This window comes from Bos javanicus, chromosome 4 (genome assembly GCF_032452875.1).
Source record: "Bos javanicus breed banteng chromosome 4, ARS-OSU_banteng_1.0, whole genome shotgun sequence".
Taxonomy (NCBI): Eukaryota; Metazoa; Chordata; class Mammalia; order Artiodactyla; family Bovidae; genus Bos; species Bos javanicus.
Genome location: NC_083871.1, coordinates 88882901 through 88954989, shown reverse-complemented (window position 1 = coordinate 88954989; position 72089 = coordinate 88882901). Strand labels below are relative to the sequence as shown.

Sequence of the window (72089 nt, the reverse complement as noted above, 5' to 3'; positions counted from 1 at the left end):
TTTTTGGGGGGGTGGAGTTTGCAGCTTGCAGGATCTCAGTTCTCCAATCAGGGATTGGACCCAGGCCACAGCAGTGACAGTGTTGAATCCTAACCACTAGGCCACCAGCGAACTCCCCCAAAGTTATGTTTTACTTTTCTTTGTGTACTTTAGATTTCTTTTCTTTTTATTATTTTTTAAAAATGATATTGCCTGAAATTCATTTTGCAAGAAAAAAAAAAATGATGGAAAAAGTACAATTCTTTTTGATCCAATGCAGTGAAATTGAAGGAGGAAACAGAGCAGGTTCTATCTTGAAAGCAGGGCTCCATCTTGGGCTGGACTGTGGACTTTGAGCTATATGCCCAGTATCTATGGAAATGACATACCAACTGGAAACCCAGGCCCCTGGAAGGAAGAGCCCCAGTGCTCTCCATCGCCTAAAAGAATACCCTAATTATCTGTGTGACCAAATAGAATCATACATTCTATTATGCTTATCAGGGTATGACCTCAAGCCTATTGATAATTGTCCACTGTTAACTACCTAGGCTTAAGGCATATGAATCACAGGTTAACTTTGATTGTATCTTTCTTTTCCTTGTTCAGACTAGTTTCAGGGAAGCTTATACACTTAGGGTATATAAGGTTTTCACAAAGACTGGTCTGGGTTTTTGGCTAAGAGGAGACTGGTGTAAAAAACTTCACTCCACTATCTGCATTGTCCTTCTGGGTGCGTTTGTTTCCCGAAATGCATGGCTACAACAAAATAAGTGGTGTAGATAATTTTGCTAATACACTTATGTAATTATCTCTGAGAAGAGAAGCTCTAGTTTTCACCAGATTCCCAAAGCCTCCACAATGTCAAAAGGGCTAAAAGAACAATAGCGTGAAATTCTAAGTATCTTGAGGTCAGAGCCATTTTTCTAAGCTGCCTTTTCCCTGCAGAACCTAATAAAAGGACTGGGTTTAACACCCATCGACACTGGTGATTGGTAGTCATGGTTTTCCAGTTCCCCAAATAACATTGACCATAGGAGATAGAGTTTGCTGAATGAACATCGTTACCTATGTATTTTAACATTAAAACTGAGTGCAAATCTTTATTCTTTATCAAGAGAAGGAGAAAAGCTTATTAAGTATCCTATGAATTGGAGAAGGAAGATCTGATTGGGAGAATATTAAAAATATATATATTTCCTTTGGTTGATACCACAAAATGGCAGGGTTTCTTTGCTTGTTCTTATTTCTATACTTATTTCCAACAAAGTCAAAGCCTTTAACCATTAAGCTAAACATCATTAGGGTACTGATAATGTTATGGACTGAATTACCTCTCCTCAAAATTCATACGTTGAAGCCCCACACTCAGACCTCGGAATGCGACCTTATTTGGAGACAAGATCTTTACAGAGGTAATTAAGGTACAATGATGTCATTAGGAAGCTTCCCCAGTGGCTCAGCGGCAAAGAATCTGCCTGCAACGCAGGAGACCCATGTTCTGTCTCTGCATCCGGAAGATCCCCTGCAGTACGGCACAGCAACCCACTCTAGCATTTTTGCCTGGAGAATCCCCATAGACAGAGGAGCCTTGTGGGCTACAGTCCATAGGGTTGCAAGGAGTCCAAATGAACTGAAGCTACTGAGCACCCACACACATGTACGCATGCACGCGGTCATCAGGGTAAGCACTAATCCACTGAGATTGGCTCCATTACAAGAAGAGAAAATTTTGACATAGGGGCAGATGGGAGACAGAGAGAAGACAGCCATCTACAAACCAAAGAGAGAGGCGTGGAACAGATCCTTTCCTATGGCCTTCAGAATAAAAAAAAAAAAAAGAAAGAAAGAAAGAAAAAAAAAACATTAGTTTCTTAGACATCTAGCCTTCAGAACTGTAAGAAAATAAGTTTCTATGATTTAAGTCATCCAGTCTATTGTACTTTATTAAGGGGCTTGTGCGTGCTCACTCACTGTCTGGTTCTTTGCTACCCCATGGACTGCAGCCTGCCAGGCACCTATGTCCATGGGATTTTCCAGGCAAGGATACAGGAGTGGGTTGCCATTTCCTCCTCCAGGGGATCTTTCCAGCCCAGGGATCGAACCTGCATCTCCTGCCTTGGCAGGTGAATTCTTTACCAGTGCCCCACCAGGGCGGCTTGGCTCCAGAGACCATCTTCTCAAAGTGTTAGGCACACTGTGTCTGACTATTATTGTTATCTGTTGTTGATGAAAGCTACCCTACTCTTTCCCATGAGCCCCAAAATCACATGGCTTGGGGGAAAAAAAACAAAAACCCTTCTATGTAAAACAAATAACAAACAAGGATCTACTGTGAGGTGCAGGCTCTTCAGAGTATAAAATACTCTGTATTTTATAACAATCTATAAGGGAATAGAATCTGAAAAATATTAGATGTATGTATATATATATGTATTTATAGATGCATATATATATATATATGTATAACTGAATTACTGTTCTATACATCTGAAACGAATAAGACATTGTAAATCAATTATACTTCAATAAAAAGAAAGCAAAACAAACAAACAAAAAAACACCTGTCTGGGTGCTGCATACAGCAGATACAACATACACAAAGGAGACCCACAAGTCTCCTCTCCACCTGTGCCCCTTTCTCGGGAGTGGATGACACTGGCAAAAACCTGGAGTCATGTTAAGTTCCTTGCTTTCCCATTACCTTCCCACCTCCAAGCAATCAATTATTGATTTCTAGTTCTAGTCTCTTCTCTTTATCCCTAATATTAACACTTCCTTTGTTCAAGCTGTCATCATTTCTGCTGTAGATAATAGAGCCTTGTCACCAGTATTTCTGCCTCCAAGCTCCAAGACTCTTCACATTTAAAATACAAAGCTGACCATCTCAATCCTGCCTAAAGAATGAATTATGTGTTCATTAGCAGAACCCAGAAGATCCCTCATATCTGACTCCATTCTACCTTTCCAGCCTCAACTTCAACCTCCCACCAAATACCACTTCTTCTGTCTCTTCTCTCTCTCTTTCTCACTCACACACACACACTATTACAACTAGTATATTAGAGTCTACATTGAAAATTTTTATTCAGCTCACTAAGAATACATAAAACAATCATTCACAAGGAAACGATGATCAATTTCCTACCCACTGTTTTCCTTCCTGAAAAAATACCCACAAAATTAACTTTTTTATTTACTTGCAGAGAAAAAAAAATCACTTATAAATCAGTTTTATCAGTAAAGAAAAAGATTTTTAAAGTCATCCTGCAAAGACATAGAACCTACAAAACAATCTCAAACCAGCAATAGTATTTGTGTATTTTATCATCTTAACCCACATTTTCTGTCTGAAAGAAAAGCTAACTGATTCTTCTAGTGACATAAATGGTTAGCATGTGACTAGGTATTTCTGCTTGCTGGAGCTAAAAGCTTCAAGGATACAGAGATTTATTGTTGAAGAAGCCCAGGGGGTTGACCCTGCTCTTCTACTGCCCCCTGCTGCTGAAAATGTGAAGTTTTTCACTTTGTTGCAAATGAGGCTGGAGACAGGTCAAGGTGATGCAAAATTCTAGTAGCTTTTCTTAAGCTTTCTTCCTTTGAATGTCATTTTCTTTAGTCTGCACAAGCTACACTTTGAAAGTATATATAAAAAATTAAGTGTCTCCTGATCACCTGTGCCCTAGGGTCAGAGAAGTCTCAGCCGTTGGCAGACATCCATGGTCAGGTACTGCCGTGGAGTGAAAGAAGGAATCGGAAGTAGTTTTATGTTCGATGTGCTGTGATGTTACTTCATCTTATAACTTTATGGGAGAGCATCATTGTGTGATGTTTCAGAGCACAGGCTTGTAGTCAAAGCCACTCATATCTTCATTTCAGCTCTGCCACCTATGGGACCTATTTTAAAGCTCAGTTTCCTCAGCTGGAAGAAAAAATAATCAAGTAGAAGTTGTAATGAACATTAGAGTACATGCATCTTTTTCAGTTAGGCTTTCCTTAGGATCTATGCGCAGTAGTGGGACTGCTGGGTCTTACGGTAATTGTATTCCTAGTTGTTTAAGGAATCTTCATACGGTTCTCCATAGTGGCTGTACCAGTTTACATTCCCACCAACAGTGCAGGAGGGTTCCCTTTTTTCACACCCTTTCCAGTATTTTTTGTAGATTTTTTGATGATGGCCATTCTCATTGGTGTGAGGTGATACCTCATTGTAGTTTTGATTTGCATTTCTCTAACAGTGAGTGATGTTGAGCATCTTTTCATGTGCTTATCGGCCATCTGTAGGTCTTCTTTGGAGAAATGTCTGTTTAGGTCTTCTGACCATTTTTTTGATTGGGCTATTTATTTTCCTGGTGTTGAGTTATGTGAGTGGCTTATATAGTCTGGAGATTAATCCTTTGTCAGTTGTTTCATTTGCATTTTATCCCATTCTGTAAGTTGTCTTTTAATCTAGTTTTGTTTCCTTTGCTGTGCAAAAGCTTTTAAGTTTAATGAAGTCCCATTTGTTTATTTCTGTTTTTATTTCTATTACTCTAGTTGGTGGGTCAAAGAAGATCTTGCTGTGATGTATGTCAAAGAGTGTACTACCCATGTTTTCTTCTAAGAGCTTCATAGTTTCTGGCCTTACATTTAAGTCTTTAATCTATTTTGAGTTTATTTTTGTGTATGATATTAGGAAGTGTTTTAGTTTCATCCTTTTATATGTACCTGTCCAGTTTTCCCACTATTTACAGTAACTAGGACACGGAAGTAACCTAGATGTCCATCAATAGACGAATGGATAAGCAGGTTGTGGTACATATATATTCACTCATAAAAAAGAACACATTTGAGTCAGTCCTAATGAGGTGGATGAACCTAGAACTTGTTATACATAGTGAAGTAAGTCAGAAAGAAAAAAACAAATACCGTATATTAGCACATACATATGGAATCTAAAAGGATGGCACTGATGAGTCTATTTGCAGGGCAGCGGTGGAGACGCAGACATAGACAACAGACCTGTGGACACGGTGGCGGAAGGAGAGGGTGGGACAAGTTCAGAGAGTAACATGGAAACATATGGAAATTTGCTGTATGACACAGGGAGCTCAAATCAGGTGCTCTGTGACAATGTAGAGGGGTGGGATGGTCAAACATATTTAGGTCTTTTAAATAAAGAACAACTCTGCATATATTTTAGTTATCCTATTCCTCAAACTGAAAATTTTATGATCAGTTTAGATTTCAAATTTAAACTCACCTCTCAGAGGGAATACTCTGGAAAGTGTATCAAGGCTTCCGATAAATGATGATCACTATCAAGTGCCTACCATTTTTATGACAAAGACTCTGCTGATTACTGTATATTTTCTCTAATCTTCTCAACAACTGGCCCTTCAGGTTGAGGGAATACACTCCGAATGTAACGATCTAGCCTAGGTTAACAACTTGCAGATAACTAAACTGGGATTAGTTTTTTCTTTCCCTATATCCTTCAAAGATTGGGTTTTTCATAAAAAACTACCAGAATTTTCTTTAAAAGATATCTTATAAAATAATTATTTGCCAATTTGATTAGGTTTTATGGCTACATGAATGCAAAGAGATTCATTGGATAGATGAATTAGTAGCTCCTAGTGACTGATATCCCTGATAACTCAGACAGTAAATAATCTGCCTGCAATACATGATACTTAAGTTTGACCCCTGGGTCAGGATGATCCCTTGGAGAAGGGAATGGCAACTCTGTCCAGTATTCTTGCCTAGAGAATCCCATGGACATAGCAATCTGGCAGGCTACAGTCCATAGAGTCACAAAGAGTCAGACACAACCAAGCAACTAAGCACACGCACAGCACGTGCACACACACACACACACACACACAGAGTGACTGATGTGGGCTTCCCTGGTGGCTCAACAGTAAAGAATCCACCTGCTACAGGAAACTTCTTGCAATTCAGGAGACTTGGGGTTCACTCCCTGGGTCAGGAAGATTCCCTGGAGGAGGAAATGGCAACCCACTCCAGTACTATTGCCTGGGGAGTCCCATGGACAGAGGAGCCTGGCAGGCTACAGTCCGTGGGGTCACAAGTGTATGGCATGACTTAGCAACTAAACCACCACCACCATCAGTGAATGATCTGCTTTAAAAATAAAGCAATGAAAACCAAAACTGATGCCACATGAGAAGTAATAGACAGAAGAAATAAAATTTGATTTCTTTGATTTCCTGTTTCATATTGTAATCTATTGATATCTGAAAAAGGTATACCTTACTTTTCAGAAATGGCAACATCTCCTAAAAATAGACTTTGAGTAATATGAGAAACAAAACAAGATTTACTCTTATGAAAAAAAAATTGTGAAAAGAAAAACAGAATACCCTTAACAAAGTATGAAAAAAAATGTGTACTTTACTTTGTAAGAACCTAGTTCTTAAACTGGGATGCATTTTTACTTATGGATAACAATACAGAATTTGGTAATCCCCAGCAGTCCATGGGGTCGCAAAGAGTCGGACACGACTGAGCGACTTCACTTTCACTTTTCACTTTCATGCATTGGAGAAGGAAATGGCAACTCACTCCAGTGTTCTTGCCTGGAGAATCCCAGGGATGGGGGAGCCTGGTGGGCTACTGTCTATGGGGTCGCACAAAGTTGGACACGACTGAAGTGACTTGGCAGCAGCAGCAGCAGCAGTGCTGGCAAGGAAAATTGGCCCTCCCATTTACTATTGGTGAGATCCTTAATAGGAACAAACTTTCAGAAGAAAATTTGGCAATAACTCTCTAAGTTAAAATGTATACATCCTTTGCATTAGCCATTCCATTTCATCCTGGCAAGAACATGTATCATCTAAATACAAATACAAAGTTTTTCTAAATACAGATCTATCAAATCTGCATTTTTGACACGGGGGAAAATTCTCTAGAACGTGAAATATCCGTCAATAAGAACTTTCAAAAACTTTTTCATCTGATATAGTGGAATGTAGCATGATCACTACGAAATGTCCTGATGTGGACAGACACCTAAAATATATAGTCATGTGGGAGATGTAGATATAGACAACTATGGACTAGGAAAAGGAGTTCATCAAGGCTGTATATTGTCACCCTGTTTATTTAACTTCTATGCAGAGTACATCATGAGAAACGCTGGACTGGAAGAAACACAAGCTGGAATCAAGATTGCCGGGAGAAATATCAATAACCTCAGATATGCAGATGACACCACCCTTATGGCAGAAAGTGAAGAGGAACTCAAAAGCCTCTTGATGAAAGTGAAAGAGGAGAGTGAAAAAGTTGGCTTAAAGCTCAACATTCAGAAAACTAAGATCATGGCATCCGGCCCCACCACTTCATGGGAAAAAGATGGGGAAACAGTGGAAACAGTGTCAGACTTTATTTTTGGGGGCTCCAAAATCACTGCAGATGGTGACTGCAGCCATGAAATTAAAAGACGCTTACTCCTTGGAAGGAAAGTTATGACCAACCTAGATAGCATATTCAAAAGCAGAGACATTACTTTGCCAACAAAGGTCCGTCTAGTCAAGGCTATGGTTTTTCCTGTGGTCGTGTATGGATGTGAGAGTTGGACTATGAAGAAGGCTGAGCACCGAAGAATTAATGCTTTTGAACTGTGGTGTTGGAGAACACTCTTGAGAGTCCCTTGGACTACAAGGAGATCCAACCAGTCCATTCTGAAGGAGATCAGCCCTGGGATTTCTTTGGAAGGAATGATGCTAAAGCTGAAACTCCAGTACTTTGGCCACCTGATGGGAAGAGTTGACTCATTGGAAAAGACTCTGATGCTGGGAGGGATTGGGGGCAGGAGGAAAAGGGGACGACAGAGGATGAGATGGCTGGATGGCATCACTGACTCGATGGACGTGAGTCTGAGTGAACTCCGGGAGTTGGTGATGGACAGGGAGACCTGGCGTGCTGCGATTCATGGGGTCGCAAAGAGTCAGATACGACTGAGCGACTGATCTGATCTGATCTGATCTGATGGACCATAGCCTTATTTGTGTTAAATATGTTGTTTAATAATTAAACAAAGAGGCCATTAGAGTACGGTGGTTCTTAGCATATATAAGCAAACCAAAAACCTAAGCCTGTAAGTGCCTCCGTGTTACACAGCCAAGACACTAAGGACAACCAATCACAAATAGCCATCTAGGCGTTAAGCTCCAACTTTAAAAGAATAAAAAAGCTTTAAACCAACATAATATAAAATACTATATGTGTTTCTGGGTTTCCATTTATATATTGGAGCTTAATATTTAAAACGGGTGAACAACAAAGTCCTAGTGTATAGCACATGGAACTCTGCTCAATGTTATATGGCAGCCTGGATGGGAGGGAGGTTTGAAGGAGATTAGATATATGTATGGCTGAGTTTCTTCTCTGTTCACCTGAAACTATCACAGTATTGTTAATCGGCTATATCCCAATACACAATACGAAGTTCAAATTTAAAAAAATTATTGGAGATTAAAAATGTAAAATAAGACTTTGAATCATCTTGATTACTCCATCTCAACTCAAATATTAAACAAATTTTAGACATAAAAAGACAAGTTCTGTAGTAAAACTTTTTCCTCACAGGAACTATAATGCCTCAAAGAGTTGACTTTTTAAATTTTTATTGGAATAGAGTTGCTTTGCAATGTTGTGTTAGTTTCTGCTGTGCAGCAAAGTGAACCAGCTACACGTATCCTCTCTTTTTTAGATTTCCTTCCCATTTAGATCACCACTGAGTAGAGCGCCTTGTTCTATATAGCAGATTCTTATTAGTTATCTATTTTATACATAGTACTGTATACATATCAATCCCAATCTCCCAGTTTTTATTAGTTATCCCAATCTCCCAATTCATCCTCTTCCCACCCTTGGCATTCATCATGTTTTCTCTACATCTGTGTCTCTGTTTCTGATTTGCAAACAAGTTCATCTGTACCAGTTTTCTAGATACCAGATTCCACCTTTGTAAGTGATATTATACAATATTTGTTTTTCTCTGTCTGACTTACTTCACTCTGTCTCTAGGTCTATCCACGTCTCTGCAAATAGCACTCTATGACTGAATAATGTTCCATTGTGTATAGGTACCTTTTTTTAAATTAACTTTTAAAAAATATTTTATTTGACTGTAAATCTTAGTTTAGGCATACAGGGTCTTAGTTGAGGCCTGTGTGGGATCTTAGTTCCCCTGCATTGCCAGGCAGATTCTTAACCACTGGACGACCCAGGAAGTTCCCATGTGGACCAATATTCATTAGCCTTTCCTCTGTTGATGGACATTTAGGTTGCTTCCATGGCCTGGCTATTGTAAAGAGTGCTGCAATGAACATTACAGTGCATGCATCTTTTTGAATTATGGTTTTCTCCAGGTATATGCCCAGGAGTAGGATTTCTGGGTTTTACGGGAGTTATATTTTTAGTTTTTTTGAGAAACTTCCATACTACTCCCCAGTACAGAGATTGTACCAATTTACATTTCCACCAACACTGTAGAAGGGCTCCCTCTTCTCCACATCCTCTTCAGCGTTTATTGTTTGTAGATGTTTTGATAATGCCATTCTTATCGATGTAAGTGAAGTGAAGTCGCTCAGTCGTGTCCGACTCTTTGCGACCCCGTGGACAGTAGCCTACCAGGCTCTGCCATGCATGGGATTTTCCAGGCAAGAATACTGGAGTGGGCTGCCATTTCCTCCTCCAGGGGATCTTCCCAACCCAGGGATCGAACCCGGGTCTCCTGCATTGCAGACAGACGCTTTACCGTCTGAGCCACCAGGGAAGCACTTAATTGTAGTTTTGATTTGCATTTTTCTAACAGTTAGTGATGTTGAGCATCTTTTCGTGTGTCTGTTGGCCATCTGTGTCTCTTTGGAGTACTTTTAAGATCTTAATGACTTTGTACCACAACCTGCAAGTATAAGGCCCCTTGTGAATTTGGTACATCCCAAACAGCCACCACTTTGTGCCTTCATCACTTTTGCCTCTTAAAGGAAGTCTGAGGCAAGGGAAGAAGGAGACATTTATTCAGGTGAGCCCAAGTAGGGCATTCAAGTACAACTACTCTTGGCTTTTACAGGGAATTGAAGGCTGATTGTGTCTGCATCAGATGTTTCTTTTAATCCTGTGCAAATTACAGTCCTCAGTAGAATCAGAGAAAACATTCTAGCTCTTTTTCCTTATCTCTTCTCTCCTTTTATTTTCTTCTCTCCCATTCTTCCCCACCTCCTTCCTTCCCTTACCCTCTGTCTGCAAGCAGAGGAGAAAAGAGAAGAATCCAGGTTCTCAATTTTATTGATGGGTTTTATCAATAGATTTTTCATTTTCCAAAGTTTAAACACACTATATGAAATTTCAGTGTCATCAAAATGTCAGTATCTTGTGCAGGATGACTGTGTTTGCACAATCCCAGCAGCTTTGCCTGTGAAACAGATCATGTAAGTCTTAATCCTCTAAGCTGGGGCCACTGGTGGGCAAACTGCTGAGTCCTGAAATATCAGTCCTGGACCCAGGGTTGAGATTGCACTGCTTGTCAAATTCAAAAGGAAATTGCCATTCACCAGGTATAGTAATTCAAAAAGTCTTTCCAAAAATGACCTCTCCATGAGAGATGATCCTTTTAGAGTTAGTCTACAAAGAACACTTTAAAATGGGCATATTGTTCATTTACTCTGATAGGTAGACTTACGAGCTTACACAGAAGAACGAAATACTACAAAGAGATAAAACATTTCTGCTTCCCCATTTGTTCTGTGAGTCTTCATTTATAAAGGTGACTGAGTGGCTATGCAGAGAACCATGTGAGGAACACCAGGTTTTGGACAAAACACAGATGCAGGAGTAGGGCAGAACTTATTCCAGGGTAAACTGGCTCATTTGAATAACTTTAGCAGGCTTTGGGCTGCATGGAGGAAAACGTTCTATTTGATCCTCTTATTGTCCTTGCGTGTGTGTGTGTGTGCATGTGTGTGTGCGTGAACACGAGCGTGCTTAGTGGCTCAGTCGTGTCCAAGTCTTTGTGATCCTATGGACTGTAGCCCACCAGGCTCCTCTTTCCATGGGGATTCTCCAGAGAAGAATGATGGAGTGGGTTGCTATGTGCTCCTCCAGCTTGGAGTCCTTCAGTTCAGTTCAGTTCAGTTAAGTCGCTAAGTCATGTCTGACTCTTTGTGACCCCATGAATAGCAGCACGCCAGGCCTCCCTGTCCTTCACCAACTCCCAGAGTTTACTCAGACTCACATCCATCGAGTCAGTGATGCCATCCAGCCATCTCATCCTCTGTCATCCCCTTCTCCTCCTGCCCCCAATCCCTCCCAGCATCAGACTATTTTCCAATGAGTCAACTCTTCACATGAGATGGCCAAAGTACTGGAGTTTAAGCCTCAGCATCATTCCCTCCAAAGAAATCCCAGGGCTGATTTCTTTCAGAATGGACTGGTTGGATCTCCTTGCAATCCAAGGGACTCTCAAGAGTCTTCTCCAACACCACAGTTCAAAAGCATCAATTCTTCGGTGCTCAGCCTTCTTCACAGTCCAACTCTCACATCCATACATGATCACAGGAAAAAATAGCCTTGACTAGATGGACCTTTGTTGGCAAAGTTGAATCTAAAAATTAAACTGACAAAGGCGGATTAGCAGGAGAAAAGCATACAAATCTGTTTTATGTTTAATATGTTTTATGGGACACCAGTGCCTTCATCAAAAATATGAAGACCCCAAGAAAACAGTTCAACCTGTGTAGTTAAATTCTAGGCTGGATGAAGAAGGGCAGTGGGGGAGAAATATGATGAGTTAAAAGGAGTATGAGATAATTGTAGGAAACTGGAGGAAACAGCAAGGCGAGTTGGTTAGATCCTTTTTGGCATTCTTTGGTCTTCAGAGAAAAGTCTGCTTCTTTCCTCCAGGTCCACAGGGGACACCTTTCACATGAAGGTCTTTTGGCCTATTCAGGGAAGAAAAGTGGAATGGGGAAGGACTTATAGTGATCTTCTTGCTTCCACTCTTTTTCAAACTCTTTCAACTTAAAATATTCAGTAACCAATGTGCCATAATTTGGGGTTGTGTGTCCAGAACCCCAACAGGGCTAAAGAAGTGCTCTCCAGTTCTCTGGAATCTGGCCCTAGGATGATGAAGGCAGAAGAGTATAGCCTCCTGGTGTGTGCAGGTCCATAGAGGAGGTAGGACTTGGATTGGTTAGTTTACATATCAAATTTCACGCTTTTTGCTATTTGTGAGAATTGACTAGTCCTGGAAAGTGCAGTCCATTTCCTGCCAGAAAGGTGTTTTAAGATGTTAGAACATCCGCAGACACAGAAAATGAATGACTGTTACTATTATTATTAAACAGGAAGATAGGAGTAAGATCATTTTCAACATGTACCCCCCAAAAACAAAGAAGAGTGATGGGGAGCATTTCCAAAGTTGAAAATAATTTTAAATGAAGTGTTCCAAAATAAATACCCTCTGGCAAAGTAAAGCAAAAATGCATTCAACACAAGGTAGTTAAACAACTGAATTAAAAACATCAAATTTACTTTTAATCTGTAGTTATTATATTCAATAGTCACTACAACCTTTTTTATACAACTTTTATTGAGCACATATTCTGTGCCAGGAATTGTGCTGTGTCATAGGATCCCAGCTTGTGGTTGTCCCTTCGCTAAGCTTATCTGGGAGTGGGTTAGAAAGAATACAGGCTGGAAATCACTTTAAAAGTGCAGCATAAAGATACATGGCAAGTAAATGTCCTCACAGTCCTCAACTATCTAGTCACACAACAACAGGGCATACCTAATAGTAGTCTTCCTCATAGAAGGTCAAACATCTTCTAAAGATCAATTAATTTGCCAACAGCCAATTTATTAAAATTTGAGAAATTCATTTTTTATTACTACTACATTACCAAATAAAGAAATGAAGAAGCTCTATATAGTCAGCAAAAACAAGACCGGGAGCTGACTGTGGCTCAGATCATAAACTCCTTATTGCCAAATTCACACTGAAATTGAAGAAAGTGGATAAAAACCACTAGACCATTCAGGTATGACCTAAATCAAATCCCTTATGATTTTACAGGGGAAGTGAGAAATAGATTTAAGGGACTAGATCTGATAGACAGAGTGCCTGATGAACTATGGATGAAGGTTCGTGACGTTGTACAAGAGACAGGGATCAAGACCATCCAAAAGAAAAAGGAATGAAAAAAAAAAAACCAAAATGGCTGTCTGAGGAGGCCTTACAAATAGCTGTGAAAAGAAGGGAAGCGAAAAGCAAAGGAGAAAAGAAAAGATATTCCCATCTGAATGCAGAGTTCCAAAGAACAGCAAGGAGAGATTAAAAAAAAAAAAAAGCCTTCCTCAGCAATCAATGCAAAGAAATAGAGGAAATCAACAGAATGGGAAAGACTAGAGATCTCTTCAAGAAAATTAGAGATACCAAGGGAACATTTCATGCAAAGATGGGCTAGATAAAGGACAGAAATCGTGTGGACCTAACAGAAGCAGAAGATATTAAGAAAAGGTGGCAAGAACACACAGAAGAACTGTACAAAAAAGATCTTCATGACCCAGATGATCATGATGGTGTGATCACTCTCCTAGAGCCAGACATCCTGGAATTTGAAGTCAAGTGGGCCTTAGAAAGCATTACTACAAACAAAGCTAGTGGAGGTGATGGAATTCCAGTTGAGCTATTTCAAATCCTGAAAGATGATGCTGTGAAAGTGCTGCACTCAATATGCCAGCAAATTTGGAAAACTCAGCAGTGGCCATGGGACTGGAGAAGGTCAGTTTTCATTCCAATCACAAAGAAAGGCAATGCCAAAGAATGCTCAAACGACCGCACAATTGCACTCATCTCACATGTTAGTAAAGTAATGCTCAAAATTCTCCAAGCCAGGCTTCAGCAATATGTGAACCATGAACTTTCTGATATTCAAGCTGGTTTTGAAAAAGGCAGAGGAACCAGAGATCAGAATGCCAACATCTACTGGATCATGGAAAAAGCAGGAGAGTTCCAGAAAATCATCTATTTCTGCTCTATTGACTATGCCAAAGCCTTTGACTATGTGGATCACAATAAACTGTGGAAAATTCTTAGCGATGGGAATACCAGACCATCTGACCCATCTCTTGAGAAACCTGTATGCCAGTCAGGAAACAACAATTAGAACTGGACATGGAACAACAGACTGGTTCCAAATAGGAAAAGGAGTACGTCAAGGCTGTATATTATCACCCAGCTTATTTAACTTATATGCAGAGTACATCATGAGAAACGCTGGGCTGGGAGAAGCACAAGAAGAAATCAAGATTGCCGGGAGAAATATCAATGGCCTCAGATATGCAGACAACACCATTCTTATGGCAGAAAGTGAAGAGGAACTAAAAAGCCTCTTGATGAAAGTGAAAGAGGAGAGTGAAAAAGTTGGCTTAAAGCTCAACATTCAGAAAACTAAGATCATGGCATCTGGTCCCATCACTTCATGGCAAATAGATAGGGAAACAGTGGAAACAGTGTCAGACTTTATTTATTTGGGCTCCAAAATCACTGCAGATGGTGACTGCAGCCATAAAATTAAAAGACACTTATTCCTTGGAAGGAAAGTTATGACCAACTTAGATAGCATATTTAAAAGCAGAGACATTAGTTTGCCAACAAAGGTCCATCTAGTCAAGGCTATGATTTTTCCAGTAGTCATGTATTGCTGTGAGAGTTGGATGGTGAAAAAAGCTGAGCACTGAAGAATTGATGCTTTTGAACTGTGGTGTTGGAGAAGACTCTTGAGAGTCCCTTGGATTGCAAGGAGATCCAACCAGTCCATCCTAAAGGAGATCAGTCTTGGGTGTTCATTGGAAGGACTAATGTTGAAGCTGAAACTCCAATACTTTGGCCCCTTCATGTGAAGAGTTGACTCATTGGAAAATAGTCTGATGCTGGGAGGGATTGGGGGCAGGAGGAAAAGGGGATGACAGAGGATGAGATGGCTGAATGGCATCACCGACTCCATGGACATGGGTTTGGGTAGACTCCTGGAGTTGGTGATGGACAGGGAGGCCTGGCGTGCTGTGATTCATGAGGTTGCAAAGAGTCAGAGATGACTGAATGACTGAACTGAACTGAACCAAATAAAGGCTACTGTTTTGGAAATTTTTCTTATTTCACCTCTTTCTGCTTTTCTTTTTTTTTCCTATATATTCCTGTGGGCTATTTCCTGTTAGTCATTTTTGCGCTTGCATAATATCTGCATAGATTAAGAATCCAAGAATTAATTTTCCTAAATGGACATATTGATGCAAAGTTCACTGGCAAGAGCTTTTTTAAAAAAATAATTAGTTTTTTAAATTTTTCCTGTGCTGGGTCTTTATTGCTTTGCGAGGATTTTCTCTAGTTGGGGTGCATGGGCTTCTCATTGTTGGGGCTTCTCGTTGCGGAGTACAAGCTCTAGGCATGTGGGCTTCAGTAGTTGCAGCACACAGGATCACAAGTCATGGCTTGCAGGCACTAGAGTGCAGAATCACTAGTTGTGGCACACGGGCTTAGTTGCTCGGTGGCATGTGAGATCTTCCCAGACCAGGGAACAAACCTGTGTCTTCTGTACTGGCAGGCCATCCGTGCCCACTGCACCACCAGAGAAGTCTTTAAGGGCATTTTTTAACACCACTTTTCATGATTTCATTATTGCTTAGCAAATATCCTTAAATCATTTTTCAGCATCTCTTAGAAATGTCTATTTAATTCTCATGAATCAGTTCAGTCACTCAGTCATGTCTGACTTTTTGCTACCCCATGAACTGCAGCACACCAGGCCTCCCTATCCATTACCAACTGCTGGAGTCTACCCAAACCCACATCCATTAAGTCGATGATGCCATCCAACCATCTCATCTCTGTCGTCCCCTTCTCCTCCTGCCCTCAATCTTTCCCAGCATCAGGGTCTTTTCAAATGAGTCAGCTCTTCATATCAGGTGGCCAAAGTATTGGAGTTTCAGCTTCAGCATCAGTCCTTCCAATGAACACCCAGAACTGATCTCCTTTAGAATGGACTGGTTGGATCTCTTTGCAGTCCAAGGGACTCTCAAGAGTCTTCTCCAACACCACAGTTCAAAAGCATAAATTCTTCAGTGCTCAGCTTTCTTCACAGTCCAACTCTCACATCCATACATGACTACTGGAAAAACCATAGCCTTGACTAGATGGACCTTTGCTGACAAAGTAATGTCTCTGCTTTTTAATATTCTGTTTAGATTGGTCATAACTTTCCTTCCAAGGAGTAAGTGTCTTTTAATTTCATGGCTGCAGTCACCATCTGCAGTGATTTTGGAGCCCAAATAAGTCTGACACTGTTTCCACTGTTTCCCCATCTATTTCCCATGAAGTGATGGGACCAGATGCCATGATCTTCGTTTTCTTAATGTTGAGCTTTAAGCCAAATTTTTCACTCTCTTCTTTCACTTTCATCAAGAGGCTCTTTAGTTCTTCTTCACTTTCTGCCATAAGGGTAGTGTCATCTTCATATCTGAAATTACTGATATTTCTCCTGGCAATCTTGATTCCAGCTTGTGCTTCCTCCAGCCCAGCATTTCTCATGGTGTACTCTGCATATAAGTTAAATAAGCAGGGTGATAATATACAGCCTTGATGTACTCCTTTTCCTATTTGGAACCAGTCTGTTGTTCCACGTCCAGTTCTGATTTGTGCTTCCTGACCTGTATACAGGTTTCTCAAGAGGCAGGTCCAGTGGTCTGGTATTTCCATCTCCTTCAGAATTTTTCACAGTTTTTTAATAATATTGAATATATGTGAAGAACTGACTTATTAGCAGAGATTCTGATGCAGGGAAACATTTAAGGCAGGAGGAGAAGGGGCAACAGAGGATGAGATGGTTGGATGGCATCACCAACTCAATGAACATGAGTTTGAGCATGTTCTGGGAGTTGGAGACAGACAGGGAAGCCTGGCATGCTGCAGTCCATGGGGTGGCAAAAAGTCAGACATGACTGAGACTGAACTGAACTGAATGCAATAAATCCAGTGGTCTACTATATGTTATTCTCCTTTCAAATTCACTTACAGAAATAAAGGCATATGTTTTCTCTAATAACTTTGGGACTGAGCCCTCTGCTGGTAAAGAGACAGGTTTTGTATGATACTGAAAGTTTAACAATGTTATCTGCATCTAACAAATTAATTCCCTATCTTTTAAAACCAAATTACTCAGGTCCTTTAGTGAGTGCATGTGTATGTGCCAAGTTGCTTCAATTGTGTCTAAATATTTGCAACCCTATAAACCATAGCCCACCAGGCTCCTCTGTCCAAGATTCTCCAGGTGAGAATACTGTGCCCTTCTCCAGGGGATCTTTCTGGCCCAGGGACTGAATCCACATCTCTTATGTCTCCTGCATTGGCAGGTGAATTCTTTACCACCAGCACCACCTGCAAAGCCCCAGTTCCATATACTACTCTCTGTTAATTCAGACTTAAATTGAAGAAAGTAGGGGAAACCACTCGGAGAAGGCAATGGCACCCCACTCCAGTACTCTTGCCTGGAAAATCCCATGGATGGAGGAGCCTGGTAGGCTACAGTCCATGGGGCCGCTAAGAATTGGACACGACTTCACTTTTCACTTTTCACTTTTCACTTTCATGCATTGGAGAAGGAAATGGCAACCCACTCCAGTGTTCTTGCCTGGAGAATCCCAGGGACGGGGCAGCCTGGTGGGCTGCCGTCTATTGGGTCACACAGAGTCGGACACGACTGAGGTGACTTAGCAGCAGTAGCAGTAGCAGGGGAAACCACTAGACCATTCAGAGATGATCTAAATCAAATCCCTTACAATTATACAGTGGAAGTGACAAAAAGACTCAAGGGATTATATCTGATAGAGTGCCTGAAGAACTATGGACAGAGGTTCATGACATTGTACAGGAGACAAGAATCAAGATGATCCCCAAGGAAAAAAAAATGCAAAAAGGAAAAATGGTCGTCTGATGAGGCCTTAAAAATAGCTGAGAAAAGAAGAGAAGCTAAAGCCAAAGGAGAAAAAGAAAGACATATCCATTTGAAAGCAGAGCTCCAAAGAATAGCAAGGAGAGATAAGAAAGTCGTCTTCAGTGATCAATGAAAGGAAATAGAGGAAATCAACAGAATGGGAAAGACTAGAGATCTCTTCAAGAAAATTAGAGATACCAAGGGAACGTTTCATGCAAAGATTGGCTCGATAAAGGACAGAAATGGTATGGACCTAACAGAAGCAGAAGATATTAATCAGAGGTGGCAAGAATACACAGGAGAACTATACAAAAAAAGATCTTCATGACCCAGATAATCACGATGGTGTGATCACTCTCCTAGAGCCAGACATCCTGGAATATGAAGTCAAGTGGGCCTTAGAAAGCATCACTACGAACAAAGCTAGTGGAGGTGATGGAATTCCAGTTGAGCTATTTCAAATCCTGAAAGATGATGCTGTGAAAGTGCTGCACTCAATATGCCAGCAAATTTGGAAAACTCAGCAGTGGCCATGGGACTGGAGAAGGTCAGTTTTCCTTCCAGTCCCAAAGAGAATGCCAAAGAATGTTCACTACTACCACACAATTGCACTCATCTCACATGCTAGCAAAGTAATACTCAAAATTCTCCAAGTGAGGCTTCAACAATACCTGAACCATGAACTGCTGGATATTCAAGCTGCATACAGAAAAGGCAGAGGAACCAGAGATCAAATTGCCAACATCTACCGCATCATCTAAAAAGCAAGAGAGTTCCAGAAAATCATCTATTTCTGGGTATTGAGTATGCCAAAGGCTTTGACTGTGTGGATCACAAGAAACTGTGGAAAATTCTGAAAGAGATGGGAATACCAGACCATCTGACCTGCCTCTTGAGAAATCTGTGTGCAGGTCAGGAAGCAACAGTCAGAACTGGACATGGAACAACAGACTGGTTCCAAATAGGCAAAGGAGTAGGTCAAGGCTGTATATTGTCACCCTGCTTATTTAACTTATATGCAGAGTACACCAAGAGAAATATCAATAACATCAGATATGCAGATGACACCACCCTTATGGCAGAAAGTGAAGAAGAACTAAAGAGCCTCTTAATGAAAGTGATTGGAAGGACTGATGTTGAAGCTGAAGCAGAGTACATCATGAGAAATGCTGGGCTGGAGGAAGCACAAGCTGGAATCAGGATTGCCAGGAGAAATATCAGTAACTTCAGATATGAAGAGGACACTACCCTTATGGCAGAAAGTGAAGAAGAACTAAAGAGCCTCTTGATAAAAGTGAAAGAAGAGAGTGAAAAAGTTGGTTTAAAGCTCAACGATACTGGATGCTTGGGGCTAGTGCACTGGGACGACCCAGAGGGATGGTATGGGGAGGGAGGAGGGAGGAGGGTTCAGGATGGGGAACACATGTATACCTGTGGTGGATTCATTTTGATATTTGGCAAAACTAATACAATTATGTAAAGTTTAAAAATTAAATAAAATTAAAAAAAGAAAAGAAAAGAAAAAAAGAATTAAAAGCACTAAAAAAAAAAAAAAAAAAAGCTCAACATTCAGAAAACTAAGATCATGGCATCTGGTCCCATCACTTCATGGGAAATAGATGGGGAAACAGTGGAAACAGTGTCAGACTTTATTTTTGGGGGCTCCAGAATCACTGCAGATGGTGACTGCAGCCGTGAAATAAAAGACGCTTGCTCCTTGGAAAAAAATCTATGACCAACCTAAACAGCATATTAAGCAAATATACTACTTTGCCAACAAATTTCCATCTAGTCAAAGCTATGATTTTTGTCTTTTATTTGTTCAACAAATATTTAGTTGGCACCTATTAAGTCTCAGACGCTACCCATTACTCTGTGGATACAGCAGCAAGAAAAACTAACACCTGTCCTTTGGATGTTTACCTTATAGGAAGGTGATGGGCAGTTAAAAGAGAGAAATTTTTGTGTGATAATTGTGCATGGGGAAAATGGGGCAGGTCAAGAAGTTTGGCAGCATCTTCCTTGTAAGGCCCAAACTTTTTGGTATGGTCTACAGCAGCCTTCACCATGTGGCCGTCTATTGAATACAACTCTCATCATCACAATCAGCATTCTGTTCTAATAAGGTTTCCTCTATCTCATATCTCCAGATGCACTAATTGCTATTCGGCCTTCAAGGTAATGGACACTTTATATCTCTCATGGTATCTTTGAAATCCTTCCTCAGTCTCTTGTTTGTATACAAGAGCATGCTGAACTATAGCACTTCTCACACGTTTTGCTGTGAGTTTCCACTTTCAATGTCTGTCTTTTTCAAATATACAACAAGCTCACAGATAGCAAGAAGCATGCTGCTTCACCTTGAACCTGCTTAATATTTAGCCTAACAGAAAGAAACACTCAACAAAGGCTATATGAAGGATGTGAATAACTGCTTAGATGAAACAAAGCATTTTAGGTACACAAGATTGTCAAATTTGACATCAAGAATTAAAATTAGAATAATTTATATGTGAACTTTGAAGACACAGTAAACTGTGTACAAAAGTTAACAGGATTATTTGTAGTTTATCTTTCTATAAAACACAACTCGAACAAATTATCAAGATGAAATAGCTAAAAAATATAGTTCTGTGCTGACATAGACTAGTACACTTAGGATATTACTTAAAAAAATATGATGTTGAGCTTTAATATTTTTGATATTTTTATTGAAAATTACCCATAAAGACATTCATTTGCAGTAAATTGACATTATTCAAACTTTTACTTTTTGCAGAAGAACATAGTATCTCTGAGTATCATAGGCCTTATAATCAGTCTCTGATAGAACCAAGAATATAACAGGCATCTCTCAGTATGTATTAATCACACTATGTGAAATATTTGCCATAATTTAAAAAAATGGGTATCATCTTACAAAGTAAATTCTATGCTATCTTAATTATCAAAAGTCTACTTTGACTTTCAAAAGTAAAATGTAGCATCAATGGATTTAGTAATAACACTGCCCTATGATTTTGAATATTAAAGGTGCTGATCACAATTCTTTATCAATCAATACTAACTTCAAGTTAAATTTGATCATGAAAATGCAATCTTTGCTCAAAAAATTAAAATACTATCTTGGCCATGAGTTTTGATTCACATTTCAAATGTAAAATTTCAAATATATAGGTATCATTATTTGCCTAAAAAGTCATTGAAGTTATAAACTATTATAATGTAAAAAAAAATCAAAACATAAAACATGCAGATAGGAAACCTAATAATCACTGAATTTATATTTTAATAGTTTGTTTCATTTTTAATGTTTTGAATGTATAACTGACGGAATATATTTTTCCAGTCAACACTCTTATGGCCCCTTCGGATGGTGTTGGAGAGGGCTTTCCCTGGAAGCCTGATTTTGAGGGACACGTGATCTTTCCCAGGAACACGTGCAGACACTTTGGCAGTCGGTGTGGAGGATGAGACAGTGCTAAAAGTGGTAGAAGATATATCTTTCTGGCTAGAAGTGTGCTTACTGTGGTCTGAGTTTAGAGAAGCGTTTATACAAATATCTTCAGCAAAACATACATTAATAGTATGAATGTTTTTTATATCTCTTTTTTTACAGTGGATGTTGGCATAACAACTGCAATAAAAACTTTCAGAAAATTGTAGCAGGTCTTCAAGTGTGGGTTTCCCATGTATGGTGTATTTTCCATATTTCTGCCTTTGAATAGAAAAATTCATTGGGTTCAGGTGAAGATAGTCGGTTGAATTCCAGTGTTTCCTTGTACACACTCCTTCCTCGTGGCACAACACTTGGCTACACATTTTGGCTGCTAGAGTGACGTTGATTATATAAGGATTCAGTATAGTATTCAAGTAATTGCTTAGGTTCATGCAAGATTGCTGTAAAATCATAAGAAGATCAGATTATTAAGATCCAAGTGAGTTCATATGTTAATTAATTTACTATGTTAAGCAATTTTTTTCATGGAATTCTCCAGGCAGGAATACTGGAGTGGGCTGCCATTTCCTCCTCTAGGGGATCTTCCCAACCCAGGAATTGAACCCAGGTCTCCTGCATTATAGGCAAATTCTCTATCATCTGAGCCACCAGCGAAGGCCAAACAATTTCTAAAGAAGCATACACATAAAAACCAGACTCAGTAAGAGTAGGAAATATTTTTATCTTTCTTTACTTTAATAAGCAAGACAATTCCAACTGTTCTTTGTAACATTTGTAAGTTTCACATGCTATTTCATGTCACTAAATAACTAATGAGTTGAAGTTTAATATACCCAGCCTTGGGCTTCCTCAGTAATTCCTACACTAACAGGGGTGGAAGTGTGGGTGGAGGGATTAGAGCATGGGGTCTGGAGTCCTTCTGCCCAGTTTGGAGTCACAGATCCATGAATAGCTAGCTGTGTGAGCTTGGGAATCCCTTGAGCTTTCTTCGTTTCCTTTCTGGGTGACCTTGTAGAAAGTAATTAAACTGGCTATGACTCAGCTTCATCATTGCAAAATACAGATAATTATAGCACTTACCTCATAGAGTTATTGTGAAGATGAAAGGATGCAATGTATGTAAAACAGCTAAGCACAGAGCCCAAGATATCATTGATTACCTCTCAAAGTATAATCAATATAAAGTACAAATAAATGTAATAAATATCACATTTGTCAGATATGTTCGGGCATTGTGAAGAGTGGTTTCTAAACTGCTAGCTCAAAACAACTAAACAGGTTCAACTGAGTTTTTTGTTGTTAGTAGCCAAGTTGTGTCCCATTGTTTGTGACCACATGAACTGTAGCCCGCCAGGCTCCTCCGACCATGGGATTTTTCAAACAAGAATAATGGAGTGGGTTGCCATTCCCTTCTCCAAGGAATCTTCCCAACCCAGGTATCAAACACATGTCTCCCTTGTCTCCTGCATTACAGGCAGACTCTTTACTACTTAGCCAACAAGGAAGCTCTCAACTGAGTATATCTTAAGTGTTATGTATAATTCAAGTATGGTTGAACCATGATAGCTCTTTTGAAGATATACTTATTTGGCAGAGTATGAGTCACTAAAATGATTCATCTTGAAACTGATATTTTCCAAAACTGGAAAACTGTCCTTTTCAAAACATGGAAGGTAGTTGCTTTCTTTCAAGATCAACAGTTCCATTGAGTGAATTGGCCGGTTTGTTTGTGGTAGGTTGGCAGGCAAGTTGAGGAACCTTGGCAGCTTCCACTTGAATCTATTTCTTGTTACCTTCTTGAAATGACACCATCAGTGGCAGGCAGAATAAGAGCCTTCCAAGGATATTCATTCTCCAGTCCCATGGAACCTGTGGCTGTGTTACTTTACATGGTGAAAGGGGCTCTCCAGATATGATTAAGGTTGTGGATCTTGAGATGGGGAGAGTCTACAGCCAAACCACCCTGAACGTGACTGATCTCGTCTGATCTTGGAAGCTGAGCAGGGTTGGGCCTGGTTAGTACTTAGATGGGAGGAGATGGGAGAATATCCTGAACCATCTGATGGGCTCAATCTAACCACGAGTCCTTAAAAATGTAGAAACTTTTTATATTTGGATTTTTAAAATGAGCTGGGAGAAGGAGGACAAATACAAAGGTAAGGGACACTCAACCTGGCATTTCTGGCTTTGAATGTAGATGAGAAGACCAAAAACTAAAGAATACAGTGACCTTTTGAAGCTGGAAATAGCCGTAACCATAGCCAGTCAGAAAATAGACATCTTGATGCTACAAACACGAGGAAATGAATTCTGCCAGCAACCCAAACAAGTAAATGAGGGTCTTTCCGTAGAAAGGGATGTAATCCTGCTGATATCTTGATTTTAGTGCATTAAGGTCCATGTTGGACTTCTGAAGTACTGAATTGTAAGATAATTTTCTGCTGTTTAAACCACTGTTGCTATTTTTATGGCAGCAATAGAAAACCTCTTAATTCTCCAGTAGCTTTACATAGCATTTAGAATACAATTCACTTGTATACTGCCTGCTGGGGCGAAACCTCTCCTTCCTCTTGTCCAGCCCCCTTCACCCGCTCGGCCTTGTTTCACAAGCACTGCAGGTACTAGTTGTTTCTCAAGTGTGGCAGGTCCATTCAAACTGCGCTTACTGTCCCCTCTGTCTAGAATTCTCTTTCCTCTCATTTTTAACATAGCTGACTACATCTTGTCATTCAGATTGCAGTTTTAATTAGATAAGATCCTTTTCAGACACCTTTCTTATCCAGTTTCTCACAACTATTTTAATTTTCTGCATAGTACTTATCACATAAAATATTTTTGTTGTTTTGTATTGTTTCTATCCCTCCAAGATTCACAAAGGCAGGGACTTTATCAGTATTATTCAACATAGTAACACCAGTATCAAGAATATATAAGGACTTATTCCAAGATCAGATGATATTGGAGTTGGGTACAGAGACAAGAACTAGATGAGAAGAGGAGAAAAAGAATGAGAATGTTGGAGAATCATTAGCCTGCACAAGATGTAGTCTTTGGAAAGATCTAAACCTGGCTCTCTAAGAGAAAAAAAATCTGTTTTATAGCGTTTCTAAAGACCCATGGTGTAAATACTCCTACCATGGCCCATTTTAAGCTACCAACCTGACATCACTGAGTGCAGAGTTAGGAATCAGGTACCCCACCATTACACTGATGGAAGTATGGTGTGAACTACATATCACTATATAATACCATTTCCATTTATACAGGCACAATAGATGTAAATAACCCTAAAAGTATAAATAATAGGAAAATAAATAATCGATGCTTTTTAGTATTTATTACTTTTGTTTTTAACATAATTTTATTCTAAGCTTTCATAATTTAATTTTTAATAATGACTGTGTTTAACAAACAGTTCACAAAATTTCTGAATATTTATCAGGTCTCATGAATTGGGACCAGAAGAAGCTGGCCCGGTCATAGCATTGGATCTACTAAGATGGAATGGAAGGAATGGTTTGCCTACATTCAATAGCCATTGTTTTAAGTCAATTCCAGTCATTGCAAGTAAACCTGCAGTTACCAGTTTCTCAAGTTGTCAGTGAATCAGAGGAAACACAAGCAATCCATGATTCTATTGATTTCCAATGACATAGGAAAAAGCAAAGTAATGCCAGAATTAACATTCAAAATGATAAATTTGGAAAAGTAGCAGAGATGTGCAGCATAAAGTCCATGGGGAACAATTTCAAGACAGTGTTATTTCAATCCAGTAGAAAATCATCATATTAAAACTGAAGGACTGTCCCTGGGTAAATAATACTGGAGGTGATTTAAGAGTCATAGTAGAAGAGTGTGAATCTAAGATTAAAGTGCAATTAAAAACAAAACAAATGTGACAATTGACTAGTTTGCCATGTCATCCTACTAATCGGAGAATGCCTGATTTATTCCTCATCAGAGTTCTTAATTTTAAAAGAAGGAGTTCTTAATCTTTAAAAAATGGAAGTCATATAGGGAATTTATAAATTGTTCCATCATAGAATTACCAGGATCCTGGAGAAAGAAGTTTATAGATTTGAGAAAACAACTAATAAAAGTTAGAAATATTCTTAGGAGAATTATAATTCTTAAATAATTTTCTGACATATAAAAGATTTTGCAAAAAGGACATATACCTTTCTCTGAACTTAGTTTCTATTACTTCCCTTAACTGGTGATCAAACCAGAGACAATAGAATCTACTAAATGGGTTGTATGGCTCAGATAACCTTGAAAGAATTTCACAAAGCCAAATATCTTTATAAATGAAGGGAAAATATGGCTAGTCTATCTGAAGGACAAGATATCAAAAGATCTCTTCTGGTCTTTAGAGTATAAGGTTTGTTCTCTGTACATCCTAGGATAAAACCTCTGAGCCAAGAGCTTTATTAGACACCATGGCACCCACATCACTAGTATTCCCACATTGATTAGAGAAGGAAAAGTTTAGCTCTAACTCAGCAGTGTCCATGTAATAGCTTTACTCATGCTTTGAGTCAAGAATATTGAAGAGGTGAAAGATTAAAACCTGACATGGAAAATTGTTTTAAAAAGATGAGAATAAAGGAAGAGAGAAAAGGATTAGGTTGTGATAGTTAAAAGCTTTTTGAATAAAATGCATTAGGAGAAAAGTAATACAATTATATAGTAGAGAAAACACCAAAGACCACATAAGGAAACCAAGACTGTAGTCCTGTTTTTGCTACTTCTTAGTCATGTAGCCTAGGCAATTTCAATTAATCTCATCAAACTTCTGTTTCCTCGCTGGAAAACAGCCTTACAATACAACCACACAAATGGTAGTTTGATTTAGCCACTATTAATTGAGCACCTACTACTGTGTGCCAAAGATCATGTCTATTTTATTATTCAATCCCACAAAAACCCTGAAAAACATTAAAAGCAAAAATATTTTCATCTATTTCCTACTATTTCAACTTACCTTAGTTAGGCTTAAGTTGAAGCTTCCCCACATTATAATTCCAGAAGCACCTAGAGCAATGCTCTCACCAATTGTACTCACAAGGTCATCCTGGCAAAGGTGAAGAGTTAACAGGGAGGAATAAAATGAAGTGTTATACATCAGACAGTAACACCAAAGCCAAGAATGCTGACCCTACAATAATTATGTAGATATTTCTCCACTATTCATTTCTATCTTTTAAGCCGCCACTGCCTACTATAACAAAAATTCAGATTTTCTGCTATTATTTTAATTACTTCTGACAAGAGAGTAGGTCTGTAAAATAAAAAAATAAATAAAAAGAACTGAATTAATACATTATCTATATTATGAAATCCTCCATGGTTGCTAAGACATTATATGATTACATTAAAATGAAATATAGTCTTATTTATTTTAAATCCATATAATGAGGCAGAACTACCTGAGTGCATATTTCCTAAAGATTGAAAAGTGAAAGCGAAAGTGTTAATGGCTTAGTTGTGTCTGACTCTTTGAGACCTCATGGACAGAGGAGCCTGGTAGGCTACAGTCCATGGGATTCTCCAGGCAAGAATACTTAAGCGAATTGCCATTCCCTTCTCCAGGGGACCTTCCTGACCCAGGGATCAAACTTGGGTCTCCCGCATTGCAGGCAGATTCTTTACTGTCTGAGCCACCAGGGAAGCTTAAAGGTTATTAAACCTAAATTTCACTCCTTTCAAAAATGATGTTCAATTCCACTAAATGCCACTAAATGCAGACAATATTCCATAGCCTTCTCTCCTTGATTTTCTTACCTGAGAAAGGAATTTTGAAGACATATCACTAAAAACTGGACGGGTGTATACAAAAACCGGAAGTGGACTTTTAACATTGGCAACTTTAGACAATCGAATGGCTTCCTGAACACGATTACGAACAAAGAGTCTAGCTTGTGGAGAAGATTTTAGCTTGGTATTCAAATAAACAGAGGGGTAAAGGGCAGTGCTTTCCTTCCACAACCAATTGAGTGCATCATTTCTTCTTTTCTCTTCATCAAAGCAACTTCCATTGTAATTAGCTTGGTTATAATGATGATTGTAACAATCAGGAAAAAGATAATAACCCCATAAGTGGTTTGGCCGAAGAAACTTTCCCAATTTTAAAGTCTCTTGCATGAAGCTCTTTGCTGCCTTTTCAAAATCCGCTTTCGCTCTCTTGGTAGCCTCTTTCAAAGTAAAGTGTCTATTTTGTTGCAGAACCAACTCAATAGACGCCTTCTTGTAAACATCTTTAGGTTTCCAGTTTCTTACCCAGGTAGGCCTCCAGTTTTCCCAGTCAATGACCGCCAAGCCCACGTTGTCGATTGGCATGTAATAGGCAATGTCTTTTTCAGCTTTGTCCAAATGTATTTTTAAGGAAGCCACCTGAGGAATTCCACCATTCTTATGGACACCTGTTCTTTCATTTATCTTAGGATAGTAGCCAAGCCTATCAGCATAAAATAATGTAATAGGTTGTCCTGTAACATCTTTTTGGGGGCTTCCTACTAAGGAGAAGAGGCCCAGATCTGGAGGCATGCTAAATATTTTAGCACAATGGTTAGTTGGGGCATTCCAGGCCCACAGGAAAGGAATATTTGGAATGAGAGGGGGTGCTGTAAAGTTCAAAGCCAAACAACATGGAACCAGAAGGAAGGTGAACACTGCCTGGGGTGCTCCATTGGACCCAACAAAGTTCCTAAAAGAGATATGCTGGTGCCTTAGCATTCCCACTGCAAAAAGTAATGATTTGCACTTTTTTTCTCCTGCACACTTTGGTTTATCTAATATTTGATGTAAGATATAAACACAGAAGAGAAAGTATGGAATGAAGCCACTTTGATGGATAAAAATGTATAATGATGATATGTATTTAAATATTATTCTTCTTGCTTCTTGTTTTAGCAATGTTTTGCAAGTTGCTTCATCTGTAACTGAAAAAAGAAAAAAAGAAATGTAGAATATATTGTTATACTCATTTCTGAATAAGAGACTGTACGCTTTACCAAGTTCTCAGCTTCAAGTGCAGGGAGTTTAATTCAATGTTTGAAAATGGAAGACTCCTGTGTTTGAATCCATAAAATCATTTTCTATGCATGATATAGATCATTTCTTATGTATGATACAAAACCTATAATAGCTAACCATTTTCTAGTTGTTCCAATCATTATTGAATCTACAGAGAAGTGAATGAAGCTATTTTTCCTTTTGCTTTCCTAGTTGTGAAGAATGCTGTATCAAGCAATGCCTTAGCAAAAGACTGTTAAGTAAAAATAAATTCCAAGTTGAGCCTCTTAAGCTTGTTTGTTATTTCCTGAAAGACCACTTTATAGTGGTCTGCCAAAAAAAAGTAAAAACAACTTCAGAGAATTTTGAGGTTTTATATATATATATATATATATATATATATATATATATATATATTTGCTTTTTAAGGGAGGAGGAGGCAAAAATCACTTCTGCCAGAGGTAATAATGCTAAAGTTTGCTTGAAACTATTAAATCAAACAACACCTCCCACTGAGGGGTAAGTTGAAGTGCTATTTAGAATGATGCTCCATCAGATGTCAAAGAAAGTGAAAGTCAAGTCCCTCAGTTGTGTCCAACTCTTTGCAACCCCATGGACTGCAGCCTACCATGCTCCTCCATCTATGGGATTTTCCAGGCAAGAGTACTGGAGTGAGTTGCCATTTCCTTCTCCAAGGGATCTTCCCAACAAAGGGATCAAACCCAGGTCTCCCGCATTGCAGGCAGACACTTTACCATCTGAGTCACCAGGAAAGCTCACTCTACTGTATGTCAAAGTAATGTCCAATCATGTTTACAGTTGATAAAATATCTTATGAGATTATATCTTCCACTGAAAGAACTGGTTCTGGTCTTGCTTAATAAAAGCGACATATGAATTTTGTTATTTTATAGCCTTTGATAATTGAGATTATAGTGTCATTCTTATTGTCACAGCATGAAATGTTAAGGTATATTTTGTGGTAAAATAAAATAGTCAAGGATAAGAAATTAGCTATGTGTTATTTAAAACTTAGTATCTGCAAAAATTACCTATAAGAAGGCATATTTAAATATGCTACATTTCTAGGAGAAAACTAGAATGTCTATTTTAATTAGATTAGTAGCATATGCTATATAAAGGTACAATGAGAATTGTACCATTTTTTCCCACAAACATTTGACCTTACCATAGCAAATTATCCACTTATCCCCATTTCTATAAAAGGAATTACTCTAAAGAGGACATCATAAACAGAATAAAATAAAACCCTAAGAATTGTTATAGTCTCATTCTTTGAAGATAATGGATTTTTTTCCCCCTTAATGTTTAGAACATATAAAGGAACTAAAGATTTTCACAGTTTAAGCCCTTCTAAACTTCCTTATTTAGGACCTAGATAATCTTCACCTAAAATAATGGTGGAGGAAAAACTAATTCCTTCCAACTACCAATTACCAACACAAATGCCTGAATGGTAGCTAGTGAAACAAGTACATGGAACTAAGAAAGGATCAGATGTCCCTATATCTCAGTGAAGGAGTAAGTTAGGCTTATTGAAATAATTAACATTCAAACCTAATTTCCACATGGTCATTTTATATAAGGAAAACATGGGACAGAATGAGCCTATTAGGAAGAATTCTACCCACAGAAATCTTCAAAAAAGAATGGACATGTGTGTCTTCCTTCTGAAGAAATAATGAAAGAGAGCAGATTGTTAAAAAAAAAAAATAGACACTTCTATCCTTGAAAATTGTGAATCTAAAATTTAAAAAGTAATAATGTTGTTGACATTTAAAGAAGGCTGGTACTCTACTGGGTTTAACATGCCCCTCCCAACCCAAATACACTTCCACCTCAAACCCCAGAATGTGACCTTACTAGAAAACAGAGTCTTTGCAGATAAAAATAATTAAAGATATTAAGATGATATCAACTTGGATTTAGAGTTGGACCTAAATCCAGTGACTGGTACTTAAATAAGAAGAAGAGAGGACACAAAGATAGAAAGATACAGGGAAGAAAGCTGTGTGACTATGGAGACTGAAATAATGCAGTTATGGACCAAGGAATGCCAAGGATTTCCAGGAGCCAACAGAAGCTAAGAAAAACCAAGGAAAGGCTATTTTCTGGAGTTTTGAGAGGAAAAATGGCCCTTCTGACTCCTTGATTTAGAACTGCTATCCTTCAGAATAGTGAGATAATAAATTTCTATTGCTGTAAGCCACCAAGTCCTTGGCAATTCATTATGGTAGCCCTGGGAATCTCATTCTAATCACCAAATGTGAAGAACAGATTGTAATTTCTACAAGTCTGTTTTCTCAAACTGGTTTCAAGAGAAAGATTAGTATATTTATATGTATCAGGAAGTAACTCATTTACCCAAACTGACCTAAAAACAACAAACCAGTGACAGACCCAGAACCTGCATCTTTCAGACTCATTTTGTGGAATAAAACCTTCTTGAAGTCTTCAGAGTTTAAGGGGAAAAGGAGAATTCCTTCATCCTTTGGGCCACCTGATGATTGTCAACATAACCTCCTCAAATGTCACTGTTTCACACATAGCAAGGCAACTGGTATCTGTGTGAGCCAAGGTAATGATCAGAATCCAAAGCACACAAGGCCAGAAGACTCACTTGAACTTGAATGCAGGTTTGAGTCCCAGAGATGAGAAGAGTTCTAGAGAAATTTAATATCTCTGGGCAAATAGACAGACAGTTCAGAGACTAGGGTGTTAATATATAAGTGGGAGAAAAGAAAGGAAGCAGAGATAAACAGTTTTAGGTCTAAAGTACAAAGCAAGATCTCAAAATCACAGATCATAGATTTGTAGTCAAAGACTTAAATGAATCCCAGCTAAACTGTTAGCAGAATCTTAGGGATTCTCAACATTCATTTCTGAGGCCCAGTTAGAAGAACCTGCATAATTCCAGAGCAATATGAGTAGGAAAGGTACATTTGGGCTGGCTGAGGTTTTAATTGTCCCAAATACCTCTCAACATACTCAGGGCCTTATTACCTAAAGATAATAATAAAATCAGCCAATCATGCATGCAACATTCACTGAACCCCCATAGTATGCCAGGTACTGTGGCAAGCAGTAGTAACAAAGAAGAAGAAGAGGGGTGAGGGGAAGGAGAGGGAAGAGGAAAAGAAAAAGAAGGAAGATGAGATGAAGAGAAAGATGATAGCACACACTTGCTGACAGGTATTAGGAATGCAGAAATTGATGGCCAGATGTGAAAAGCACAATAGTGCTTTAGGATATGTCTAAAGCACCATGAGAGTCAAATACCAAAGATCTCTGGGTAGGTGAGCTATGGCTCCACACAGAGAAGAATGCTCAAGCTGGACAAACCCAAGTAGGAGTAGGGGCTGGGAATGGAAGCAGGGATTAGATACAGAGGAGTAGTGTTCTGAGCAATATATTCAATAATCCAGTAGGGAGAAATTTGAGGACCTGAGAAAGAAGGATAATGTTGACAATGAGGAGGCTCAGATATCATACCAAGGGTTTCTGACTGTAGCCCTTAGGCAAGTGACAGAATAAATGAGAATGCAAGATGTGTGGAACTATGGCCAAAGTCAAAGGTCATATCCTGTTCTAAATGAACATCTGCTATTTGGCTTGAGTTGTTTGGAATGGTGCCAAATCCTTCAAGGTTTAATACGAAAAATTTTTAAATGTGGACATTATTTTACATTAGGACAAATGTCTGTATGTATAAATGTTGGTAGTGTTCAAACATTGTGGAGAGGGGGTAAAATATATCAGCTAACAGAGCTTTGGGTTGTCTATCAGGGATCTTTGCTCCAAAATAGTGTTTTGTTAGGGTAGTGACATGATCAGATTTGTTTCATAACAATTATTATAACCATGCTATATAATAATAATTGTTACGAAACAAATCTGATCATGTCATTACCCTAGAGATGCAAGACAAAAGGAGTAGAAATAAGTTAGAGAGTAGAAGAGTAATAGGGGGATTTCCCTGGTAGTCCAGTGGTTAAGACTGCACTTCCAATGCAGGAGGTGAGGGTTCAGTCCCTAGTTAGGGAGCTAAAATCCTGCATGCTTCATGGCCAAAACATTAAACAGAAGCAACATGGTCACAAATTCAATAAACACTAAAAATGGCCCAGATCAAAAAAAATCTTTAAAATTTTACATTAAAAAAGAAGAGTGACTCTGGGGGAGAGGGAGAGGGTGGGAAGATTTGGGAGAATGGCATTGAAACATGTATAATATCATGTATGAAACAAGTCGCCAGTCCAGGTTCAATGCACTATACTGGATGCTTGGGGCTGGTGCACTGGGACGACCCAGAGGGATGGTATGGAGAGGGAGGAGGGTTCAGGATGGGGAACACAGGTATACCTGTGGTGGATTCATTTCGATATTTGGCAAAACCAATACAATATTGTAAAGTTTAAAAATAAAATAAAATTTAAAAAAATAAAAATAAAAAAAAATAAAGAGATAATTTAAATCATCTGGGATAGTGTCAGGTATTAAGCAGACACTCCATAAATGGAAGCTACTGTCATTGTCATTGATATTTACTTGTACGAAACCCACGTTGACTTCTCTGTGGTGAAATAAACCCAAGAGTTTAATGATGTATGTAGAAATGTGTGAAAACTGTCAGTAAGGGTCCAACTGAGCCACCAGGAGGGCTTTGTAAGATGCAACAGGGACTGTTCACTTGCATGTCTGGTGTGGCCCAGTGTGTTCAGCTCAGTTCAGTTCAGTTCAGTCACTCAGTCGTGTCCGACTCTATGCGACCCCATGAATTGCAGCATGCCAGGCCTCCCTGTCCATCACCAACTCCCGGAGTCTACTCAAACTCATGTCCATCGAGTTGGTGATGCCATCTAGACATCTCATCCTCTCTCATCCCCTTCTCCTCCTGCCCCCAATCCCTCCCAGCATCAGAGTCTTTGCCAATGAGTCAACTCTTCGCATGAGGTGACCAAAGTATTGGAGTTTCAGCTTCAGCATCAGTCCTTCCAATGTACACCCAGGACTGATCTCCTTTAGGATGGACTGGTTGGATCTCCTTGCAGTCCAAGGGACTCTCAAGAGTCTTCTCCAACACCATAGTTCAAAAGCATCAATTCTTTGGTGCTCAGCTTTCTTTATAGTCCAGTGTGTAGCCACAAGTAAACCAGAAGATATTTCCTTCCCTTTTTTTTCTTAGATGCTCAGCCCTCAAGTGGCTTCTGGCAATCGCCTCCTCTGAACCTCAGTGATAGAGATGTTCTTCTTTAAAAGTTCAAAAATCTAAGAATAGTTTTAACTACAAATAAAGTTTCCCTTTTACTAAAAAAAAAAAAAAAAGAAGAAGAAGAAGAGTGATAATGACTGGAAAAGAACAAGACAACAGCCATTGGTCACCAATTGCATTTGGAAGATTAAAGAAGCTGGTAACTTGAGACTCCTTGGTTTCTGGCTTGAACAGTTAGAAGGGATCAAACTGAATCAAAAAGAGTCACTCAGTCTCTTTATCCCCATAATTCTCCGTTTGTTAGAAAAATAGTAACAAACTTGATAAAGATAATGGTAGTGAAATTTCCTATAAAAAGTAAAATATCTTAGATATCTTAAATATTTTAAGCTGTTTTTTAGATGTCATTTTATGCCCTGTTCAGATCTGCTACAAAATAATTTGGGTTGGGGAAGGGTGACTAGGTGGGAAGGAGAAGATTTGAGTTTAGGTGGAAATGATTGGCCATGGATTAATAATTGTAGAAACTGGTGATGAGGATATGAAGGCCAATTTTTTCTACTTCTGTGTATGTTTAAATTGAAGGAGATGAGGATGTGCCATCTTCAAATATGCCCCTTCAGCGTATTGATGATTTTGAGCTGAAGATACTTGAGAAAGAGCAAGTATAGGAAAGCCTTTCTGATCTCCCTATTTCTACCTAAAAGCAGGACACAAAATTTTCCATAAGAAAGATGCCCTCTTTGGTACCAGAAAGATAACATTCTTATCACTGGCAATGGGGAAACAGTGCCAAGATAAAAATCTCCTATATTGTCTATGGGTTTCCTTTTACGTCTTCTTTCCTTAGGACCTCCTCAGTCTCCATTACTTCACAGTCCCCAGATCAACCAAGCATGATAAAGGCACTGTTACAATACCCAGCAAACAGCCTCTAGCCTCATGATACTATATGTACACACACACATAATATATAAATTATATTCATAAAAACTCTGGGAACCATTCTTTAACATGACAAATAAAAAGCATAATTCCAAGTGAAGCAGCAGTTCCCAGATGTATTGCCCTCATAGCACTTATACACTAACCATATCAGAAGGGCATGTGCCCTTTCTGAACTGTTTAGTTTATCACTTCAATGCAAAGGCTGACTTCTACCTCCAGTAACAAGTAACCATGAATCCAAACTGAATTCTGAGTAAACTTCTGAAATAAGAGACCAGTGTAATATCCTCAAAGCAGAAAAATCCCCAAAGCAGGTTCTTCTTTTAAAGCAGAAACTTATGTTTTCAGGAAAGAAAGGTGCTTTCAAGCAAGACATTTTTCCTAGAAAATTTCACATTAAACTGTGATATTTTATAATGTAACTTGGCCAGAAATAGATAAGGTGATAAACTTGGCTCAATAAGAGAAGTTAGTAGCATTTTTGCTGGCATTCCATCAACTCCTTTTCCTTCCCCATTCCTATCATTATTATTACTATTATCATCAGCATTTCTTATTATTGGTTCCTTACACTTTGTCTCAACTTTGTCAGTTTCTCCCGCAGGTAAATTTTACACAGGTTGGAGATCCTCAAGACTAAAAAATATTGCTAATCCTTAATCTGTGTATTCCCTATAAAGCACAAATAAATGCAGAAAAATTTTCCTCCTAAAGTCAAAGATGTAGCTTTAAAAACACAGCACATTATACAACTTTTAATTTTTTTTTTTTTTTTTCACAGAAAGGCATACCTCATGTTCCCTATCAGGCTACGCAGGAGAAATTTGAAAAGACTACTTACTTTTGAAGCGAAATTTAAGTTTTCTTCTAAAAAGTCTTTAGGTCAGAAACAGTTCCAGATAATCTAATAGGTCTGCAGTATTTAACCTGCTGGATGATAAAAGACAGCTCTTCGCCCAGTCAGTTAAAGAAAGACTTAATTTTTTGAGATGTTATTGTGTGATGGGGGAAAGGGGAATTTTGTATGTGTGGGTGTGTGTATTTTGTATGTGCGGGTGTGTGTATTTCAATATGTGTGTTTGAATTCCAGCAAATTCAAGTGCCTTCCTAATAGAAAGAATTAGCCAGGATGATAAGTTAATATAAGCATGCTATAAATGTTTCATTGACATTTGAAGTGAGTTTAAGAACCCAATGATAGAACAAACTCTTATGGCAGTTGTTTTGATGGTTAAACATTTTGTATATAATGACAGATTTTTGCAGTGTAATATAGATGAAGAATCAACTTTAAGACACTGGTTTCAAGGAAATATAGCATTTAGTTCAAAGTTAATCTTTTACTACAAAATTTAAAAAATGAATTAGACTGAATATTTTCAAAATGATGAAGAAAGCCATGTTTGATATTTGTTAGCCATAGGAAAATAATTTTCTGAGTTCTGTTTTGTTCCATAAGGTGGGACTGGAGCGGGAAGAAGAGAAAAAGAAGAGTCAAATAAATAACACAGTTCCTCAAAAGAAGTCCCCAAAATCTAATTTTATTTAATTGCTGTAGTGGAACAAAGAGATATAATTTATACATGCTCATCTTATGCAATAAAAGCTTGTCCCATTGAGCCATGGCATAATCAGAAAGTAATCTAGTTAAGAAGCTAGGGAGGCGGCCCTAAGATAGCGAAGGAATTGGACGGGGAGACCACTTTCTCCCCCACAAATTCATCAAAAGAACATTTGAACGCTGAGTAAATTCCATAAAACAACTTCTGAATGCCAGCAGAGGACATCAGTTCAGTTCAATTCAGTTCAGTCGCTCAGTCATTTCCAATTCTTTGCGACCCCATGAATCGCAGCACACCAGGCCTCCCTGTCCATCACCATCTCCCAGAGTTCACCCAAACTCACGTCCATCGAGTTGGTGATGCCATCCAGCCATCTCATCCTCTGTCGTCCCCTTCTCCTCCTGCTCCCAATCCCTCCCAGCATCAGAGTCTTTGCCAATGAGTCAACTCTTCGCATGAGGTGGCCAAAGTACTGGAGTTTCAGCTTTAGCATCATTCCTTCCAAAGAACACCCAGGGCTGATCTCCTTTAGAATGGACTGGTTGGATCTCCTTGCAGTTCAAGGGACTCTCAAGAGTCTTCTCCAACACCACAGTTCAAAAGCATCAATTCTTCATCACTCAGCTTTCTTCACAGTCCAACTCTCTCATCCATACATGACCACAGGAAAAACCATAGCCTTGACTAGACGAACCTTTGTTGGCAAAGTAATGTTTCTGCTTTTGAATATGCTATCTAGGTTGGTCATAACTTTTCTTCCAAGGAGTAAGCATCTTTTATTTCCATGGCTGCAGTCACCATCTGCAGTGATTTTGGAGCCCAAAAAATAAAGTCTGGCACTTTTTCCACTGTTTCCCCATCTATTTGCCATGAAGTGATGGGACCAGATGCCATGATCTTCGTTTTCTGAATGTTGAGCTTTAAGCCAACATTTTCACTCTCCTCTTTCACTTTCATCAAGAGGTTTTTTATTTCCTCTTCACTTTCTGCCATAAGGGTGGTATCATCTGCATATCTGAGGTTATTGATATTTCTCCCGGCAATCTTGATTCCAGCTTGTGCTTCTTCCAGCCCAGCATTTCTCATGATGTACTCTGCATATAAGTTAAATAAGCAGGGTGATAACATACAGCCTTGATGTACTCCTTTTCCTATTTGGAACCAGTCTGTTGTTTCATGTCCAGTTCTAACTGTTGCTTCCTGTCCTGCATATAGGTTTCTCAGGAGCCAGGTCAGAGGACATCAGGCACCCAGAAAAGCAGCCCATTGTCTTCGAAAGGAGCTAGGAAAAAATACAAAAGATAAAAAGAGAGACAAAGAGGTAGGGACAGAGATCTGTCCTGGGAAAGGAGTCTTTAAAAAGGGAGAAGTTTCCAAACACCAGGAAACACTCTCACTGGAGAGTCTGTGGTGAACTTTGGAACCTCAGAGGGCAGCATAACTGGGAGGAAAAATAAATAAATAATTAAAACCCACAGATTACATGCCAAACTGTAACTCCCAGTGGAGAAGCAGCACAGATGCCCTCATCCACCACTAGCAAGCAGGAGCTGGGCAGGGAGGCGCGGGTTGCATTGCTTAGAGTAATGACCTGGCCTGAATGCCCCAAGGGCAATCTGAGGGAACTAACTTTAGATAGCAAACCAGACTGTGGGATAGCTACCCCGCGAAAAGCCCTAACCTAAGACACCGCCAGGCCTTACAGAACAAAGGACTGACTAGAGCTAGCCGGCTGCCGACAGGTCCATCCACCACAGCAGACAGGCAGGCGAGGGCAGCCAGAGCCAGAAGGGGGCAGTCGCGGCCCCAGCGAGGCATCATCTACCAAACTGCAAGCAGGCTTCGCTGCTAACCAAAACTTCTTGGGATTCTGGACGGTTGACATCCGCCTGAGAAGGTGTGCCGGTTGTACACCCAGAAAACCAAGCGGCAGGGACCAGGGAGGCAATATGTCACAGCAATCTCGCTTCCCAAACACCTGGTCACCTGAGCTGCTCTGACCTGGGAAGGCACAAAACGCAGGCCCAACCGAATCTGTGCCTTTGAGGAGTACTCGAGTACCTGAACCTGAGGGGCTTAGACCTGGGAAGTGCATACAACCCAGGGCCAGCCTCAGACAGTTCCTAGCAGAGCAGCCTAGAGGCTAAGCAGTGTAGACAGGGAAAGCACACACATTGTGAGGGGAGGCAAACCCAGTGTGGCTGAGACACTGCGAACCCCCACACACGCCAGTGTTATTTGTTTGCCGCACTCCTCCCTGCCCACAGCACAACTGAACAAGTGAACCTGAAGAAGTGTCCACCACCGCCCTCTTGTGTCAGGGCAGAAATTAGACACTGAAGAGACCAACAAACAGAAGAAGCTAAAACAGAGGGAACCTCCTTGGAAGTGACAGGTGCAATAGATTAAAACCCTGTAGTCAGCACCGACTACACAGGAAGGGGCCTATAGATCTTGAGAAGTGTAAGCCGGATCAAGGAACTATCTGAAAATGAACTGACCCCACACTGTCCACAACACCAGAGAAAGTCCTAGATACATTTTTACTATTATCATTCTTTAAATTAAAAATCTTTTTTTTTTAATTTTTAAGTCCTCTACTACTCCTTTAATTTTCATTTTTATAATGTACTATTACTTTGCAAAAAAAAAGACCCTATCTTTTAAAGCAAACTTCATATATATATATATATATATTATAAATTTTGTGACTTTGTCTTTTTTTTCTTTAATATTGTATTTTTGAGAATCCAACCTCTACTAAGATTTTTAATCTTTGCTTTTTGGTATTTGTTATCAATTTTATACCTTTAAGAACCCAATCCTCAGTACCCATTTTTACTTGGGAGCAAGATTACTAGCTTGACTGCTCTCTCCCCCTTTGGACTCTCCTTTTTCTCCACCAGATTGCCTCTATCTCGTCCCTCCCCCTTCTCTACCCAACTCTGTGAATCTCTTTGTGTGTTCCGGACTGTGGAGAACACTTAGGGAACTGATTACTGGATGGATCAGTCTCTCTCTCTCTGTTTGATTACCTGCTTTATCCTCCTGGCCACCTCTGTCTCCTTCCTCCCTCTTCTCTTCTCTGTATAACTACGTGAACATCTCTGAACAGTCCAGACTGTGGAGAGCACATAAGGAAGTGATTACTGGCTAGCTTGCTCTCGCCTCTTGTAATTCCCCCTCTTCTCCTCCTAGTCACCTCTATCTCTCTCCCCTCTCTTCTCTTCTCCATGTCACTCTGTGAACCTCTCTGGGTGTCCCTCACTGTGGACAAACTTTTCATCTTTAACCTAGATGTTTTATCATTAGTGTTGTATAGAGGGAGAAGTCTTGAGGCTACTGTAAGAATAAGACTGAAAACCAGAGGCAGGAGGCTTAAGTCCAAATCCTGAGAACACCAGAGAACTCCTGACTCCAGGGAACATTAATCAATAGGAGCTCGTCAAACACCTCCATACCTACATTGAAACCAAGCACTACCCAAGGGCCAACAAGTTCCAGAGCAAGAAACACAATGCAAATTCTCCAGCAACAGAAGAACATAGCCCTGACCTTCAATATACAGGCTGACCAAAGTAACTCCAAACCCACTGACATCTCATAATTCATTACTGGACACTTCATTGCACTCCAGAGAGAAGAAATCCAGCTCCACCCACCAGAACACTGACACAAGCTTCCCTAACTAGGAAACTTTGACAAGCCACCTGTCCAACCCACCCACAGCAAGGAAATTCCATAATAAAGAGAACTCCACAAACTGCCAGAATATGGAAAGGCCACCCAAACACAGCAATATAAACAAGATGAAGAGGCAGAGAAATACCCAGCAGGTAAAGGAACAGGATAAATGCCCACCAAACCAAACAAAAGAGGAAGAGATTGGGAATCTACCTGATAAAGAATTCCAAATAATGATAGTGAAAATGATCCAAAATCTTGAAAACAAAATGGAGTTACAGATAAATAGCCTGGAGACAAGGATTGAGAAGATGCAAGAAAGGTTTAACAAGGACCTAGAAGAAATAAAAAAGAGTCAATATATAACGAATAATGCAATAAATGAGATAAAAAACACTCTGGAGGGAACCAACAGTAGAATAACGGAGACAGAAGATAGGATAAGTGAGGTAGAATGGTAGAAATAAATGAAACAGAGAGGAAAAAAGAAAAACAAATTAAAAGAAATGAGGGTCCAGGTTCAGTGCACGATGCTGGATGCTTGGGGCTGGTGCGCTGGGACGGCCCAGGGGGATGGTATGGGGAGGGGGGAGGGAGGAGGGTTCAGGATGGGGAGCACGTGTATACCTGAAATAAAAATAAATTAATTAATTAAAAAAAAAAAAAAGAAAGAAAAAAAATAAATAAAAGAAATGAGGGCAATCTCAGAGACCTCTGGGACAATGTTAAATGCCCCAACATTCGAATCATAGGAGTCCCAGAAGAAGACGACAAAAAGAAAGACCATGAGAAAATACTTGAGGAGATAATAGTTGAAAACTTCCCTAAAATGGGGAAGGAAATAATCACCCAAGTCCAAGAAACCCAGAGACCCCCAAACAGGATAAACCCAAGGTGAAACACCCCAAGACACATATTAATCAAATTAACAAAGATCAAACACAAAGAACAAATATGAAAAGCAGCAAGGGAAAAACAACAAATAACACACAAGGGGATTCCCATAAGGATAACAGCTGGTCTTTCAATAGAAACTCTTCAGGCCAGGAGGGAATGGCAGGACATACTTAAAGTGATGAAAGAAAATAACCTACAGCCCAGATTACTGTACCCAGCAAGGATCTTATTCAAATATGAAGGAGAAATCAAAAGCTTTACAGACAAACAAAAGCCGAGAGAATTCAGCACCACCAAACCAGCTCTCCAACAAATGCTAAAGGATCTTCTCTAAACAGGAAACACAGAAAGGGTGTATAAACTCGAACCAAAAACAATAAAGTAAATGGCAATGGGATCATACTTATCAATAATTACCTTAAATGTAAATGGGTTGAATGACCCAACCAAAAGACAAAGGCTGGCTGAATGGATACAAAAACAAGTCTCCTATATATGTTGTCTACAAGAGACCCACCTTGAAACAAGGAACACATACAGACTGAAAGTGAAGGGCTGGAAAAAGATATTCCATGCAAATAGAGACCAAAAGAAAGTAGGAGTAGCAATACTCGTATCAGATAAAATAGACTTTAAAACAAAGGCTGTGAAAAGAGACAAAGAAGGACACTACATAATGATCAAAGGATCAATCCAAGAAGAAGAGATAACAATTATAAATATATATGCACCCAACATAGGAGCACCACAATATGTAAGACAAATGCTAACAAGTATGAAAGGGGAAATTAACAATAACACAATAATAGTGGGAGACTTTAATATCCCACTCACACCTATAGATAGATCAACTAAACAGAAAATTAACAAGGAAACACAAACTTTAAATGATACAATAGACCAGTTAGACCTAATTGATATCTATAGGACATTTCACCCCAAAACAATGAATTTCACCTTTTTCTCAAGCACACATGGAACATTCTCCAGGATAGATCACATCCTGGGCCATAAATCTAGCCTTGATAAATTCAAAAAAAATGAAATCATTCCAAGCATCTTTTCTGACCACACTGCAGTAAGATTAGATCTCAATTACAGAAGAAAAACTATTAAAAATTCCAACATATGGAGGCTGAACAACATGCTGCTGAATAACCAATAAATCACAGATGAAATCAAAAAAGAAATCAAAATGTGCATAGAAATGAATGAAAATGAAAACACAACAACCCCAAACCTATGGGACACTGGAAAAGCAGTACTAAGGGGAAGGTTCAGAGCAATACAGGCATACCTTAAGAAACAAGAAAAAAGTCAAATAAATAACCTAATTCTGCACCTAAAGCAACTAGAAAAGGAAGAAATGAAGAACCCCAGGGTTAGTAGAAGGAAATAAATCTTAAAAACTAGGGCAGATATAAATGCAAAAGAAACAAAAGAGACCATAGCAAAAATCCACAAAGCCAAAAGCTGGTTCTTTGAGAGGATAAATAAAATTGACAAACCATTAGGCAGACACATCAAGAAACAAAGGGAGAAAAATCAAGTTAATAAAATTAGAAATGAAAATGGAGAGATCACAACAGACAACATAGAAATACAAAGGATCATAAGAGACTAGTATCAGCAATTATATGCCAATAAAATGGACAATTTGGAAGAAATGGACAAATTCTTAGAAAAGTACAACTTTCCAAAACTGAACCAGGGAGAAATATAAAATCTTAACAGACCCATCACAAGCATGGAAATTGAAACTGTAACCAGAAATCTTCCAGCAAACAAAAGCCCAGGTCCAGATGGCTTCACAGCTGAATTCTACCAAAAATTCAGAGAAGAGCTAACACCTATCCTACTCAAACTCTTCCAGAAAATTGCAGAGGAAGGTACCCTTCCAAACTCATTCTATGAGGCCACCATCACCTTAATACCCAAAGTTGACAAAGATACCACAAAAAAAAAAGAAAAGAAAACTACAGGCCAATATCACTGATGAACATAGATGCAAAAATCCTTAACAAAATTCTAGCAATCAGAATTCAACAACACATTAAAAAGATCATACATCATGACCAAGTGGGCTTTATCCCAGGGATGCAAGGATTCTTCAATATCCACAAATCAATCAATGTAATACACCACATTAACAAATTGAAAAATAAAAGCCATATGATTATCTCAATAGATGCAGAGAAAGCCTTTGACAAAATTCAACATTCATTTATGATAAAAAAAAAAAAACCCTCCAGAAAGCAGGAATAGAAGGAACATACTTCAACATAATAAAGGCTACATTATCCTCAATGGTGAAAAATTGAAAGTATTTCCCCTAAAGTCAGGAACAAGACAAGGGTGCCCACTCTCACCACTATTATTCAACATAGTTTTGGAAGTTTTGGCCACAGCAATCAGAGCAGAAAAAGAAATAAAAGGAATCCAAATTGGAAAAGAAGAAGTAAAACTCTCACTGTTTGCAGATGACATGATCCTCTACATAGAAAACCCTAAAGACTCCACCAGAAAATTACTAGAGCTAATCAATGAATATAATAAAGTTGCAGGATATAAAATCAACACACAGAAATCCCTTGCATTCCTATACACTAATAATGAGAAAATAGAAAGAGAAATTAAGGAAACAATTTCATTCACCATTGCAACGAAAAGAATAAAATACTTAGGAATATATATACCTAAAGAAACAAAAGACCTATATATAGAAAACTATAAAACACTGGTGAAAGAAATCAAAGAGGACACTAATAGATGGAGAAATATACCATGTTCATGGATCAGAAGAATCAATATAGTGAAAATGAATATACTACCCAAAGCAATCTATAGATTCCATGCAATCCCTATCAAGCTACCAACGGTATTTTTCACAGAGCTAGAACAAATAATTTCACAATTTGTATGGAAATACAAAAAACCTTGAATAGCCAAAGCAATCTTGAGAAAGAAAAATGGAACTGGAGGAATCAACCTGCCTGACTTCAGGCTCTACTACAAAGCCACAGTCATCAAGACAGTATGGTACTGGCACAAAGACAGAAATACAGATCAATGGAACAAAATAGAAAGCCCAGAGATAAATCCACACACCTTTGGACACCTTATCTTTGACAAAGGAGGCAAGAATATACAATGGAGAAAAGACAATCTCTTTAACAAGTGGTGCTGGGAAAATTGGTCAACCACTTGTAAAAGAATGAAACTAGAGCACTTTCTAACACCATACACAAAAATAAACTCAAAATGGATTAAAGATCTAAACGTAAGACCAGAAACTATAAAACTCCTAGAGGGGAGCATAGGCAAAACACTCTCTGACATAAATCATAGCAGGCTCCTCTGTGACCCACCTCCCAGAACATTGGAAATAAAAGCAAAAATAAACAAATGGGACCTAATTAAACTTAAAAGCTTCTGCACAACAAAGGAAACTATAAGCAAGGTGAAAAGACAGCCTTCAGAATGGGAGAAAATAATAGCAAATGAAACAACTGACAAAGAATCTCAAAAATATACAAGCAACTCCTGTAGCTCAATTCCAGAAAAATAAATGACCCAATCAAAAAGTGGGCCAAAGAACTAAACAGACATTTCTCCAAAGAAGACATACAGATGGCTAACAAACACATGAAAAGATTCTCAACACCACTCATTATCAGAGAGATGCAAATCAAAACCACAGTGAGGTACCATTTCATGCCAGTCAGAATGGCTGCTATCCAAAAGTCTACAAGCAATAAATGCTGGAGAGGGTGTGGAGAAAAGGGAACCCTCTTACACTGTTGGTGGGAATGCAAACTAGTCCAGCCACTATGGAGAACAGTGTGGAGATTCCTTAAAAAACTGGAAATAGAACTGCCATATGACCCAGCAATCCCACTTCTGGGCATACATACCAAGGAAACCAGAATTGAAAGAGACACGTGTACCCCAATGTTCATCACAGCACTGTTTGGAATAGCCAGGACATGGAAGCAATCTAGATGTCCATCAGCAGACGAATGGATAAGAAGGCTGTGATACATATACACAATGGAGTATTACTCAGCCATTAAAAAGAATACATTTGAATCAGTTCTAATGAGGTGGATGAAACTGGAGCCTATTATACAGAGTAAGCCAGAAAAAAAAAAAAATACAGTATAATAACGCATATATATGGAATTTAGAAAAATGGTAATGATAATCCTGTATGAGAGACAGCAAAAGAGACACAGATGTAGATAAAAGTCCTTTGGACTCTGTGGGAGAGGGCGAGGGTGGGATGATTTGGGAGAATGGCACTGAAACATGTATATTATCATATGTGAAATGAATCACCAGTCCAGGTTTGATGCATGATACAGGATGCTCAGGGCTGGTGCACTAGGATGACCCAGAGGGATGGGATGTGGAGGGAGGTCGGAGGGGCTTCAGGATGGGGAACACATGTACACCCGTGACAGATTCATGTCAATGTATGGCAAAACCAATACAATATTGTAAAGTAATTAACCTCCAATTAAAATAAATAAATTTATATTTTAAAAAAGAAGCTAGAAAACCATAGTATAATTAAATATGAATTCTAAATATTGAAACCTTAAACAAGTTATATTGATATATTGTAAAAGGTATAAACATTCACCTATTGAAAATGCATGGCAGAGTCAATACCAACAGTGTTTAATTGAAAATATGAAAGCAATTCTTCTTATTCTTGGACAACAGTTCCTTTGAAAAGTATGTGAATGTGCCTATTAAGGATTTTCTGTGTCCAAAATATCTTTGTACACCATAGAGGTATTATAAAAGGTGTACATAATATACCTTTAACTGTAGGATTAGTTTATTGTCAACTTTCTAAGCCACTTAGTTGATACTCAATAGATACACACAGGAGTTAGTTATTAAAGGAATGAACTCAACATACTTTGAATCCCAGTAAACTCAAAACCATGGCTTATGGTGACACTTTAAAATGAAGATTTTCAAACAAGAACAAAATGTATCATCCAGAAGCTTCAGAACTATCAAACAAAAACCAGAACGAGACAGCAATTGAAGTAGTAAAAACAAATTTTGTGAAGATAAACTACTGCAATAGGGGAAAAGAGACCTCAGCATACAACTGGGCTCAATTTCTGAATACAACAAGGAATCTGAGAATTTATAACTGAGGAACAGGGGGCTGAGGGTGGTCGGTGGGTACAAAATTACTAAAGGAAATATCAGGGGTGAGGGGAGAGTCTGGCTAAAGTCACCTGACAGGATTCTTGCTGAATGCAGGCCAGGTGGTCAGAGGTCATGTGGGGGATGGTGGCAGATGAGGAAGCTGCTACAGGTCCAGGGGATCAGAGAAGGAGGATGGGGGATTCGTGGTAAACTGCCTTCCCAGGGTTCTTGCTTTAATTGGACTCTATGAGGAAGCCCACTGAAGCCCAGGGTTTGAGGCCATGGCAAAAGATACCTCAGTGAGCCTGACACGTACGGTCCAGTGGAGACTCTTTGTCAACCTCCTGTTTGCGGCTGCAGAGTGAGTTAACTAGTTAATGAAATAAATGACTTTGATGTACCTGGAATTTCAGTAAACTCAAAATCATGGCTTGTGGTGACACTTTAAAATGAAGATGTTCAAACATTAAAAAAAAAAAAAAAGTGTAGCATCCATAAGCCAGAATTCAAACATTACTCAGAAAACAAGTATGTCTTCTATAGCCAAGCATGACTTCCTGATACACCCAGATATGACTGAAATGAAGTAATTGAACAAATACTTGGAATAAAGCCATGAAGAGTCTCTAAATCCTAGAGGCTAATTAGAAGTACAGTAGCTTCCCCAGGGGTGCTCCTGTCAGACCCCAGGCTGAGCGCCATGACGCCTGACTTGCAGTCATCCCACCAACATTCCATCACGTAAAGCTGGGACCAGGGCTGGTTCTTCTGTGGTTCCAGTGCCTCAGCTGCCTGGTACTGATGGACAAAGGGGGCTTAGCAGGTTGGAGTTCAGGGCACACAGCCTGCCCCCAAAGATGCCAAAGCTGCATATTGATTATTTCTAATTAAAGTTACTTGGAAAGCAGAACATATATGAACCCTTTGATCCTTCTTTGTCTCCCTGAATGCAGGAGATAAATCTCCCTTGTGAAGAGTACCCTCCCAGTAACTGGATGCTAATAGAGACATCCTTATCACCAGAGATAATTCATTTCAGGGCTGACAAGCCCATATACACAAACCCTGTTCCTTCTTTAATACTTTACTACCCAAGCCTAAACTTTGCTTAATTTCCTTATTTATTAAGGCCTCAAACTTAAGCCTCTTTGTCTTGTCAAATGCTCACAAATGTATTGTTTCTTTACATAAAAAGATGAAAAATCTGCCTACTTCATATCACTCTCTGAGCATCATTTTATGATCTCTCATGCACATGAAATTTTCTCCTGTTAATGTGTCTTGTGTAAATTTTATTACCAGTATAGGCACAAGAACTCAAGAGGGGTAGCAAGGAATAGTTCCACCTCCTGAACAGTACCAGTCAAGTTCAAGTTTAAGAAAAATAATACCTCCATCATTATCAGTGCTTTGCACAATGAAGTTCACAACAGTAAAATAGCTATAACATGAGATATGAGTTTGCATTTGATCTCCTATTAGCCATAAGACTTGTTTCTCTTCCCCTGAGCAGTCAGATGACATTCACTTTTTATTTCTCTGGATCATCAAAGTCCTGGTTACTATATCTTCTACATATGAGATTATATCAAAGGTCCAAATGGTCACTGTAGTCTAACACAAACAGAAAACACCTGTGTATTCATAAATTTCCTTTGTCCAAAGACAACAAGGACCCACTGGCATTAAATATACCTGAGCACATTTACTAAAGGTGAAGATAAATACCATTAAAGAACAGATGGGCTCAGCTTCAAAAGACGATGCGACAAACAGATGTTTTCTTCTTATCTGTTTAAGATATCTGGAGCCTGTAGAGATACTTCTACATGGAGCACTCAGGGTGCAGACTGATTTTTTTTCTTAGGGTAGAGCACTGGTTCAAAAATGTGATCGAGAGTTTTAAGCGACTTAACATTTATCATCCTAGAAAGCCATGTTCTGCAGTCTGCCTTAAGAATGTATATTTGGGGGACTTTGTTGATCCAGTGGCTAAGACTTCAAACTCCCAATGCAAGGGGCCTAGGTTCAATCCCCAGTCAGGGAGCTAGATCCCAAACGCAGCAATTACAACAGCATTGCCATATAAATGAATAATTTTTTTTAGTGGCTATTTTGTGAAAGCAAAACTATGGCTAAAGTCTCAAGCAATCAGTCTTCCCAGCAGGAATGTGTGGCAATCCAGTCTAGGCCAACTTTTCAGCCAGGATGTAAACAAAAATAAAAGTCAAATTTTTCACTACCCATGAAAGTTCCTATTCCTTTGAAGAAGTTTGGGGAGTTACAGGTTCTCATGGACAGAATTAATTACATATGGGAATTCTATATATCTTCTTCCAGTGGGATCCTGTCGTGCACCTCTCAGTTAATTTCTTTTTCTTAGATTTTAAAAATCTCTATTCTGAGCCTAAAAATATATGTCTCCATGTCTGTTCCTACTGTGCAGCCTTTCCAAATACCAATAGATATGATTATTAGGACTTCGCTGGTGGTTCAGCAGTCAAGAATCTCCCTGCAATTCAGGAACTACAGGAGACGCAGATTCGATCCCTGGGTCAGGAAGATCCCCTGGAGAAAGCCATAGCAACCCCCTCCAGTATTCTTGCCTGGAGAATCCTATGGACAGAGGAGCCTGATGGGCTACAGTTCATGGGGTAGCAAAAAGTTGGACATGACTGAAGAGATTTAGCATGCATGACTATTGAAGTGTTAATCTCTGATTGCCACTAAAGTTATTTTAAATCTATCAACACGGTCAGAAAAATTGTACTTTTTTCTTAGCACCAGTCACAGTTTGTGTTCAAATTTGAAATGTCTGCCTCCCTCAGTCAGTTCAGTCATTTCAGTCATGCCTGACTCTTTGCGATCCCATAGACTGCAGCACACCAGGCTTCCCTGTCCATCACCAACTCCCAGAGCTTGCTCAAATTCATGTCCATCAAATCAGTGATGCCATCCAACCATCTCATCCTCTATCGTCCCCTTCTCCTCCTGCCTTTCATCTTTCCCAGCATCAGGGTCTTTTCCAAGGAGTAAATTCTTCGAATTGGCCAAAGTATTGAGATTTCAGCTTCAGCATCAGTCCTGCCAATAAATATTCAGGACTGCCTCCTTTACTCAGTTCAGTTCAGTTCAGTCGCTCAGTTATGTCAAACTCTTTGCGACCCCATGAACCTCAATACGCCAGGCCTCCCTGTCCATCACCAACTCCCGGAGTCTACCCAAACCCATGTCCATCGAGTCGGTGATGCCATCCAGCCATCTCATCCTCTGTCATCCCCTTTTCCTCCTGCCCCCAATCCTTCCCAGCATTAGGGTCTTTTCCAATGAGTCAACACTTCGCATGAGGTGGCCAAAGTATTGGAGTTTCAGCTTCAACATCAGTCCTTCCAATGAACACGCAGGACTGATCTCCTTTAGGATGGACTGGTTGGATCTCCTTGCAGTCCAAAGGACTCTCAAGAGTCTGCTCCAACACCACAGTTCAAAAGCATCAATTCTTCGGTGTTCAGGTTTCTTCACCGTCCAACTCTCACATCCATACATGACTACTGGAAAAATCATAGCCTTGACTAGATGGACCTTTGTTGGCAAAGTAATGTCTCTGCTTTTAGATATGCTATCTAGGTTGGTCATATCTTTCCTTCCAAGGAGTAAGCATCTTTTAATTTCATGGCTGCAATCACCATCTGTAGTGGTTTTGGAGCCCCCCAAAATAAAGTCTGACACTGTTTCCACTGTTTCCCCATCTATTTCCCATGAAGTGATAGGACCAGATGCCATGATCTTAGTTTTCTGAATGTTGAGCTTTAAGCCAACTTTTTCACTCTCCTCCTTCACTTTCACTACTGTTCCAATTCCCAGTACTGTGCTTGGCCCCTAAGTTTTTAACTGAGTATGTGAGTGAGTGAATCTATCTGCTAATCCTTTCAACTAATTACTTTTTGCTTATCCTGAGTGTCACTTAAATTACTTTTAATCTTCTATCATTCTCCCAAATCTATTGTATTAAATTCAAGTTGCTGCTAAGTCGATTCAGTCATGTCCGACTCTGTGCAACCCCATAGACGGCAGCCCACCAGGCTCCGCCGTCCCTGGGATTCTCCAGGCAAGAACACTGGAGTGGGTTGCCATTTCCCTCTCCAATGCATGAAAGTGAAAAGTCAAAGTGAAGTCGCTCAGTCGTGTCCGACCCCCAGCGACCCAATGGACTGCAGCCTACCAGGCTCCTTGGTCCATGGGATTTGCCAGGCAAGAGTATTGGAGTGGGCTGCCATTGCCTTCTCCAAACTATGCTGCTGTGTGTGCTGTATTCTAATCTTGGGTTATATCACATCATTAGGTAGGTGGCAACTCAAGAGAATTCTAAGGGAATAAGATTAGTTAAAGTCCCTGCTAGGGAATTTCCTGGCAGTCCAGTGGTTACAACTTGGCCTTTCCATTGCTCAGCCCTGGGGTTTGATCCCTGGTGGGGGAACTAGTTCCTGCAAGCTCTGGGATGTGGCCAAAAGAAAAAGAAAATAATCTCTGCTAATTGTAACCTCTAAGATACATTTTACTTTTCATATAACAAGGTAACGTAAAACATAGCTATTGTTACTTAAGAATGATAATTGTCACATTTTGTGACACCCCAGAGCTTGCAGGAACTAGTTCCCCCACCAGGGATCAAACCCCAGGGCTGAGCAATGAAAAGGTCAAGTTGTAACCACTGGACTGCCAGGAAATTCCCTAGCAGGGACTTTAACTAATCTTATTCCCTTAGAATTCTCTTGAGTTGCCACCTACCTAATGATGTGATATAACCCAAGATTAGAATACAGCACACACAGCAGCAGTGGAAACATTTTCTGGTGGTTTCCTTTACAAGGAGACATTTTTTCTCCCTACTTACATTTACTTTTAACTTTTTTCTTTCTGTCTTAACTGAGTCTTCCATTCGCCAATGGGACCTGAAGGCCGGTGACTTTGGGGATTTAAGAATCTATATTCAGAAAAGAGTTGAGCATTTATTTCCAGGCTCAGATGGTAAAGATTCTGCCTGCAATGCAGGGGACCCAGGTTTGATCCCTGGGTTGGGAAGATCCCCTGGAAAAGGATATGGCAACCCACTCCAGTATTCTTGCCTAAGAAATCCCATAGACGGGGGAACCTGGTGGGCTACAGTCCATGGAGTCCCAAAAGTGTTGGACGAAACTAACACTTTCACACTTTCACTTAGCTTTATTATCCAGTGATTGGATAGCTCAAATCATTCAACCTTTAAGTGTTACTCAACTCTTTAAATAAAAATATATGGGTAGCACCTAGATTAGCCTAACTCCCAAGGATGCTGTGATGATGATACCTATGAAGTATTCTTCACAAGAAGCTCTGTATATCTGAAGTGTAGTGTTATTTCCCCTCTCTTACCTATATTATTAAATCTTGCTTATTGTGGTTCACTGCATTTGGCCCCAAACTATAAGAAAGATAGCTGTAACAAGTGTAGAGAGAATTGTGTTTGACTTATACTACTACTACTACTAAGTCACTTCAGTCATGTCCGACTCTGTGCAACCCCATAGACGGCAGCCCACAGGCTCCCCCATCCCTGGGATTCTCCAAGCAAGAACACTGGAGTGCGTTGCCATTATCTTCTCCAATGCCTGAAAGTGAAAAGTGAAAGTGAAGTCGCTCAGTCGTGTTCGACTCTTCATGACCCCATGGACTGCAGCCCACCAGGCTCCTCCGTCCATGGAATTCTCCAGGCAAAATATTGGAGTGGGGTGCCATAGGAGCCCATAAAAGCCAATATGTGTAGTTAGATTAGGGATATCTCTAGAAAAAGTTAGGAATTATGAATTCTTAGTCCAAGAACTAGGGGCTTCCCAGGTGGCTCAGACAGTAAAGAATCTGCCTGTAATGTGGGGGACCTGGGTTCGATCCCTGGCTAGAGGAGATCCCTTGGAGGAGAGCATGGCAATCCACTTCAGTATTCTTGCCTGAAGAATCACCACTAACAAGGAGCCTGGAGGGCAACAGTCCATGGTGTTGCAAAGAGTGAATGACCAAGCATAGCAGTAAGCACAGTCCAAGAACAATAAAGAAATGTTTATCATGGCTACTGGCATAGCTAGACAATACGGAGAATTTTGGGGGTAATAACAGTAATCTAAGCCTCATTTAAAAAATATAGTCAGTGAAAAGGGAAGAGTCATACCTAGCAAAATTCACTTCAAATGTAGAAATTCAGTACAAGCTGCATTAACCATTTCCTTTTTTTCTCCATCTATAGATTCTGAGACTGCATTGCCTGATGACTGTAAGACTGATCTTTGCCTCAACAAAGATCACAGGGCACCAGTTGAAGGAAATAGGAGAGCTCAGTCAGTGCTTCCACAAGAGAGCACAGCTAATCTCTGCACTGAGATCGTCACTGGTCAAAATCTACACACAGAAACTAACATTTCAGAGCAGAAACTAAATCACCTAAGTAGTATGTGCATTTTAGGCACAGGTAACTGTGAACATGATTATCTAAGAAAGTGATGTTGAGTAGGCTTATCTCTAGCATTTTCCCCCAAATTGTAGGTCACAAACTATTAGTGGACCACAGGATTGATTTCATTGTTTGGAATAAGCTTTTTTAAAAAAATAAGTGAAATAGGCAATACTACAGTGAAATAGAAAAAGATAGAATGGGACAGAATAGGAAACACAGAAGGTACTATATTCCCATATAGTAAGCATGAGTATGAATTTACAAATCTTTTCTATACATATTATACATGCATGCAATGGGTCACAGTGTAAAATGTATTTTTTTTTAAACTGTGGAATGGATCAAACCACTTTGATTCTTCAAAGCTTTCAGCCTGACACACCTGGATACTGCATCCTCAGTGCAGCTGTTTTCTAATGATGTGGTCTTGGGTATGTTATTAATTCTCTTTAATCTCTTCAGCAGCCTCAACAAAATTCTGAGCTGTCTCGGGGCTCTTTCATGTCTGTAAATGACTGAACTACTGTTCTAGGCAACTTTGTTTTCTACATGAGGACAAGCAGGACTGGAATCTGGCTTCTCAACTTGGGAGCAATATGGCCTTGCCCAAACTATTTAACTTCACTGCACTTTAGTTTTCCTTTCTTTTTTTTTTTTTCAATTAAAAAAATATGACTATTAATGGCAACACTCTCACAGGTCTTTTGTGAAATTTTAATGAGATAAAATACACAGATTGCTTAGCACAAAGCCTGTGAAGAGGTTCCAGACATGCCACCCTAAATGTGCCCCTTTCCCATATTATTATGACTATTTTGAGGTGAAGGTGATTGAACAACAGCAAATGCAGACAATATTCTGACCTCTGCCTTGCTGTTTGAAGATTTCCCTTGTGAAAGGTGTACTCTGTACCAGGAAGAGGGAAACATCACCAGAGACGGGTAGCTGATGCTAAAATGAATGTGCACAAACAAACTTATGAAAATGACCCTTATCCCCCAGTAGTTTCCCTCAGATATTTCCTAGCCACAATTTACTGTCCCTCAAATCTTAACCCCCTTTCCTTTTGTCTTGTCACTTCACAATTTATCATTCTCTGTTAAAAAGATCTGTAAACTCTTGATCCTCACTGTTCCTTTGGGTCACCCTTTTTCCTATAAAAACTTACATGTATGGGTAAAAATATTCAATAAAGTTTGTGTGTTTTTCTCCTGTTAATCTGTCTTTGGCCAGTTCAATTCACAGGCCCCAGCTATAGAACTTAAGAGGATAAAAGAAAGTTTTTTTCTGCCATTACACCAGACACATTGTAAATACCAAATAAATGTAATGTTCTTAATGTTAATAAATTAACAAGAAATAAGAATAAAAATTAATAAATTATTGCCTTTATTATCCTACACCCTCCTCTGTATAAAAGACAAGTACAAAGAAAGGATAGAAACCCAAGACCATGTAATGATTCATAGACCTGCTGGCATTAAAGCTTCCTAGGAAATACCAAAATAAGACTTTAAAAAATCTAAATATATGAGCCATTAAAAAATTGTTCTGTTGGAAATGAAATACTTGGTAGTCATACTGCAGTGAAGCCAGATGTGATGGTGGCGTTGTGCCTGAGGGATGGCACAGTATCACTGCAACATTCTCCCTGAGTTTACTCAGTGGTAAAGAACCCACCTGCCAAGTAAGAGATCTGAGCTCAATCCCTGGGTCAGGAAGATCCCATGGAGGAGGAAATGGCAACCCACTCCAGTATTCTTGCCTGGAGAATTCCAGGGATAGAGGAGCCTGGTGGGCTACAGTCCCTGAGGTTGCAAGGAGTTGGACATGACTTAGTGACTAAACAAAAACATCCTCCCTGAAAAGGAGCCTACCTACATGAGATCTCCATGGGTCATGACTCTATTTGCAGATCAGACTGACTCAAGCTTTAGAATGTGTTGCATGTTGCATTAACTTGGCTGCCTCTTTGTGTCCTGTGAAAAGTCCACTTAGAAAACAACATATTCTAGCTCAGACTTAAAACTGTCTTCTCTCAGCCTGACTGAACTGTCAAATGTGATTTCTTTTCAGTCTTTTCAGTTGGATTAGTGAAATAAGCAAGTGGCATATAAGTGACACTTAAAACAAATATTAGCAAAACAATTAATATAGAACACAGATAGTTTTACAATGTTAAGTCATTATATCTTAGTTTGGCTAAACAGGCTGGTTCTGTTTCTATTTCACCAGAGAGGAGAAAGAGCCGTTATCAAAAATCAAAGAAGCAGTAGTTAAGAAGAGTATTTCTTGGAAACTAACTTACTTTGTCTATTGGCAGGTTTATTACATCTACACAATAAGAGTCATCATTAGTAACCATTATTATTGCTGTTATCAAATTAAACAATACACCTAGCACATCATATATATGTATCAAAATAGGCGACTAATGCTATCAAAAAGAAAAATTAACTAAAACATCGACCTTCTAGTGCCATTATAAAGGTATATGAACAATCCTTGTCATCTCTGCCCCTCTCCACTACTCCATAAAAGCCTGACCACATTTACCCTTGTAGATGAGCACAGCAGGAACTGTTCTCTGTCTCCACCAAGAACAGAGGTGAACAGGAGTGCCCGATAATTTTCACCTGAGGCCAGAGAAACAGGAATTCAGAGCGAGTGTGATAGGAGACTAAGAATCTGGCCAGTTTATGACAGGATGGGAGTGCCCTTGAAATTCACCAACTGGGAGAAAGCACAGAAGAGAAGGACCTCTGAGAGGCTGGAGAAATCAGCTATGGAAATATCCAAGAACATACGTCAAGAAAATTGTAGGCCGTTCCACTTCAGAATTTTTGAAGAGTCTGAACCTAGTATAAGTATAACCTAGTAAAAGTCTGAACCTAGTATTATTGGGGGATAAACCAAGTATGAGTTTGAGGGATGAGGACAAAATCTTTATAAGACTAATTTTTTTTTTTTTTTGCTTAAAAAAATAAAGTAAGCCAGATTAGACAGATCACAAGACAATATCAAAGAGTTAAAATTTTAAAGGCACTCGCTCACTTGTCAATATAATTATGAGGTAATGAGTCTCCCAAGGTGGTATTTAATTAATATTTTAGCTACTTAATGAATGTTTATGATCTGGACAAAAAAAAAATCTTTTATTCAGTTGTGTATGGCTTATCTGCTTTTAATTTTTCACACACAATTCTTATAATTGAAAAAAATTCAAGATAATAAGTAATGTTTATGGATGGCCTAAACTGCCTTAATTAGGGTGATATTTATTACATTTTAAATGCTAACATGAGTACATCAAGACTTTCATTAAAATGTCATTAAAAGACAGTGTTTGCAGGAAAACAATTTCAACCAAATCCTTACAATCAGACAATCAACAACTGATTCTGAAATCACCTAAGGGTTTTCTGTGAAAATTAATTATGGGATTTATATCACTCAGTAACACCCTGGAGTAAGAATAATTCTCATTTTCCAAATGAAGAAATAAGCATTAGAAAAAAATTAAAAGATGACCACCATCCCAAAGCTAGAAAACTCAATTCTAGCTAATTCTGATGTTCAAGTTGTGCCCAAGCCTCTCTATTATATAAGCCACTATCATAGAGATGAAAATATGAAACGAACACGGGACATGTTCTTGAGAGTAGGCCCTAATATTTTAATTATCTAGTACTGTATGTAGATGATGGACATCTTTCTGTTTGTATAATTAACCAGCATATGGCTATTAGAATTAACCTCACTTGAAAGAAAGGAATTAAAATTCAGTCTAAATATCTTCAAAGGTATGCATTTAGTTAGACTCCAGTGTAGTTCACTTGCCCCAAAGTATTTCTTGGTTTTGGTTTAGATAACATTTGCAGAATGATTACTTCTTCTATTAATTTTTTTCACTCAACTATTTTTGTGCATATGCTTTAGCTTCAAATGATTACAAGTGTTAGCGTAGCAGTGGTGTCTTATGTTTTAACTTAGTTTACTCAGTCTTGATCAGGAAAATGGAAATGCTGTATTATTTACTAACTTTCCACATACTGCAACCTAAAAGTTAGAATACATCCTTTAAACTAAGAGACCAACACTTTACCTAAAGTAGAAGTAAGTTGAATTATTTGTGGAGGTCTTTCACCTCCTGGTTAATGTATGTGATCTTCTAAGTTTGCCAACAGTGATTAAGTTAGTTATTGAAACTTGTTATATAACTTTCTCAGAAAACTGTCATAGAGAATGGGCAAGTTCAAGCCTAAACACCTTTGGGGTTTAAATCATGATACAGTAACTGGACAAAGTGAGCTAGTTGGAGCCTAACCTCAGCCCCAATCCTGAGACAAGTTGATGAGTGCTAATATTTTAGCTTTTCTTTTTCTTCCCCAGCTCTCTTCCTTCCTTCTCAGACACTCTACATGTGTCAACACATTTAATATTAATATCAACCCTATGAAGGAGGCACAAGTATTGTCCCTATTCTACAGATGTCACTCATCTTCTTTATACTTCAGGCTGAGCAAATTTCCATTGAATCCCTGGGATTCAGATTTCAGAACTGTTTCTATTTCATTGGCAAAGTCCTGGAGTGCCTTAATGCAGCAGGTCAGAAGAAGAAAATAAGCCAGTTTCAAGGAGGCCCAGTGGGTTCTTTAGTTTAAGAGATCTATTTCATCAAAATCTGACTTGACTGATGTCTGAGATGTTTCTGGCTATTTTCAAAGATTTAGAATAAAATTTTTAAATCTGAGGAAGAAAACTCAAAAAAGTGCCCAGGGAAATATGACTGGAAGCAAAGTCCCAAAACAGAGGTTTGGCTGAACCCAGACTCTGTCCGGAGCTCTCTTGTCTCCTGGAGCATTGGTCTGCAGTCAAGTGTAGCCCTGGCAGCAGCTGGACTATGACAGAGGGTCATACAAGGAGGGACACACCACACGTTAAACCCTTCCATAGTCCTACAAGTGGCAACATTGAGGAGTTTCTATCATTTTTTTCACGTATTTTTGCCAAAATGCCTGATACTTTAAATGTCTCCCACTTCATCCAGAAATACTGCCGTGTATTCTACACTCAGCTTCGCTGGACTCTCTAGACTCTTGCTCTAACCCACTACTTCTTTCTGCTTGAACTGTCCTGATACCTTCAGTTTTCCTCTGTGCCTCGCTTTTATTTCCCTGTTCAGAGCATTCTCATGGGCACCGTAGTCCTCCACCTGCTTAGGTTTAGATTCTAGTTTCTCCTCTGAACTGTCTTGAGATGTCTCTTGTCTTATTTGGGTTCTGTAATCTCTACAACCCAAGTGAGGCTCCCCAACTTCCCTCCAATGTCTACATCTACTTGTTTGCAATTGGTTAAAATATACTGTGTGATTCTGACCTTACCTGGTTCACACCCTTAGTTTTAATTATTTACTTCTCTCTTGCTCAAGTTCCTTAGCTAATTTACTTCTGTTTAGATTTTCATGAAGTAATAGTTTAACAGGCTCCCTCAGGGTCTTCGTTTATTGCCTAAGGAAGAATTTCAGACCTTGAAGAGGGCTATCAAGGAGTGACTGGGGCATCTCAAACCACACCGTAAGTGTTGCCTACTTGATTTATTGATTGAACTATTTTAAATGGTGCATGCTAAGAGCAGACATGGGGGATATTACATGCCAAGAGCAGACATGGAGGATACCACATAGACTAGATTTTGTTCTTTTTTTTTTTTCATGCAGGATCTTAGTTTCCTGAATAGGGATCATACCACCCTGTTCCCCCTGCACTGGGAGCATGAAGTCTTTTTTTTTTTTTTTTTTACTTTTATTTTGTATTAGGGAATAGCTGATTAACAAGCAGTGTTGTAATCATTTCAGGTGAATAGGTGCATAGCAAAATGACTCAGCCATACATATACATGCATCCATTGCAAGAGTGGAATCTTAACTGCCTGCCTGCTTGGGAAGTCCTCAGATTCTATTTTTATGTGGTTTACATTCTAGTGAAGGAATCAGATAATAAGCAAAAACCAAACACACAAATAATTTCAAGTGATAAATGCTGAATTAGTCTGTCTGAGCTGCTATAAGAAAATACCACAGATTGGGTAGCTCATGAACAACACAAATTTTTTCTCACAGTTTTGCAGGCTGCAAGGCTTCAGATCAAGTTGCCAGCATGCTCAGGTGAGGGTCTTTTTCCAGGTTGCAGACCTCTCACTTTGTCTTCACATGGTGGGAGGAGGCTTTCAAGCTCTTCAGGCCTCCTGGATAAAATCACCCATTCTTCATGATCTAAACATCTCCTGAAGACCCAACATCCTAATATCATCCCAACAGGCATCAGGAGTTCAGCATATGAAGACTGAGGGGGTTCAAACATTCAGACTGTGGCAAATGCTATTATAGGACTTAAAGAGAAAAATGAGAAAGAGCAGAGTTAAAAAGGCAATTCTTGTCCATTTTACAGTATACAATATATAAAGTTAATTCCTAAAGAGATTGTACCAATTAATACTTCCTCCAAAAAGTGGTGCTTATTCCCCAGACCCAAACTAACACTGTATTATTATATTTTGCAAGTCTTTGCCAATCCAAGTAATGTAAACAAGCTATGCTATGCTAAGTCACTTCAGTCATGTCTGACTCTGTGTGACCCCATAGATGGCAGCCACCAGGCTCCCCCATCCCTGGGATTCTCCAGGCAAGAACACTGGAGTGGGTTGCCATTTCCTTCTCCGAATGTAAATATAATATCTCATTATTTATAATTATTATTTTATTTTGAGAAATTGGGTCGTGCATCATTTTTTGTCATAATTTTTGGTCCATGTCCTTTTCCCATGTTAGGTTTGAGTTGTTTTGAATTGATTTGCTTCAGAACTCTTTATATATCATCAGAATTATTATTTTGTCATGTATTCCAAATATCTTTTTCCAGTTCATGTTCCGAGTTGTCCATGGTACTGTTTCCATGTAAAGCAAGCTGCTTTTCTTTATGTTTGTTTCAAAATATTTGGGAAATAAATGGGACTTAATTTAAGTTCCCCAGTAGCAGACCCTAAGATGAGGTTTCACGTGCAAGTGATTTACTAGGAAAGCTTTTTCAGGTAGAAATTCTCAGAGAAAGAAAGCCATAGAAGAAAGGGGACAAAACCAAGAAAGGGTGTAGTTTCAGGTAAAGTCCTACAGAAGGCAGCATTAGCCTGATCACACTGCAGATCCAATTAAGGGCTTCAGGAAGCAAAATCATACTGAATAGCAGGGAGCCATGAGGAAGAAAAGCCACTGAATCTGGGGGAGGGGATGCACACAGACTATAATAGGGACTTTGGGGGATCTGCCAAGTGCCTGTTAAATTGTGTGGGTCAAAAGTCAATGAAAGGAAAAAAAAAAGTCAATGAAAGGAAAGAATCGAGAAGTTCAAATACAGCGTTTGATTTCAATTTTGAAATTTATTATTATTTACTTGTGATCAGGTATTAAGCAAGGTAACAGAAGGAATCCACCCAGTCAGGACAATTAAGTCCACCCTGACCTAGTCACCAGTGACTACTCCTTTTCTTCACCTCTCCCCAGATTTCCACAATCAGGCCTAATGGTGACAAAGCTATTGGGAAAGTCAGTTTTCAAGAAGTTGAAAGCCAAGTAAGTAATTTCAGATGCAGATCTTGAGTGTATATGAAAAGCTGTAATGGACTGAAAGGGGGATGCTTGGTCGTTCAGGAACACAGAGTCCTGCACTGTTACTCATAAAGAACATCCTTGCTTTATTTTTAGAGTAACTAGAAAATAACCCCTGATTTTGATCTTCATTAACATCACAGATTATTTTCTTCTTGGAGGATGCTTAGTCTCCGCTAAGGGAATCTCTTTCTTAATTCTCTTATGGAGTAAAATTTAATGTTGTGAGGTAAATATCATGCTGATAGCATCTGAAAAACTCTTAGGAGTCTTTTAATGACAGACACTTGTCTAGCACAAAGCACTACACAGTTTAGGACTGTCCTTTCCCAACTGTCACTTCCAGGGATGCACGTGTGGATTTTTTTATCTCCCCTAATGATTTTAATATACATCTTTGACTAAAAATAACTGAATTACTGCCCTTTGTTTTAACACATATTTTTCAAGTGTCTCCTGTGTGACTGCTCTGAGCTTCACCTAGGAATACAATGATGAATTCTCTATGACTTAGGAAGTTTTAGTGAGTAGAGGGAGAAGAAGGAAATGAAAAAAACGTGTTTATCATGTAGGACATAGTAATTCAGAGACTGCTTATCATTCCCCACACTCTTGTTCCCTTTTTTAGTAGTAATAGATTTTAATCTAATCTAATGGATGCCAGAAATACAGATCACATTTAACAGCCTTCCTTGAAGCTAGCTGGGGGTCAGGTGACTGAATTCTGCTGAAAGATATAAGCTGATGCATCACATGACAGTTTCTGGGAAATTTTCTAAAAAGAGTATGAGTTGTTTTCTTAACATTCTTCAGAGGTGGTCAGTGAAGAAGTTTCTTTAGTATCATTTTGATCTCATGGATTTAAATGTATTTGATGTGTTTCAATCTACTGTAGTTATTTCTTTAGATAGATAGATTGTGAAGTCGCTCAGTCATGTCCGACTCTTTGTGACCCCATGGAGAGTAGCCAACCAGGCTCCTCCATCCAGGAGATTTTCCAGGCAAGAATACTGGAGTGGGTTTCCATTTAGCGATTCTCAAATTTTCTCATCTTTGGCAGTGGCTCTTTGAGTTGTCTAGTGAGTACTTTTGATACAATCCTAGTGACCCCCAGCAGAACCCTTGCTTTATAGTATAACAAATTATTTCAGACACCTTTTGTACTTTTCCTGTCTTAGGCCTGGAATCAGACAGTTTCCTAAGGGATCCTAGTTTCTTTTATGGGTCAATGATATTTAGATGTTTAGAGTTTGAGAGCTAAGCGTATACTGCTTATAGTTAACAGTTTTATCTCAAATAAATAAATAAAAGGACACTGACTATGTGATATCAGAATCAGTCTACTTGCAGGTTATATTTGTCTATAAATTAGTAAGAAGAAATTTGGTGCAATGAGAAAGTAAAAAATGACAAAAAGATAGAACAACCCTATTTAAAATCACATCAAAAAGATGTGAATTGATTTGGAATAAACTTACCAAAGAGATGAAAGATATGTATTCTGAAAACTATAAAACATGGAAGAAATTGAAGAGGACACAAAGAAGTGGAAAGATATCCCTTGCTCTTGGATTGGAAGAATTAACACTGTATAAATGGCCATACTACTCAAAAGCAATATACATATTTAAAGTGATCTCTATCAAAATACCTATGATATTTTTCACAAATAATCCTAAAATTCACATGGAAGCACAACTGACCTTGAATTGCCAAAGCAGTCTTGGGAGAAAAGAACAAAGCTGCAGTTATCAGGCTCGCAGACTTCAGACTATGCTACAGAGCTCCAGTAACAAATGAGCCAGGAGGTAGATGGGCTCCCCCAATGTAAAGTGATTGGAGATTCATTCCCTGAAGAATGCTTCATAAAAGTTATTCAAACGGGGGGTGTGATGCAACAACTCTGTCTCTGAGTCCATCCGTGTGTCTATCCACACATACTGTACCCTTTTTTCCTCCTAATAAGTAAACACTTTACTTGCTTCATTACTTTCTGTCTTTGTGGAAATTCTTTTCTGCAAAGCCAAAGGGCCAGGACCCTTGTCACTGATCACCGATCTAGAGGCTGGAATCTGGTAGTCTCACCATCATGACTCAGCCTCAATCTCTGCCTGGGAACCCAAGCCCAGCCTCAAGCTGTTGCAGCCCAAGGCCATCCGAGATCAAAAACAGCATGGTACTGGTACAAACATAGAATAGAGAACCTAGAAACACACACACACACACTAATGGTTAATTAATCTATGACAAAGGAGGAAAGAATATAGAATGGGAAAAAGTCTCTTTAATAAATGGTGCTGGAAAAATGGGACAGCTCCATGTAAAACAATGAGGTTAGAACATTTCCTCACACCATATGCAAAAATAAACTCAAAATGGATTAAAGACCTAAATGTAAGACTTAAAGCCAAAAAGTTTGAAGAGAAAATAGGCAGAACATACTTTGACGTAAAAGATTGTAGCAATACTATTTTGGATCTGTCTCCTAAGTCAAAAAATAAATATATAAAAGCAAAATTAAACAAATTGCAGCCAATTAAAAACAAAAAAGAAAGAAAACCATTGACAAAATGCAAATATAACATACAGAATAGGAGAAAATATTTGCAAATGATATGATTGATAAGGGATTAAATCCAGGATATATAATTAGATCTAATGAAAACATAACTAGTTTAAGTTCAAAAGAAAAGGGTTCTAAGCCTGGGTATTTCTTCAGGATATTGTCACTTCATTACTCTGAGTCATACAGGCTTTTATCTACCTCAAAATAAAGATAGGATTGCCTGTTGCAGCTTTTATGAGGATCAATATTGATAGTGCTTGATGGTAATAGCTAACATTTGGTTGGGAACTTCTATGTGCCAGATTTCATGCTAAGTGTTTTATCTACTTGATATGATTAAACTGTATACAAGGAAAAAAGATACCAAAATGATCTTCCTTTTATGAAAGAGAACACTGAAGATTAGTGAACCTGAGCACCTTGCTGTTTCCATAAAGGGAAGTTAGGACTGTCCCAAGAAACTGCGGTCATTAAGCATCTTTAGAGGTGGATTTCTTGTCCAGGAGCAGTGAGCCAAATTAAACAGAATCTGCAGCTGGAATATCTGGGGACTGACTGAACATAACCAGTAGTCACAGCCCAAATTAATAAAAATATGTAAAATTCATGGTCAAAACTTGAATGAAAATGTTCAAATTCCACTGCAAGAAGAAAACTAGGCAACTCAGAATCCAGACAGGGCTCTTTTGCAAACTGGCTCTTTGACTTTGCCAAGTAATTTACTCTCCTCAGGCCTCAAGTCTTCACAGAGGAGTTGAACTATGTGATTTCAGAGGCTCATGAACTCCTAGAAGAAGAGAACAATAATGTTGGAGAGTGACTGCGATAACTCACTATAAATGTGCAGAGTTTAAAAAAAAAGAAAACCTGTAACAAATTTATAACTTCCACTGTTCGGGTTTCTGCATCAGTCATTCATTCATTCAAATATTTATTGGGCACCTACTGTGTACCAGGCACTGTACCAAGTAGTATTCTGGCAGTGAACAAAGTGAAGTCTTCATTTTCTTAGTTTAGAAGACAGAAATAAGCAAATATACAATCTGTACTATGTCTTCAGTGATAAATGCTACAGACCAGAGAATAAACAAGGGAAGTTGATGGTGAAGGGAAGGATCCCATCCCAGTGCCCTCTAGATTCTTCTGTGAACATATCAGGCCCACTCCCAAATGTTCACCTCTGATCCATTGGGCTGAAAAACCCTCCCCCAAACATCCTCACAGTCAACTCTCTATCATTCAAACAGTGTCTGCTAAAGCTGCCCAACACATGAAAATCCCACTCTCTCCCATTCTGCTTTTTCTGTTTATTTCCCCATAAATCTAACATCTGAAACAAATTGCTAATTTATGTGTTGACTGTCTCCTCCATGAGTTCTAAAAAGGCAAGGTTGAGTCCACTTTAAATCCTTCCGCGAGGATCCATTGGAGGGCAAGTCTGGTGCCAGCAGCCACGGTAATTCCAGCTCCAATAGCGTATATTAAAGTTGCTGCAGTTAAAAAAAAAAAAAAAAGGCAAGGTTTTTTGTTTTGTTCAAGGATATATTTCAAAGCCTAAAACAGTGCCTGATAAGAAGTAAGGTTTACTAAATCAATTAATGTACAAGTTGATTAATAGGTGAATAAATGAATTAAGAAGATGATATGTAAAGACTTCTCTGAAGAGGTGACTAGGAAAAACTTGATATTTAAAACTCAAAAGTCAAGGAAAGTTGTTAATTAAATTTTGCCACATGAAGTTGATAGACAATTATGTGGCTTCAAAGTACTTAAATTCTACTTATATTAATAGCAAAAAAATACTTACAATATATGGTTAAGTGAAAAACATGAGATGCAAGAATACATGTATATTATTCTTATATATTATTTAGAACCATGTTTTAAAAATGCCTTTATAAGAAAAGCTAGCAAGAAATATATCATGAGTTACCGGTATATATTATAGTGATTTTTGGTTATTTTGTGGTTATTTCCATTACATTCACAAGTTTTCTATACTGTGTTTTCTAAAAATAAATAATGAAAATACTTCAAAGTTAATCTGCATGATGCTACCTGTCTCCTATGGTATTATAATTTTCATTTGGTTTGTATTTTACATTTAGAAATTAGACCTTCACAATGTCAGTAACCCCTGACAAGCAGGGACCCAGAGTTGAAAAGTAAAATCTATATTACAAATACTTCACAGAAAGATGAAAGAGGTGGGAAAGTGCCGGGGACCAGCCCCGGTGGATCCAGGGAATTCGAAGCGGGGACGGCGTCGGCGAAGATCAGGAGACAATTGCTTAATTAAATGTTAATTAAGGATATAAAGAGTAATGGAATAAGGATAGCTCAGTAGGAAAATTCAGTGGAGAAAAGAGGCTGAAATAAGGATAGCTCAGTGAGGAAATTCAGTGGAGAAAAGAGGCTGAATAATTCAGCCAGAAGGTAAGAGAAAGAACGACATGGTGAGACCAAGTTTCGGTGAACAAGGCCCGTACTTTATTTTCCAAAGTAGTTTTTATACCTTAAGTTATGCATAGAGGATAATGGGGGAAGGGGTAGAGTCTTGCAGCAAACCAGGCTTTCTTCCTGCAAACTTATCATATGCAAAAGCTTAGGTGATTTGCATTATCTTCTGGCCTGGAGGCCTGTGAACATTTTAAGACCTTTTCTTCAGAAAACTTATTTTTCTCTAAAGGTGATTGGTCAGGAGCCACCCTCCAAAAGCATTAGATAAAGTTGCATTCCTACAGCGCAAAGGTGTGGTGGGCTATAACAAGAAAAAGAATTAACTCAAGGGTCCCAGGTTACAAACATTAAAGCTACTACTTACACCAATTATATTAATCAATACACTGCCAGGGACACAGCAGGTAAGGGATATGGAAACTTAGCAGCAAACATTGGCCCAACAAGTGAAAATCCCTTCACCAATACAATTTCTAATCAATCTTTTAACTACTCAAAAGAATCTGTGTTTAGAACATCTCCTGCCTCTCACAGTTGGGAGGCTCTGAACAATCACATGTGGCCGGAAAACCTATTCAGGCAGGCTAGAGGATTTCCAAAGGAGTTTGTAGGTTAAACACTGTCACACCCAGGAATTATTAACTGGAGCTGTAAGCTAACTTTTTTCAGAGAGGTAGTGGGGGACAGCCCCCCGTAAAGTCAGAGGTGTAGGTGAAAGCACAAAGCAGAAAGTAGGCAGACTCTGGTTTTGGGGGTAGATTGCTCGAGAATTTCCAGGGGGACTCCTGAAGCTCGATCCCGCCTTTGCGTATGCCGAGCCTCCTTCCTCATGACCTTTGTCATGGGCGGAGTTCCTCACGCTGGCTACCGGCAGTGATAGAATTCCAGTTGAGCTATTCCAGATCCTGAAAAGTGCTGCACTCAATATGCAATATGCACTCAATATGCAATATGCCGGCTCCCGGCAGGAAAGGAGATTGAATCAACTCTCATGCCTTCTATAATAGCATCATAGCTGTCTTGAGTTTACCTTTCATGTAGATCGTCTCTAGGAGAAGGAAATTCTATCAATTGAAATAGTGCCTTTCAAGAGAATGGAGAAGGCAATGGCACGCCACTCCAGTACTCTTGCCTGGAAAATCTCCTGGATGGAGGAGCCTGGTGGGATGCAGTCCTTAGGGTCGCTAAGAGTCGGACACGACTGAGCGACTTCACTTTCACTTTTCACTTTCATGCTTTGGAGAAGGCAATGGCAACCCACTCCAGCGTTCTTGCCTGGAGAATCAAGGGACAGGGGAGCCTGGTGAGCTGCCCATCTATGGGGTCTCACAGAGTCGGACATGACTGAAGCGACTTAGCAGCAGCAGCAGCAAGAGAATACATGTGTAAGTGATTATACATAGAACATAACATCAGGAAGAGGAACTTGCCCAAGACCTCATTTCATTCTAAGTGTCTCCATTATTTTGGTGATCCAGAGAAGATAACTGAAGATTTAACAACATGTATTAATAGAGAAAGTATGCATGGGATGTGTTATCTCACTTATTCCTCAGAATAATTAACTAAGAATCATATTACCAAGACATATTACCAAATTTCAGATGAGGAAAGGGGGGAATATGAATAACTTTCCCAGAGTCATATAACCAGATGGATAATGAAACAATGATTTAAATTAGATTTAAACTGATTAAAAACCCACTGCTCTAAACTCACATATGGGGACCAAAATACCCAGCATTTCTTGATAGGACCCCTTCCTAGTTGCATTTCTGGGTCCTTATATGCCATGCATTAAAATATTTTTTATTAATGATTTTTGCTTGCAAAAACACCAACCCTACTTTTATTAACATGTCTCCAGTTTCTACATCTAGAGCAGTATCAGCCTAGGTAAGCATGAATACTATCCTGAAGTCTTTCACTTTATTTACATGACCAGTGTCTTTGAGGGAGGGAATTATGGTGGGTGAGAGAGGTGCCATATTGGAATGGATGTCTTTGCAGGGAGTTGATTACATCTCCCCTTGCCTCAGTTCCTGAGCCCCTGTGTGAAGTCACAACAGGAACTGCTCATTGAGCAGTTCTGCACTCATTGAGCCCAGGCAAGGAGAAGAAGCCTGAAAAGTTTGAACATAAGGCTGGAACAGGAATTCTGCATTTAATTCTCTTCAGTGGACCAGGTGACTAGGTCCCTAAGGTGACCCCATTTGTTAAATCAGATAATTGCTTAGTAATATGTCCTTAAGTAAATTGCTAGCTGGAAGGGCAGTCATTGAAATTAATAATTTAACATTTAGATGTATACTTTTATTTATCAATGGTTATATTAAGACTAAAATATATTAGTTCTAGGTTAAATACAACTTAAACCTTCTAGCAAGGAAGAAAGGTACATTGATTTTACTCCTGGGTCTGGCTTCTTAGCCAAATTGGAGCCAAAGAATGCAATGTTTCCTGTTTATATCAAGTGACACACTTATATAAACACACTTATATAAACATACTTATAGTGCCTCTCAATGGATTTCATGTGAGAAAAAAACTGTCACAGGTTTCATCTCTTCCCTGTGACGACTCTAGAGGCCACACAATTCCCTTTAAGCTCAATTATCTCACCACTGACGGCTCTGATAACCTGTGGAAACCAGCAGACACAGTGTGAGTAGTGAGCCCGAAAAAGAGGAAGGCCCAGAGCAGCCATCAGCCGTCTTCATTTCCCTGCAGTCAGCCCCTTGGTATCCCTGATAACAATGACAGGAGAATCTCTCCGCCAGCACTGCCAGGTCTGTATCAGATGCTCTGCCTTTCACAGTAAATTCTCCATCCTTGGAGGCCTCTATGTGGTAACTCGCAGGGTTCAGGTGAAGGTAATCAGGCCTTTTCCATACCTTCCTTATGCATCTCCCATTATTCCTGCAGACATGAAGGCTGCACACTTCAGCGGCTCTGGTCACATTGACTATGTAGCTCCCTAAATCAGAACTCACAAACTGCTTCATCTTTAACATAGTTGCCCTAGAAATGTAGAAACAAATAGGATTTAGTGTTTTTCTAGCACTGGTAGGGTTAGGGCATCTAGACCCACAAGGCTGCTCTTTGGACTCGATTGACAATGGATTGGTTCCAGCCAATGAACTCAGGCTCAGGTGCTGTAACACAGGGGACCCAGACCAAAAAAGATAAAGGTGATCATGACAGGAGATGGAAAATATATTGCCTTAGGCTAACAGAGCTTGGAAATGGGCCCCAGCGTCAGCATATATGACCCTGTGCTGTGCTCAGTCACTCAGTCCTGTCTGACTCTTTGCAACCCATAGATTGCAGCCTGCCAAGCTCCTCTGTCCATGGGATTCTCCAGGCAAGAAAAGTGGAGTGGGTTGCCATTTCTTCCTCGAGGGGATCTTCCCAACCCCAGGTATCAAATCCATGTCTCCTTTGTCTCCTACAATGCAGGCAGATTCTTTACCTCTGAGCCATTAGGGAAGCCCCATAAGTGACCTTGCCTTCTTCCAATGTATATTATTTTTTCTTCTTCCTTCTAAAACCCACGTTAATGGGTGTGAAAAAAAGAGGAACAAACGCAAATTTAGAAATCATGCCAGAGTTGTTGTTCTCTGGCCACCTTTCAGCTGTGTGTACTTTTCAGGGTTGTGTTGTTGCTGCTGCTGCTGCTAAGTCACTTCAATCGTGTCCGACTCTGTGAGACCCCATAGACGGAAGCCCGCCAGGCTCCCCCCTCCCTGGGATTCTCCAGGCAAGAACACTGGAGTGGGTTGCCATTTCCTTCTTCAATGCATGAAAGTGAAAAGTGAAAGTGAAGTTGCTCAGTCGTGTCCGACTCCTAGCGACCCCATGGACTGCAGGCTTCCAGGCTCCTCCATCCATGGGATTTTCAGGCAAGAGTACTGGAGTGGGGTGCCATTGCCTTCTCCGCAGGGTTGAGTTAGAACCGGAATTATTCTGTTCTACCAAATTATTCTTGACCATCAACCTGAGCCTTCTGGATTTTCCTGTTAAGATCAAACATAGACTGCCCTTGGATCTAGCTTCCTCTATACAATTCAAACACAGGGACACCTAGAAGGCTAACCAAGTAATTTGTGTGTGTTTCCTATTGTATGTTCTAAACAGAGGCTCCTGGTTTTGCACCCAGCTTCCTGATGACTCGTCAGGAGCCACATGGGCTAGAAGGGAAATATCACACCTGTAGAGTCAGGTACTGATCCTCTCAGTGTCTACCTAATTCTCATATGTGGACAGAGGAGACTTTTAACTTTATATTGTCACAAGTAATTTCATAAACAACATCTTGGTAGCAACAAATTGAGCATGTGAATGAAATTCTAAGAATAATATCAGATTACCATGAACTTGCAAAAAATAAATTTAACAAAAAGCATTGAGGATACAAGCATTATAATTCAAGGTAAAATATGCTATAGAGATATAAACAGAAAACATCTGGAAATACAGGAGAGACTGTGATTAATGTGGATTGGGGAAAACTAGGAAGACTTCTTGGAAATAGATAATATTTAATTGGAAGAAATTTGAAGAGAAAAATCTTACTTTAAATGGGTTTATTTTTTCCACCAGTTTCTCCATAGAAGATAAATAAGTTCAATGTGGATATCAGAAATTACCATCTAATTACACTTTTCAAAATATGATATCACACATTTTATATGACGGCTAAATGTAAGGGCTCCAGAGTTGTACATTTATGGTTAGTGTCAGCTTCATCATTAGCGAGCCTAAGTATCTGTTATCCTAGTTAGATTTCTTCTCCTTTCCTCTTCTATACATGAGGGTGCTAGTCCTTACCTCATAAGGGTTTTATGATCAGTAAGTGAGCTAATTCAAAATAAAAAATCACTTAGTACAATCCTGGAATACAGTAAATATTCAATAATCATCAATATTAACCATCTTAATATAAATTCCCCCATGGGCTTCCCTCGTGGGCTTCCCTCGTGGGCTTCCCTCCTGGCTCAGAGGTTAAAGCATCTGCCTGAAATGTGGGCGACCCGGCTTCAATCGCTGGTTCAGGAAGATCCCCTGGAGAAGGCAATGGCACCCCACTCCAGTATTCTTGCCTGTAGAATCCCATGGAGGGAGGAGCCTGGTGGGCTACAATCCACAGCGTTGCAAAGAGTCAGACACAACTGAGCGACTTCACTTTCACTTTTCACTTTCATGCATTGGAGAAGGAAATGGCAACCCACTCCAGTGTTCTTGCCTGGAGAATCCCAGGGACGGGGGAGCCTGGTGGGCTGCCGTCTCTGGGGTCGCACAGAATCAGACACGACTGAAGTGACTTAGCAGCAGCAGCAGCAGCATCTTTATTGAGCTACTTCTATGTATCAGGTGCTTATTTGAACTTGGATTATAAGGCAATTTTGCTATGGGAGATCTGAGAGCTCTGATTAGAGTAAGTTCTATAGGAAAATAGTAAATAATTTAAATAGTAACTATACTGCCAAGAGGAGAAGGAAATGGCGACCCACTACAGTATTCTTGCCTGGAAAATCCCATGTACAGAGGAACCTGGTGGGCTAGAGGCCATGGGGTTTCAAAAGCGTCTGGCAAGACTTAGAGACTAAACAACAACATACTGCCAAGTTACCGTCTTAACTCAGATGAACTTAACTCAAACTCATGTCTCCCCAAATAACAATGCCCACAGTTCTCAGGGCAGCACTTTCTCCAATAGTACTGATTAGATCTTGCAGATTGAAAACAGTAGAGTTCATTATTCATTTGAATATAAAACAATCTGCCAGTGATTATGATTGGAGGCTAAATGTAAAATAATAGGATGACACTATAATTTCTTAGAGTAATGCAAATGTTAAATGAACCAGTGTTTAAATATTACACTCTATAATTAAATGGAAAAACATATTAAATATATATTTTTTGAACTGATATCTTCCCAAACAGTATATTATTTTGAGACAATTTGCCTGTAGATAGCCAGCAATAGTTGTTTAGTCAAAGTTGACTAGGGACATATACACACAAAGCAGCTATAAGTATATGACCTGGAAACAGAATCCCAAAGTTTTCCAAATGTGAGGGATGCCTTGCACTCATCTTAGCCAAGTTCCTTTGGTTGAAAACAAAAAGCCAAGTTTTCAGTTTGCAACACTCTCCCCAGAACTTTGCCTCTATAGTGACTCAGAGGGCTTTTTAAAATATTTTTGTTTTATATCAGAGGGGTTTTGTGTCATTTGGATTCCCAGGCTAGGCAAAGGAACACAGTGTTTAGGGCCCACAATATCTGATTTGATCCAGCCCTTATAATTGATCCCTGAGAATATTTGTTGTTAATTTTAGAGTACCTAACTTAATGGGCTTTATTTATGATTCGTCCAGTCATAGATTTTTCTCAGTTAAGATATGGTTAAGATAGATAAAAATAAAATTTCAGCAGGGAGAATTTTGGTTTTGTAATCCTAAAGGATTACTGTTTTAGTGCTTAAAAGTTAGCATAAATCTAGGTCATTTAAGAGGGAAAATAAAAGTAGAATGTATACAATTGGCTTCCTAATTTTTTCTGCAGTTGGTTTTCTAAGTAAGTGTGTTATAATCATCATAATACATTCCCCCATTCTTTAGAATAGTAAACATTCACCTTATACTCTAAGGATCCATTTCTGTAGGTTATATGCTGGAAAATGCAATTGGGTGATTTTGTGGAAATTAAAAGCAGAACTTTAAACAGTATTTTTGCTTTGGGTATTTTATATTAGTATCAATACTTGAGAAAGAAGTCTCCTTACTTGCACTTTTATAGTCTACTAAAATGAAAGATTTTACAATCCCAGTTTTTAAAGTTTCTTTGTTTGCTTTTTCAGCAATTTCCTTGCAATTTTCAAAAATAAGAAAATATTTTGGTTTAAACTATTAATAATTTCTTTTCAGGCTTACATCTATTTCTATTTCCCAGGACTAAGGTGTCT

At 39.1% G+C, this 72089-nt stretch overlaps 1 protein-coding gene across 1 annotated transcript; it reads right to left on the bottom strand.

The window, feature by feature from the left end:
- Positions 1–20664: 20664 nt before the first annotated feature.
- LOC133246368 (hyaluronidase PH-20-like) lies at positions 20665–55103 on the bottom strand. The gene is made up of 4 exons (XM_061414584.1): positions 54986–55103; positions 27220–28376; positions 26420–26509; positions 20665–21875 (listed from the first exon to the last, which is right to left on the bottom strand). The coding sequence occupies exons 2-4, from the start codon at positions 28168–28170 to the stop codon at positions 21264–21266; spliced, it is 1653 nt and encodes a 550-aa protein (XP_061270568.1). The 5' UTR covers positions 28171–28376; positions 54986–55103; the 3' UTR covers positions 20665–21263.
- Positions 55104–72089: the final 16986 nt, after the last annotated feature.

Excerpts from the sequence above, each read along its gene's own strand:
- LOC133246368 (XM_061414584.1), bottom strand. The coding sequence starts at position 28,170 with ATGCTAAGGCACCAGCATATCTCTTTTAGGAACTTTGTTGGGTCCAAT. Across the intron at positions 26,510-27,219 it reads CTTCAAAATTCCTTTCTCAG|GATGACCTTGTGAGTACAAT; the intron begins GTAAGAAAATCA and ends CACCTTTGCCAG. Across the intron at positions 21,876-26,419 it reads TCAACTTAAGCCTAACTAAG|CAATCTTGCATGAACCTAAG; the intron begins GTAAGTTGAAAT and ends ATGATTTTACAG.